Here is a 72,089-nt window from a genome sequence, read left to right as displayed (position 1 = left end):
TCCACAGCATCAGAGTATCATCATTCACAGCATCACAGTATCCTCATCCACAGCATCACAGTAACTTCATCCACAGCATCCACAGCATCACAGTAACCTCATCCACAGCATCACAGTATCCTCATCCACAGCATCACAGTAATCTCATCCACAGCATCCACAGCATCACAGTAACCTCATCCACAGCATCACAGTATCCGCATCCACAGCATCACTGTACCCTCCTCCACAGCATCACAGTAACCTCATCCACAGCATCACAGTAACCTCATCCACAGCATCCCAGTATCCTCATCCACAGCATCAGAGTATCATCATCCACAGCATCACAGTATCCCCATCCACAGCATCACAGTAACCTCATCCACAGCATCACAGTATCCTCATCCACAGCATCACAGTAACCTCATCCACAGCATCCACAGCATCACAGTAACCTCATCCACAGCATCACAGTAACTTCATCCACAGCATCACAGTAACTTCTTCCACAGCATCACAGTATCCTCATCCACAGCATCACAGTAACCTCATCCACAGCATCACAGTATCCTCATCCACAGCATCACTGTACCCTCCTCCACAGCATCACAGTAACCTCATCCACAGTATCACAGTATCCTCATCCACAGCATCAGAGTATCATCATCCACAGCATCACAGTATCCTCATCCACAGCATCACATTAACCTCATCCACAGCATCCACAGCATCACAGTAACCTGATCCACAGCATCACAGTATCCTCATCCACAGCATCACAGTACCCTCATCCACAGCATCACAGTAACCTCATCCACAGCATCACAGTAACCCCATCCACAGCATCACAGTACCCTCATCCACAGCATCACAGTATCCTCATCCACAGCATCACAGTAACCTCATCCACAGCATCACAGTAACCCCATCCACAGCATCACAGTACCCTCATCCACAGCATCACAGTACCCAGTACCCACACCAACTGTACCCAGTTAAAAGATCACCAAGGCTTCCATGTTGTGTAAAATTAGACCAATTTCAGCCAGTTGTGCCAGAAAGCAGTGTGGGAGTTGTTGGCTGCATCCCACAGGGATCTGGCCTAAAGATCCCTTCCATGTGAAGCAGCTCAGTCAGAGGTAATCTGCTTCAACTCCACTCACAGGACAGCACTTTAATAACACAGAAACAACTAGACAACCTAACAGTCTACATACAGCAACAACTAGACAACCTAACAGTCTACATACAGCAACAACTAGACAACCTAACAGTCTACATACAGCAACAATCTAACAGTCTACATACAGCAACAACTAGACAACCTAACAGTCTACATACAGCAACAACTAGACAACCTAACAGTCTACATACAGCAACAACTAGACAACCTAACAGTCTACATACAGCAACAACTAGACAACCTAACAGTCTACATACAGCAACAACTAGACAACCTAACAGTCTACATACAGCAACAACTAGACAACCTAACAGTCTACACAACAGCAACAACTAGACAACCTAACAGTCTAATACAGCAACAACTAGACAACCTAACAGTCTACATACAGCAACAACTAGACAACCTAACAGTCTACATACAGCAACAACTAGACAACCTAACAGTCTACATACAGCAACAATTAGACAACCTAACAGTCTACATACAGCAACAACTAGACAACCTAACAGTCTACAACAACTCACAAAGACATACTATTGAAATAAGGGTGAAAACCTACCTGCTGCCTTTCTCTCTACTCACATTGTAAATCTCATATGACACCCAACAGTGGTGTCTTGTATGGGTAATAAAGCTGTGTAATGATGCTAAACACGTTTATGTGACAAAATAACATTTGATTTGAGATGAGGTTAAAGGTCAGAAGGTTCCTACCTGAGACAGGGAGATTGTCCTGTGAGAGGTGAGAGGTCAGAGGGTACCTACCTGAGACAGGGAGATTGTCCTGTGAGAGGTGAGAGGTCAGAGGGTACCTACCTGAGACAGGGAGATTGTCCTGTGAGAGGTGAGAGGTCAGAGGGTACCTACCTGAGACAGGGAGATTGTCCTGTCCTGAGAGGTGAGAGGTCAGAGGGTACCTACCTGAGACAGGGAGATTGTCCTGTGAGAGGTGAGAGGTCAGAGGGTACCTACCTGAGACAGGGAGATTGTCCTGTGAGAGGTGAGAGGTCAGAGGGTACCTACCTGAGACAGGGAGATTGTCCTGTGAGAGGTGAGAGGTCAGAGGGTACCTACCTGAGACAGGGAGATTGTCCTGTGAGAGGTGAGAGGTCAGAGGGTACCTACCTGAGACAGGGAGATTGTCCTGTGAGAGGTGAGAGGTCAGAGGGTACCTACCTGAGACAGGGAGATTGTCCTGTGAGAGGTGAGAGGTCAGAGGGTACCTACCTGAGACAGCCTATTGGGCCACAAACAGGTTGAATCAATGTTGTTTCCACTTCATTTCAACATCAACAACAACAACAAATCTATGTGATGATGTTAAATCAACATGGAATACTGATTGGATTTGCAAAAAAAGTAATCAACATAAAGGAGTTTTTGACCAATCAACTTTGACCCTTAATCCAATGACATGGTTCAAACATAAAAAATACAAATAAAATATTATATTTTTTTATCCCCTTTTTCGTGGTATCCAATTGTTAGTAGCTACTATCTTGTCTCATCGCTACAACTCCCGTACAGGCTCAGGAGAGACGAGGGTTGAAAGTCCTCCGATACACAACCCAACCAGCCATACTGCTTCTTAACACAGCGCGCATCCCAACCCGGAAGCCTGCCGCACCAAATTGCCGGAGGAAACACCGTGCACCTGGCAACCTTGGTTAGCGCGCACTGCGCCCAGCCCGCCACAGGAGTCGCTGGTGCGCGATGAGACAAGGACATCCCAACCGACCAAGCCCTCCCTAACCCGGACGACGCTAGGCCAATTGTGCGTCGTCCTCCACGGAAGTCCCGGTCGCGGCTGGTTACGACAGAGCCTTGGCGCGAACTCAGAGTCTGTGATGGCACAGCTGGCGCTGCAGTACAGCGCCCTTAACCACTGCGCCACCCGGGAGGCCCGTTCAAATGCTTCTTGATTTCTCATTGAATTACGGTAGTGAGGGGTCAGAGGGTACCTACCTGAAACAGGGAGATGGTCCTGTGGGAGGTGAGGGGTCAGAGGGTACCTACCTGAGACTGAGAGATTGTCCTGTGGGAGGTGAGAGGTCAGACGGTACCTACCTGAAACAGGGAGATGGTCCTCTGAGAGGTGAGAGGTCAGAGGGTACCTACCTGAGACTGGGAGATGGTCCAGGACAGAGGTGCAGTCCAGCAGCAGCCTCCGAGGCCCCTGGCAGAGGCCAGGCGGAATGGGCAGATGGGGCATGGGCACACCATGCAGCCTGGGAAGAGACGGGAGGCGGGGGAGACGACGAGGGAGACGAGGGAGACCGGGGACGGTCAGGGGCATCTTGTCCTGAGGAATTGCTGGTCTCCCTGCACTCCCTGGGGTTAAAGGTCAAAGGGCTCAGGAAGTGACAAGCAGACCAGAGGTCACCAAGCAATCGAAAGAGGAAGGAAGGAGAGGATGAAGAATGGAAGAGAGGATGGGGTGTCTGAAAAATGCAGGGGTAGAGAGAGAAAGACTGAGTTCTCTAGAGCAGCCTGGTGTTGTTGGAGGACTGAGTGCTCTACAGCAGCCTGGTGTTGTTTGAGGACTGAGTTGAGCCTTGGCTACTTTCACTCCTCTCACCAAACTGACATGCCTCCCTCCCTCCCTCCCTCTGTTTTCACACTTTCTCACACCTCCCTCCCTCCTTCGCTCCCTCCTTCCCTCCCTCTGTTTTCACACTTTCTCACACCTCCCTCCCTCCTTCGCTCCCTCCTTCCCTCCCTCTGTTTTCACACTTTCTCACACCTCCCTCCCTCCTTCGCTCCCTCCCTCCCTCCCTCTTTTCACTCACTTAGCTGGTTAGTCTCTCTCTCTCTCTCTCTCTCTCTCTCTCTCTCTCTCTCTCTCTCTCTCTCTCTCTCTCTCTCTCTCTCTCTCTCTCTCTCTCTCTCTCAATTCAATTTCAACTTAAGGGGCTTTATTGGCATTGGAAACATACAGAATGTTAACATTGTCAAGGCAAGTTAAATAGATAATAAACAAAAGTGAAAGAAACAATAAAAAATGTCTAGTCAACAGACTCAGAAAAAAGGTATTTCAAATGTCACATTATGTCTATATACAGTGTTGTAACGATGTGCAAATAGTTAAAGTACAAAAGGGAAAATAAATAAACATATTGTATTTACAATGGTGTTTGTTCTTCACTGGTTGCCATTTTCTTGTGACAACAGGTCACAAATCTTGCTGCTGTGACGGGACACTGTGGTATTTCACCCAGTAGATATGGGAGTTTATCAAAATTGGATTTGCTTTTGAATTCTTTGTGGGTCTGTGTAATCTGAGGGAAATATGTGTCTCTAATATGGTCATACTTTTGGCAGGAGATTAGGAAGTGCAGCTCAGTTTCCACTCTCTCTCTCAAACGTCAACAACACATGCTCAATCCTCTCATCACCAGAGAGCAAAGTACAGATAAGATCCACTATTGTTTGAACAACCCTGTCTCCATGGTAGCCCATACTGTAGCTCTATTCCCTGTTAGCCCTATTCACTGGTAGCCCATACTGTAGCTCTATTCCCTGTTAGCCCCATTCACTGGTAGCCCATACTGTAGCTCTATTCCCTGTTAGCCCTATTCACTGGTAGCCCATACTGTAGCTCTATTCCCTGTTAGCCCTATTCCCTGTTAGCCCTATTCACTGGTAGCCCATACTGTAGCTCTATTCCCTGTTAGCCCTATTCACTGGTAGCCCTATTCACTGGTAGCCCATACTGTAGCTCTATTCCCTGTTAGCCCCATTCACTGGTAGCCCATACTGTAGCTCTATTCCCTGTTAGCCCTATTCACTGGTAGCCCTATTCACTGGTATCCCTATTCTCTGGTAGCCCTATTCCCTGGTATCCCTATTCTCTGGTAGCTCTATTCCCTGGTAGCTATATTCCCTGGTAGCCCTATTCTCTGGTAGCCCTATTCTCTGGTAGCCCTATTCCCTGGTATCCCTATTCTCTGGTAGCCCTATTCCCTGGTATCCCTATTCTCTGGTAGCTCTATTCACTGGTAGCTCTATTCCCTGGTAGCTATATTCCCTGGAAGCCTTATTACCTGGTAGCCCTATTCCCTGGAAGACCATACTGTAGCTATATTCCCTGGTAGCCCTATTCCCTGGTAGCCCATACTGTAGCTCTATTCCCTGGTAGCTATATTCCCTGGTAGCTATATTCCCTGGTAGCCCATACTGTAGCTATATTCCCTGGTAGCCCTATTCCCTGGTAGCCCTATTCCCTGGAAGACCATACTGCAGACCTATTTCCTGGTAGCTCAATTCCCTGGTAGCCCTATTCCCTGGTAGACCATACTGCAACCCTATTCCCTGGTAGCCCTATTCCCTGGTAGGCCATACTGCAGACCTATTTCCTGGTAGCTCTATTCCCTGGTAGCTCAATTCCCTGGTAGCCCAATTCCCTGGTAGCCCTATTCCCTGGTAGCTCTATTCCCTGGTAGCCCTATTCCATTTTAGACCTTTTCCCTGGTAGCTCTATTCCCTAGTTGACCTTTTCCCTGGTAGCTCTATTGCCTGGTAGCCCTAATCCCTAGGAGACTTTTTCCCTGGTAGCTATATTCCCTGGTAGCTCTATTCCCTGGTAGCCCTATTCCCTGGTAGCCCTATTCCGTTGTAGACCTTTCACTGGTAGCCCTATTCACTGGTAGCCCTATTCCCTGGTAGCTCTATTCCCTGGTAGCTCTATTCCCTGGAAATAATGGTGATGATGAAAGATGAAATATAAATGTTTTCCCTGCACTGAGCTGTGTAGCTGTGTATCCAAAGCTCCTCTGCTCTTAGTGTAAACCCATAGTGGTGTGGTCGGAAGTCTGGTACTGGTACAGAGTTTAGTCTCGGCCAGGGTGTAACATGTGTAGCTACAGGGACAATAGTATGACAAGAGCTGACTAAAATCAATAAGTAGTGCACTCTGTTTTTCTGTGTCCCAAAGGGTACCCTATTCCCTACAGAGTGCACTACTTTAGACCCTCCCACTATATAGGGTACTATTTGGGACACATACCTCAATGTGAACACTTTGTCATGTCACACAACATAATAACAAACTCTCTTCCAATCAATGCAGGGCTAGAGGATAGGCCTTGCTTGTCTCTTAGGCGGGGCTAGTAGCCCACTGTGGATAGGCCTTGCTCGTGTCTTAGGCAGGGCTAGTAGCCCACTGTGGATAGGCCTTGCTAGTCTCTTAGGTAGGGCTAGTAGCCTTCTGCGGATAGGCCTTGCTAGTGTCTTTGGCAGGGCTAGTAGCCTTTGGCGGATAGGCCTTGCGAGTGTCATAGGCAGGGCTAGTAGCCCACTGTGTATAGGCCTTGCTAGTCTCTTAGACCAGGGCTAGTAGCCTACTGTGGATAGGCCTTGCTCGTCTCTTTGGCAGGGCTAGGAGCCTTCTGCGGATAGGCCTTGCTAGTGTCTTAGGCAGGGCTAGTAGCCTACTGTGGATAGGACTTGCTAGTGTATTAGGCAGGGCTAGTAGCCCACTGTGTATAGGCCTTGCTAGCCTCTTAGGCAGGGCTAGTAGCCTACTGTGGATAGGACTTGCTCGTCTCTTTGGCAGGGCTAGGAGCCTACTGTGGATAGGCCTTGCCCGTCTCTTAGGCAGGGCTAGTAGTCTACTGTGGATAGGACTTGCTCGTCTCTTTGGCAGGGCTAGGAGCCTACTGTGGATAGGCCTTGCTCGTCTCTTAGGCAGGGCTAGTAGCCTACTGTGGATAGGACTTGCTCGTCTCTTTGGCAGGGCTAGGAGCCTACTGTGGATAGGACTTGCTCGTCTCTTAGGCAGGGCTAGTAGCCCACTGTGTATAGGCCTTGCTAGTCTCTTAGGCAGGGCTAGTAGCCTACTGTGGATAGGACTTGCTCGTCTCTTTGGCAGGGCTAGGAGCCTTCTGCGGATAGGCCTTGCTAGTGTCTTTGGCAGGGCTAGTAGCCTTCTGCGGATAGGCCTTGCGAGTGTCATAGGCAGGGCTAGTAGCCCACTGTGTATAGGCTTTGCTAGTCTCTTAGGCAGGGCTAGTAGCCTACTGTGGATAGGACTTGCTCGTCTCTTTGGCAGGGCTAGGAGCCTTCTGCGGATAGGCCTTGCTAGTGTCTTAGGCAGGGCTAGTAGCCTACTGTGGATAGGACTTGCTAGTGTATTAGGCAGGGCTAGTAGCCCACTGTGTATAGGCCTTGCTAGCCTCTTAGGCAGGGCTAGTAGCCTACTGTGGATAGGACTTGCTCGTCTCTTTGGCAGGGCTAGGAGCCTTCTGCGGATAGGCCTTGCTAGTGTCTTTGGCAGGGCTAGTAGCCTTCTGCGGATAGGCCTTGCTAGTGTCTTAGGCAGGGCTAGTAGCCCACTGTGTATAGGCCTTGCTAGTCTCTTAGGCACGGCTAGTAGCCTACTGTGGATAGGACTTGCTCGTCTCTTTGGCAGGGCTAGGAGCCTTCTGCGGATAGGCCTTGCTAGTGTCTTAGGCAGGGCTAGTAGCCTACTGTGGATAGGACTTGCTAGTGTCTTAGGCAGGGCTAGTAGCCCACTGTGTATAGGCCTTGCTAGTCTCTTAGGCAGGGCTAGTAGCCTACTGTGGATAGGACTTGATCGTCTCTTTGGCAAGGCTAGGAGCCTACTGTGGATAGGCCTTGCTCGTCTCTTAGGCAGGGCTAGTAGCCTACTGTGGATAGGACTTGCTCGTCTCTTTGGCAGGGCTAGGAGCCTACTGTGGATAGGCCTTGCTCGTCTCTTAGGCAGGGCTAGTAGCCTACTGTGGATAGGACTTGCTCGTCTCTTTGGCAGGGCTAGGAGCCTACTGTGGATAGGACTTGCTCGTCTCTTTGGCAGGGCTAGGAGCCTACTGTGGATAGGCCTTGCTCGTCTCTTAGGCAGGGCTAGTAGCCTACTGTGGATAGGACTTGCTAGTGTAACAGGTTTATATTGGTGATTCCCCTTGCCACTTTATTGTTAAGCCAATGGGTTTTTGGTTTTAGTTTTGTCTTGCCTTCGCCAACTCAACATGTTATCTTATTGGCAGGTTTGCGTAGCTTGCTTACGAGGGAGGATGTTCCAGTTAGAATCGTCCCAGTGAACAAGCACCAAACCAGCGGTAAGTTGTTGGTTGCGAAGCACTGTACGTCAAAAGTGATTTTTATACTCCCAAGTGATGATTTAAATGTACAATTTATATACATTTGTTTGCAAATGTTATGAGAACACAACACATACGATGCAGCGTTTTTTGGTGCATATTTGTTATGCATTTTGTTGTAGAGAATTCCAGCTCATACCAGCTAGCAACTTACTGTGTCTGGTGGGGGGGTTCGTATATATTTTGTACAGTGTGTGAGTTCAGAGTTGGATGGTGAGCCGTGCCTTGCATGACATGCAATTTTGTGCTGTTTCTAATAGGTACATTGTTCAAAATATTATATTGTATACTGTAATTGTTGTATTATTTTGGTAACTACATTGGCCAGGTAACAAGAACCAAACCAGCGTGCGTCACGTGGAGAGTTGGATGGTGAGACGTGCAATTTTGTGCTGTTTCTATTAGAATAAAGCTCCGTGACTGGTGCTACATGTTGGAGTTCCGTGTCGATGATTGATTATACACAGCGCAAGAAGAGTACTGTTACACTAGCCTCTTTGGCAGGGCTAGTAGACTTCTGCGAATAGGCCTTGCTAGTGTCTTAGGCAGGGCTAGTAGCCTACTGTGGATAGGACTTGCTAGTCTCTTTGGCACGGCTAGTAGCCTACTGTGGATAGGACTTGCTTGTCTCTTTGGCACGGCTAGTAGCCTACTGTGGATAGGCCTTGCTAAACTCTTTGGCACGGCTAGTAGCCTACTGTGGATAGGACTTGCTAGACTCTTTGGCACGGCTAGTAGCCTACTGTGGATAGGACTTGCTAGTCTCTTTGGCACGGCTAGTAGCCCACTGTCGATAGGACTTGCTAGTCTCTTTGGCACGGCTAGTAGCCTACTGTGGATAGGACTTGCTAGTCTTTTTGGCACGGCTAGTAGCCCACTGTGGATAGGACTTGCTAGTCTCTTTGGCACGGCTAGTAGCCCACTGTGGATAGGACTTGCTAGTCTCTTTGGCACGGCTAGTAGCCTACTGTGGATAGGACTTGCTAGTCTCTTTGGCACGGCTAGTAGCCTACTGTGGATAGGACTTGCTAGTCTCTTTGGCACGGCTAGTAGCCTACTGTGGATAGGACTTGCTAGTCTCTTTGACATTTCTTTGTATATATCCATAAAAATTATGCTGATTCGTGATTTTGACTGGCTGAGAAAAGCTGCCCGCCTGTCTCTCTGTCTCGTCCCGACTCCCATTACGTTCATTAGTATTTAACCTATGTTGCAGAGAGACAGACAGCAAGATTTAAACAAATCTCCGCTGTTGAAAACTAAATGCTAGTCTAAAACAAAGGTGAGATAATGTCTAGATGCTTTTTTTATAGTGGAGATCAAGTTTATAAATTGCCTGGCTGGGCCGATGAGAGAGTGGAATGCACAGTGAGATGGAACAGAGTAAATAGGCATTTCAACATCTAAGCCGGTGGTGACTTGTGGAATAGACACCAGTTGGAACTCAATTTGAAGTGTCCGATCCCAGACATTCTGAGGAAGAAGATAATAGCAATGTAAATGAAGCCACAGAGGAAAAGATTCATCCACCAAAGTTTCTCTATAGAATCCTGTATATAAACTACAGGTTCCTTACCAATTTGCCTTTATCATCTGGTAGATAAACCTCTTTCCTTTTTGCCATTTGCCACCCAGCCGAGCCAGCCGATACCGAAACTAATGCCAACTCATGCCTCCCACAAACCAAACGCCCACCAAGTATTTAAGATGATCACGTGGCAAACGGTAACACTTGGTAGCTCCAAATGTTGACATGCATGTTCATTCATTTAAGATAACAATGCAACACCACACATCACACATGTCAAATCAAATCAAATTGCACCGAATAATATAATAATAATAATAATATATGCCATTTAGCAGACGCTTTTATCCAAAGCGACTTACAGTCATGTGTGCATACATTCTATGTATGGGTGGTCCCGGGAATCGAACCCACTACCCTGGCGTTACAAGCACCATGCTCTACCAACTGAGCTACAGAAGGACACAACAAGTGTAGACTTTACCGTGAAATGCTTTACTTACAAGCCCTTAACCAACAGTGTAGTTCAAGAAGAAGAAAATATTTACCAAGTAGATTAAAATAAAAAGTAGCACAATAACAATAACAATAACGAGGCTATATACAGGGGCACTGTTACCATGGAACCTAAGTTTAATTTTAGGCTAAAGTAGTATGAGACCAAGGACTAGGCCTATGCTTGAACCAAATAGGTAGGTATAAGCATTAGGATCGATGCAGTGTCCTCTGGGTAAATATCCATTTGTCATGGTGCTAATTTAAATAATTTTGGCCTAATTTCACCGCAAATGTTTTGATTACTCAGAATATCACATGTAAAACAGCAGGCTTAAAGTACATGACACATGGTCAATAGATCCTTGCATTTTCTTTCTAAAGCCCATCACATCTTTCCATAATTCACATCAAATTGAATTGAAATGTATTAAGTGTAACTTGAAACTGCCTATCCTATGCAGATGCTTTGTCCAGTAACGGAATCATGACACAGAAAAACACAATGAAACACTGATTTAACCTACTGCTAAAGTTAGGGCACTCTGTCCACCTGATCTCCTTTTGTTTTTTTGGAAGAGGCTGCCAAACGACCTATGGGAACTTCCCCTTTACTCTATGTGAATGAGATGCTTAATATATATTTGACAACAAAAAAAATCCTTTCTCTGACACCGCCTAGTTTAAAGGTCCTGGATGGCAGGAAGCTTGGCCCCAGTGATGTACTGGGCTGTACGCAGTACCCTCTCGCACCTTATGGTCGGATGCTGAGCAGTTGCCATCAGAATCTGGGGACTCATGCCAAATCTTTTCAGTCTCCTTAGGGGGAAAAGGCGTTGTCTTCACGACTAACTTGGTATGTTGGATAGTTTGTTGGTGATTTGGATTTATTATGGATCCCTGTTTACTGCTGCCAATACAGCAGCTGCTCTTCCCAGGGTCCAGCTAAATTAAGGCAGTTTATACAATTTAAAAAACATTACAATACATTCACAGATTTCACAACACAGGCCCCTACTCCACCACTACCTCATATCTACAGTACTAAATCTATTTGAATGTGTGTGTATAGTGTGTATATTGGACACCAAGGTTCTTGAAACTACCAGCACACAGAAAATACCAGCGATTTGCATTTGAAAAACATATTTTTCAGTTGGACATTCAACCCTTCGGCCTTTCGTTCGACCCTCGCACTTTCATAAAGGGAATAAGCGCAGCGCTAGCTCCCCATCGCCAAAGAGGAGTCACGGTCCTGAACTACTTAGACGATTGGCTGATATGTGCAGGGACACAAAGCCAAGCTTTGGCACACACATCCATGGTCTCACATCACCTCTCTGAGTTGGGACTAACAAGGAACTTGGAAAATAGTTTTCTGGTCCCCATTCAGTGTGTGCACTTCCTGCATTCAGTGTGTGCACTTCCTGGGCTTGACACTGGACACTCAAATCATGTGAGCAACACTCTCTCCAGAAAGAATGTTATCATTGACATTTTGTATTATGACATTTAAACTGAGAAAACAGGTGACCGTGCTAGAGAGTCAGAGGCTCCTTGGCCTTCTAGCTGCTGAGGTCCATGTTGTACAGCCCAGACAGTAATGCTACTACAGACACAATCTACGTCCCAGAAGGGACAAACACAAAAAAAACCTGACCATTTCAATGAGTTGCTGATTGAGCAATACAATGAAGGTGTCTAGCACTTTAAACTCCCAGTGGAGTTCTCTTAGATGCAGTCCAGATGACTTTGACCACAGACGCCTCCCTACAGGGATGGGGAGCAGTATTGAACCAGTCAGGGGTCAATGGTATATGGTCAGCACTATTGACAATAGCTCACATCGACGTACTGGAGCTTAAGGCGGTTCACATTGCACTCTGGCACTTCCCCACAGTACTTAGAGGACAACATGTAGATATTACCTCAATTACCTCGACTAACCAATGCCCCCGCACATTGACTCTGTACCGGTACCCTCTGTATATAGCCTCCACATTGACTCTGTACCGGTACCCTCTGTATATAGCCTCCACATTGACTCTGTACCGGTACCCTCTGTATATAGCCTCCACATTGACTCTGTACCGGTACCCTCTGTATATAGCCTCCACATTGACTCTGTACTAGTACCCCCTGAATATAGCCTCCACATTGACTCTGTACCGGTACCCTCTGTATATAGCCTCCACATTGACTCTGTACCGGTACCCTCTGTATATAGCCTCCACATTGACTCTGTACTGGTACCCCATGTATATAGTCTCCACATTGACTCTGTACTGGTACCCCCTGAATATAGCCTCCACATTGACTCTGTACCGGTACCCTCTGTATATAGCCTCCACATTGACTCTGTACCGGTACCCTCTGTATATAGCCTCCACATTGACTCTGTACCGGTACCCTCTGTATATAGCCTCCACATTGACTCTGTACCGGTACCCTCTGTATATAGCCTCCACATTGACTCTGTACTGGTACCCCCTGAATATAGCCTCCACATTGACTCTGTACCGGTACCCTCTGTATATAGCCTCCACATTGACTCTGTACTGGTACCCCATGTATATAGTCTCCACATTGACTCTGTACTGGTACCCCCTGAATATAGCCTCCACATTGACTCTGTACCGGTACCCTCTGTATATAGCCTCCACATTGACTCTGTACCGGTACCCTCTGTATATAGCCTCCACATTGACTCTGTACTGGTACCCCCTGAATATAGCCTCCACATTGACTCTGTACCGGTATCCTCTGTATATAGCCTCCACATTGACTCTGTACCGGTACCCTCTGTATATAGCCTCCACATTGACTCTGTACTGGTACCCCATGTATATAGTCTCCACATTGACTCTGTACTGGTACCCCTGAATATAGCCTCCACATTGACTCTGTACCGGTACCCTCTGTATATTGACTCTGTACCGGTACCCCTGTATATAGCCTCCACATTGACTCTGTACCGGTACCTCCTGTATATAGCCTCCACATTGACTCTGTACCAGTACCCCTGTATATAGCCTTCACATTGACTCTGTACCGGTACCCTCTGTATATAGCCTCCACATTGACTCTATACCAGTACCCCTGTATATAGCCTCCACATTGACTCTGTACCGGTACCCCTGTATATAGCCTCCACATTGACTCTGTACCGGTATATTGACTCCCTGTATATAGCCTCCACATTGACTCTGTACCGGTACCCCTGTATATAGTCTCCACATTGACTCTGTACCAGTACCCCTGTATATAGCCTCCACATTGACTCTGTACCGGTACCCCCTGTATATAGCCTCCACATTGACTCTGTACCAGTACCCCTGTATATAGCCTCCACATTGACTCTGTACCGGTACCCCCTGTATATAGCCTCCACATTGACTCTGTACCGGTACCCCTGTATATAGCCTCCACATTGACTCTGTACCGGTACCCCCTGTATATAGTCTCCACATTGACTCTGTACCGGTACCCTCTGTATATAGCCTCCACATTGACTCTGTACCGGTACCCCCTGTATATAGCCTCCACATTGACTCTGTACCGGTACCCCTGTATATAGCCTCCACATTGACTCTGTACCGGTACCCCTGTATATAGCCTCCACATTGACTCTGTACCGGTACCCCTGTATATAGCCTCCACATTGACTCTGTACCGGTACCCCTGTATATAGCCTCCACACTGACTCTGTACCGGTACCCTCTGTATATAGCCTCCACATTGACTCTGTACCGGTACCCCTGTATATAGCCTCCACATTGACTCTGTACCGGTACCCTCTGTATATAGCCTCCACACTGACTCTGTACCGGTACCCTCTGTATATAGCCTCCACATTGACTCTGTACCGGTACCCTCTGTATATAGCCTCCACATTGACTCTGTACCGGTACCCTCTGTATATAGCCTCCACATTGACTCTGTACCGGTACCCTCTGTATATAGCCTCCACATTGACTCTGTACCGGTACCCTCTGTATATAGCCTCCACATTGACTCTGTACCGGTACCCCCTGTATATAGCCTCCACACTGACTCTGTACCAGTACCCCCTGTATATAGCCTCCACATTGACTCTGTACCGGTACCCCCTGTATATAGCCTCCACATTGACTCTGTACCGGTACCCTCTGTATATAGCCTCCACATTGACTCTGTACCGGTACCCCTGTATATAGCCTCCACACTGACTCTGTACCGGTACCCCCTGTATATAGCCTCCACATTGACTCTGTACCGGTACCCCCTGTATATAGCCTCCACATTGACTCTGTACCGGTACCCTCTGTATATAGCCTCCACATTGACTCTGTACCGGTACCCTCTGTATATAGCCTCCACATTGACTCTGTACCGGTACCCCCTGTATATAGCCTCCACACTGACTCTGTACCAGTACCCCCTGTATATAGCCTCCACATTGACTCTGTACCGGTACCCTCTGTATATAGCCTCCACATTGACTCTGTACCGGTACCCCCTGTATATAGTCTCCACATTGACTCTGTACCGGTACCCCCTGTATATAGCCTCGCTATTGTTATTTTACTGGTGCTGTTGAATTATTTGATACTTTTATTTTCATGTGTTGTTAATTGTTGTTTAAGGGCCTGTAAGTACGCATTTCACTGTCAGGTCTACTACACCTGTTGTATTCAGCATTTCACTGTCAGGTCTACTACACCTGTTGTATTCAGCATTTCACTGTAAGGTCTACTACACCTGTTGTATTCAGCGTTTCACTGTAAGGTCTACTACACCTGTTGTATTCAGCATTTCATTGTAAGGTCTACTACACCTGTTGTATTCAGCATTTCACTGTAAGGTCTACTACACCTGTTGTATTCAGCATTTCATTGTAAGGTGTACTACACCTGTTGTATTCAGCATTTCATTGTAAGGTGTACTACACCTGTTGTATTCAGCATTTCATTGTAAGGTCTACCTACACCTGTTGTATTCAGCGTTTCACTGTAAGGTCTAATACACCTGTTGTATTCAGCATTTCATTGTAAGGTCTACTACACCTGTTGTATTCAGCATTTCACTGTAAGGTCTACTACACCTGTTGTATTCAGCATTTCATTGTAAGGTCTACTACACCTGTTGTATTCAGCATTTCATTGTAAGGTCTACTACACCTGTTGTATTCAGCATTTCACTGTAAGGTCTACTACACCTGTTGTATTCAGCATTTCATTGTAAGGTCTACCTACACCTGTTGTATTCAGTATTTCATTGTAAGGTATACCTACACCTGTTGTATTCAGCATTTCATTGTAAGGTCTACTACACCTGTTGTATTCAGCATTTCATTGTAAGGTATACCTACACCTGTTGTATTCAGCATTTCATTGTAAGGTCTACTACACCTGTTGTATTCAGCATTTCATTGTAAGGTCTACTACACCTGTTGTATTCAGCATTTCATTGTAAGGTATACCTACACCTGTTGTATTCAGCATTTCATTGTAAGGTCTACCTACACCTGTTGTATTCAGTATTTCATTGTAAGGTCTACCTACACCTGTTGTATTCAGCATTTCATTGTAATGTCTACCTACACCTGTTGTATTCGGCGCATGTGACGAATAAAATTACATTTGATACGGACCATAAATGCACACATCAAGGGAACTGCTGCTTTGGGCTAACAGACACCTTACATCACATACAGTGTGGAGAATCAGGCAGCAGACCTTCCCTCCAGAGCAGGCCCTCTCCGTTAAGACTGGAGGAAACAATACATCCCATGGTAGTGGAGATGATCTGGGCACTTATTATGTGACTTGTTAAGTACGTTTGTACTCCTGAACCTCAAAGGGGTTGAATACTTATTGACTCAAGACATTTCAGCTTTTAATATTTTATTAATTTGTAAAAAATAAAAAAAATAAGTAACATAATTACACTTTGACATTATGGGGTATTGTGTGTAGGCCAGTGACATTTAAAAAAAATTAATACATTTTAAATTCAGGCTGTAACACAAAGTCAAAAAAGTCAAGGGTTGTTGAATACTTTCTGAAGGCCATGTATTTTGTTTTCATGTATTTTCATGAGGACCACAATGGAAAAGAATGGCATTGTACTCGATTCACATGTGTGGTTATATTGTGTTTTAAAATCCAGTGCAAGGACACATCGCGAATCTGCTGTCATGTCTCGCTGTTGCCATAGAAACTGCTTCCAGTGTTAAAACAGATTTTACTCTTTAAAATCTATTGTTTAAAAAAAAACGACGTTTATATGAAGATGAACTCGCTGTAGATAATATACTTTTTTTTAAAATGATATACAAACAGCTGTGTATGATTATGAATTAAATGTATAGAAACATAACTGAGTTCTGTTGTTAAAATCTGACTTCATAACGAATCTGCTTCCGCGAATAAGAAATTGACAGACAAAGCCGTGCAAAACAGCGGCGGTAGCAAAGAAGGCTAGATAGCTAAGCGAACAAATACATGTCTCCCTCGTCCAGAATAGCTTGTCTCATATTTATTCAGATCTATAACGATGCGCGGCTCATACAATCGTAAACGAGGTTGTTTTAAGATCGAGTAAATGTCTACTAGCCAGTTAAGGCGGAGCGTACTGTACACATCTAACTTTAGTGGAATTCCAGCTTCACAGCCAACATCATCGACGACGACGACGTAAAAAAATAAAATAAACAAACAAACAAACAAACAACAATATTTAACATAGCTAAATATCAGCAGCATGGATACGAATGTGCAGAAGAGACGCGAGAACAAGAAATCACTGCGTGTAAAAGTGATCAGCCTTGGCAATGCCGAGGTGGGCAAGGTGAGTCAACTAACGTTTAGGTCAGCTATTGCTGTACCCAAACTAGTATCAGCTATATATATATATATATATATATATGTGTGTACAGTATGAATGAGCCAGGGAGTAACGTTAAATGGCTGCAGCCAAAGCCCTTTAGCGTTATAATGTTGCCCAGACGATCTCTGCTATAACCCAAAAGCCGACAGATGGTGGTATTGAGTCACACCACCTGCCGAGAAGGGTGTAATTGTATATATGTATATATTCCTGGCAATGTAAATAGTTATTATGTATGCTTGTTTGCATGTGACTATTCCTCTTTTGTTTGTTGATATTGTTAATAAATCAAATAAATAATATATATATATGTATATATTTGAAGATACATACAAACTATTTACAATTCCAGGAATCCTAAACAAACAAATCATATTAATTAATAATACAACAAGTTTTAATTTTATTTTTGTGTTTTTCATTTGAGTTAAAGTAGTGCCATATTGTTTAAATCCATTTATAAAGTTAAATGGACCATTTGTATTTGTGAATATGAGAATTATTAGCAGTTAAATTAAATATACTACATCTATATCTATGTCAGAATTTCTGAAATAAATAATTATATCAACACCATTAAATAGTACAACCGGTCCTATTTTGTTGTTGTAAGAAATACTGTATGTCAATCCTGCTATAAATACAGGCAAAATGGTCTACTTCTCCATTCCACAGAAATCACATTTATAGTCAATATTCAGCTTGAATCTTTCCAAAACATGTTTCACAGGATAAATTCTATATAACATTTTAAATGAATTTACCTTTACTTTGTTACTGATACAATATTTGTTAGCAATTTTCCATGTTTTCCACCATTTGTATATCACCATAGATATCTGACCAAAATAATCTTGCTGAGGGAAATGTAGTATCACAAACAATATTCCTAATCTGTTTATTACTACAATTATCTTTGATGTTAATAATATTGCTAATGAACATATTTTCATGTAAATCTACGTTACTTACATCAACCACAGAGAGATTTAAAAGAGAAACAAACCTCCTTGGAATCGCATCAAAGACAATTGCATATTCTTTTGGGGTTATTGGAATTTTAAACTTATCAAGAAATTCCCCATATGAGAGTAGATCTCCATCCTCATTCAGTAACTGACCAACCAAAATCATTTTTATTCTCAAACCAGTTACGGAAAAAAAATACTTATTTTTAAAATCGTATATCTTTGTTGTTCCATATAAAGTATCTGTGAGGGGAAAAATTGTGTTTATACGCTAACATCCAAGCTTAAATTTCCTGCTAATGGAATTTGGCCAACTTTACTGGGATTTTATCAATATCAAAATGACATCGAAGCAAAAATTCTAAACCACCAACAGAGTCCAATAAACACTTAGGGAAGACATTCCAAATACTGTTCTGCTTCTACTTCAGAATCCAATTTATTTTACAAGTATTATTTAGAGACCTCAGTGTTCTTGGGTATTAGTGAGAATATCTTTTCATAGATAGTGAGGCTTGTTCCTCAAAATAAAATGATAAACAATCTTATCTAAGTCCTTTACAATTTTACGGGATAATTCAAGTGATAACGAGACATAAACTGAGCTAATATAATCCTTCCTGAGCTAATATAATCCTTCCTGAGCTAATATAATCCTTCCTGAGCTAATATAATCCTTCCTGAGCTAATATAATCCTTCCTGAGCTAATATAATCCTTCCTGAGCTAATATAATCCTTCCTGAGCTAATATAATCCTTTCATTTTTGGACAATAAACCCAGACTGTATAACAAAATATCTCTCAGTAACCAGAGGTTCAATTTCTTCTTTGTTTTCTCATTAATGGGGTTAAAGTTTTCATCCTTGCATATAACAATTCCAAGATAATTAACTTTACATTTGATTGGGATAACATATACTTCCTTTAAAACACTACCCTTGAGTGGAAATAGGACTGACTTAATTGATATTAATTTTCAAACCCGAAACTAAGGAAAAGTCTTCAATACAGGAAACTGCTTTAGAAACCTCATTCCTGTCTCTTAAAAAATATGGTGGTATGTATCATCAGCCAGTTGACACAGTTTAAATTCCTTGCCAAGTGCTGAAACACCTTGAAAATTCAATTTCTTGATATGAAGAGCCATAATTTGAAGTAACAAATAAAAATAGACTAATTGGGCAGCCCTGCCTAATGCCACGGCCAATATCAAATCTTTGGGATGTCCCGTGAGCTAGTTTTACAGAGCTAGTACAACCACTATATAAAGTGTGGACTGCTTTAAAAAAAAATATTACCAAACACCCCCAAAAACATATTGCTTTGAACATAAACTCATGTTCTACAGTGTCAAAAGCTTTCATAAAATCAACAAACATAAGAAAGCTATTATCAAGAATGAGGACATTATACTCAATCATATCTGAGATCAACCTGATGTTATTACTAATATGTTGACCATGCATAAAACCAGATTGTTCTTCATCAATTATATGATGTAAGCCTTGTTTCAACCTCTTAGCAAATACAAGGGCAAATCATTTCCCATCATTATTCAACAGGCTAATGGGCCTACAGTTGTCTATATAAAGAGTATCCTTATTAGGTTTGGAAATCAATGTAATTACACCTTGTTTTAAGGAAGCCGGTAACTCCCCTTTGTCTATTGATTCTTGGAACATAGCAAGAATGAAAGGAATCAATTTATCATTGAATGCTTTCTAAAACTCTCTTATTAAACCGTCATTTCCAGGGGACCTATTGTCATTAAGGCTTTTAATACAGTCTTTTATCTCAATTTCAGATATATTTTCATTGGGATTATCATTAATCATTAATTTACATATGGAAGTCTTTTCACCTGCCCCTTTTTCTAAATTAAAGAAATATATATATATATTTTATTTCTTCCCTCTTCCGTCCATTTTCGTCTTGATCTTACAAACGCTCCCCGGGCCTTTTCCTCGTAGATACAGTCTAACTGCATTTGCAATGATGATAGCTCCAGTAATTCCTGATTAGTTAGTTCAGTTTTTTTAGTATAATCCATTATTCCATTATTATGATGTCATATTCTCTCTCTCTTGGCACGAGCAATTTCTTTCCCCATTGAAATAGCCAAAAGCCTTAATTAAATTTCATTAGCTCCCAGTAACTTCCAAACGTATTCATAACACAGGCACAATTCCAGTATTTATCAATAATTCCTGCTACTTCCTTCTTAAATACTTCATTCTCTAGTAAAGTCTTGTTCATTTACCAGTAACCTTTACTAACTGTTTTGTTGACAAACCGTGCATATTTATCTTTATTGAGATCCCTTTGTGGTGTGTTAAAATCAATGGTTCAATCGAGACTGTATCAACCTTGTCGGCCATATCTTCAGATATCAGCCAGAAATCAATATGGGATTGTATAGATACATCTTTGGTACTCCATGTAAACATCATTTTATCTGGGTTCTTATGTCTCCAAATATCTAGAACACCTAACCTTAGACATATATTCCGTATCCTACAAACAGAATTGCTGTCCTTAGGAGGCCATCTATCTAGATTATCATGTAATACTGTGTTAAAATCTCCACCCCATATTACTTTGGCTAATGGAAATTTAGACATAATTTTACTTATTTTCCTCTCAATGTCTCTAAATAAAATACAGTACCTTGACGTGTTATTGGAAGCATAAGTATTTACAACAATGAATTGAACGTGGTTGACATCTACTAATAGTATAATCCATCTCCCCTGTCTTCTTCATGCCTCAATATATGACCCTTAAAGTTGAATTTTTAAAATAGCGCCACCTGCTGCGCAGCCTTGGCTCCCGCTAAGTATGCACTTTTCCCTTCCTTCCTTCCCTTCCTTCCTTGCTCTCTCAATCATCGGCCACAGACGATTCCGAGCTTCTTTGTCAAACGCTGTCAGATCCTTCTTGAACCTCAGGTTGTTCTTCTTTAAATAGTCATTTTCTTTGCACTTTTCCATGTCATATCCCTCGCTGTCCTGGAGATGAATCTCATGACCACTGGTCATGGTGGCTGGTTGTTTTCCCCATCTCTCAGCCTACCCAGGCGGTGCACTACATCCAGAGAACCTGCAAAAAAAAAAAAAAAAAGAATACAGCCGTTGTCGGGTTATGAGTAGAACATTTAACATGGGAGTATAAAGGAAGTACCCTACTTGGTGGCGTGGTCACATTAAGCCATGCCTCGCCATGTTCATCTATTGGTCGATTTTGAAGCTAAGAAAGGCGGGAGGTGAAGGCGCTCCAGTACAGTTAACGCGCAGTAACGCTGGATGCCAGCCACCGTTAAATACCACAGAAGAAAGGGCGGGGTCGACAGCGGTAGCTAGCTATTTCTTTACACCAGTTGGCAGTGTCCCGGGCACTGTTTTCCCGCAGTTCTGTTCACGACGATGAGGGCATGTGTTCAGCAGGCGGGAGAGTCTACCGATGTCGCTCCCGCTAGCTAGCAAGGAGGATTCCGGTGAGAGGCGCTCCGATAATACTTATATTTTCCTTTTGACCCACATTTCAAAAGTGTCACAAGCGTGAAGATGTCGAGGTGTAGGTGGAGCAAATGCCTCCACTGGACAGCAGCATGTAAATGATTTAATGCAATATTCAACACAGCCTGAAACGAATGCCTGCGAAATTTTGTAAATGTTTCTTACATTACTAGCCAGAATGTTGAATAAAATACCATTTAGACACTACCGGTTATCTGTGCAGTTTGTGCTTCAGCTGCTTTTGATTTTTGACAAAATATCCACAGCAAAGTATTGTTTACCCAAGACAGCAGGTAGGTATAGTTAAGCTTAGTTTTATATTGGATATTCTGTTCTCTCTCATCAATAGCAAATGAACCAATCATGCCATGACAATGAACAGGGTATATTCTGAACCAGGGGAGGATGGAAAACAATACACTTTTTAATTTAAAAAAAATCCTTTTAAAAGATTTACACATTAAAGGTGTCGATTTGTTCTCCATCCACAGATTCAGTATTTAACATTTTCATGGCATGCTTGGTTCAATAGCTATTGACGGGAGAATCGAATATCCAATGTAAAACTACTTTTACCTCGGTGCAGAAGGAAACATATACAGGACCAACTGGCTCTTAAAGGTTTAATCAACATTCTGGCTTGTAACCGACTTTTTACACAATTTTGTAGGCATTCGTTTCAGGCTTGTTTATACAAATGAATTGTGTATTACTGTCTTATCGATAAGACTGTATTCAACACTGATATGTCCTCCTCCACAGTATGCCAGCCAGTTAGGGTAGCCATAAAAATATCACCTACTCAGGCCGTCAGTGCTGCTCCAGCTGGCCGATGGGCATTATTAGTTAGGTAACTGTAGCACAGAGAATTTTCTACCACCTTTTTACATGACCGTACTTGCTCAATTTCCAAGTTGGAAGACAACATGTCTTCTAGATGTAACGAATGTGAAACGGCTAGCTTAGTTAGCGGTGCCGCTAAATAGCGTTTCAATCGGTGACGTCACTTGTGCTGAGACCTTGAAGTAGTAGTTCCCCTTGCTCTGCAAGGGCCGCGGCTTTTGTGTAGCGATGGGTAACGATGCTTCCAGGGTGACTGTTGTCGATGTGTGCAGAGGGTCCCTGGTTCGTGCCCGGGTATGGGCGAGGGGACGGTCTAAAGTTATACTGTTACATAGACTTCCATGTCTAGTTTCAATAGGCTCATTTGAATTTAGAAAATTTAGCTCTGTAAAAAAAAAAAAAAAAAAGCGACCCATGAATGTGTCCACCCCAAAGCGCTGCATGTCATTATGACACTCACCTGTCCACAATCAATGGAGACGATATTTGAAACAAACAAGATGGAGGCGTACAACATTGTTGGATTACTTCCTGGAGCAAAACATGTTTATTTATTTTAATAACAGAGCATTTTCTAAATTCAATAATTTATTTTAATAACAGAGCATTTTCTAAATTCAATAATTTATTTTAATAACAGAGCATTTTCTAAATTCAATTATTTATTTTATTAATAACAGAGCATTTTCTAAATTCAATTATTTATTTTAAAAATGTATTAATTTATTTTAATATCAGAGCATTTTATAAATTCAATTATTTATTTTATTAATAACAGAGCATTTTATAAATTCAATGATTTATTTTAATAACATAGAATTTTATAAATTCAATGATTTATTTTAATAACAGAGCATTTTAGAAATTCAATTATTTATTTTAAAAATGTATTAATTTATTTTAATATCAGAGCATTTTATAAATTCAATTATTTATTTTAATAACATAGAATTTTATAAATTCAATGATTTATTTTAATAACAGAGCATTTTAGAAATTCAATTATTTATTTTAAAAATGTATTAATTTATTTTAATATCAGAGCATTTTATAAATTCAATTATTTATTTTAATAACATAGAATTTTATAAATTCAATGATTTATTTTAATAACAGAGCATTTTAGAAATTCAATTATTTATTTTAAAAATGTATTAATTTATTTTAATATCAGAGCATTTTATAAATTCAATGATTTATTTTAATAACATAGAATTTTATAAATTCAATGATTTATTTTAATAACAGAGCATTTTATAAATTCAATGATTTATTTTAATAACAGAGCCATTTCTAAATTCAAACGAACCTCCCTGCAACTAGACATGGACGTTTAGAAGATGTTTTCTTCCAATTCTGGAATTGAGGAAGTATCGGCAATTTAAAGGTTGGTTTGAAAATCCTCTGTGCTACACTTAACATGACCCACCTAATAAGGCCAAGCAGCCAGCGGGAACAACAACAATGGTGCCATTTTGAATAGCAAGGGAAGCAAATTAATTCTTACCATCACCAATGAACACCCATTCATTCACAGGCCACTGCTGCAGAAAATGAATTCTGACTTTAGTTTACATGTGTAATGTTGCTATTATCTAACCCTAGTTGATACAGCTCGTTGTTTCTTCATTGCAGAGCTGCATCATCAAGCGATACTGTGAGAAGAGGTTTGTGCCCAAGTATCTGGCCACCATAGGGATTGACTATGGGGTCACCAAGTAAGTTGACCCCAATGATGATGAATACATTTTAAACAATTAAATTATTTGTAGATCAAAGATGTTCAGTTCCATTGCTGTCAGATGATTCCAGATAAAGGAGACCAGTGTACTGTAGAGCAGTGGTTCTCAACCATGTTCATTTTTATCAGTAATCCTACCAGTTCTCCTGGTTGAGAACCACTGATGTGGAGACTTCTGAAGTCGGTGTGTGACTGATTTTGAGCGTTTGTTGTCCATCAGAGTCCAGGTGCGTGACAGGGAGATCAAAGTGAACATCTTTGACATGGCAGGACACCCCTTCTTCTACGAGGTCAGTACCTTTTACAACCTTGGTCATGTTGGATCTACGTCCTGACATACTGGAACACCGTGTTTTACACATAAACGTCTGCGCCCTCATGTCCAGACATGCATCCTGCCACCAAGAGGCCAGTCTCTCTGTCTCTTTATTTATATTTATACAGTGGGGCAAAAAAAGTATTTAGTCAGCCACTAATTGTGCAAGTTCTCCCACTTAAAAAAGATGAGAGAGGCCTGTATTTTCATCATAGGTACCACTTCAACTATGACAGACAAAATGAGAAAAAGAAATCCAGAAAATCACATTGTAGGATTTTTATTGAATTTATACAGACACATACTGCTGTTTCTGTAATGCTGTTCTTGTGGAGCAGTTCATGATTTTTCTAGTCGGGGGTGCTGCTTTTACACAAATCATCGTTAAGTCAAACACATTACTGAAGAAGTGCAACTCATGTTCTATTCAATTTTAGCCTATTTCATTGCTCTCTCTGTCTCTCTCTCTGTCTCTGTGTCTCTCTGTGTGTCTCTCTCTCTCTGTCTCTCTGTGTCTCTCTCTCTCTCTCTGTCTCTCTGTGTGTCTCTCTCTCTCTGTCTCTGTGTCTCTCTGTGTGTCTCTCTCTTTCTCTCTCTCTCTGTCTCTCTGTGTCTCTCTCTCTCTCTCTCTGTGTCTCTCTCTCTCTCTATCTCTCTCTGTCTCTCTCTCTCTCTCTCTCTCTCTCTCTCTCTCTGTCTCTCTGTCTCTCTGTCTCTCTGTCTCTCTCTCTCTCTGTCTCTCTGTCTCTCTGTCTCTCCGTCTCTCTCTGTCTCTCTCTCTGTCTCTGCAGGTTCGTAATGAGTTCTATAAGGACAGCCAGGGAGTCGTGTTGGTGTACGACGTAGGTCTGAGGGAGAGTTTTGATGCGCTGGACAACTGGCTGAGTGAAATGAAACAGGAGATGGGTTCCCAGGCTAACATGGAGAGCATCGTTTTTGTTGTCTGTGCCAACAAGGTATGTGTGTGTATGATTGTTCTTCTCTGTGTACCAGGTTCACTGGACTTAGCTATGTGTGTGTGTGCTCCCTCCAGGTGGACCTGACTAAGCGTCGTGTGGTAGACGAGGGAGAGGGTAGGCTGTGGGCGGAGTCAAGAGGGTTCCACTACTTTGAGACGTCAGCACAGAGCGGAGAGGGTATCAGTGAGATGTTTCAGGTATGTATACACAGACACACACACACACACACACACACAGATAGATAGATAGATAGATAGATAGATAGATAGATAGATAGATAGATAGATAGATAGATAGATAGATAGATAGATAGATAGATAGATAGATAGATAGATAGATAGATAGATAGATAGATAAATAGATAGATAGTACTGATCTGTGTGTGTTCTCTAGGCGTTTTTCTCCTCCATAACGGACATGTGTGAGAACGGCGGGAAGCGACCGGTGGCAGAGGTCAGTGTCGGCTTCACCAAGGAGCAGGCCGACACCATCCGACGCATACGGAACAGCAAGGACTCCTGGGATATGCTGGGGGTCAAACCTGGAGCCACACGGTAATAAAAGGGGTCAAAGGTCAAACCTGGATCCTTAAGCCCAGTCCAGAAACAGGGATCAAACACACTCCGATTCTCTATACAGCTCTGGTTCTAAATTGGAACACAGTGTCTGTACAGTAGTAACATGTTATACACCTCTGGTTCTAAATTGGAACACAGTGTCTATACAGCTCTGGTTCTAAATTGGAACACAGTGTCTATACAGCTCTGGTTCTAAATTGGAACACAGTGTCTATACAGCTCTGGTTCTAAATTGGAACACAGTGTCTGTACAGTAGTAACATGTTATACAGCTCTGGTTCTAAATTGGAACACAGTGTCTATACAGCTCTGGTTCTAAATTGGAACACAGTGTCTATACAGCTCTGGTTCTAAATTGGAACACAGTGTCTATACAGCTCTGGTTCGAAATTGGAACACAGTGTCTGTACAGTAGTAACATGTTATACAGCTCTGGTTCTAAATTGGAACACAGTGTCTATACAGCTCTGGTTCTAAATTGGAACACAGTGTCTGTACAGTAGTAACATGTTATACAGCTCTGGTTCTAAATTGGAACACAGTGTCTGTACAGTAGTAACATGTTATACAGCTCTGGTTTTAAATTGGAACACAGTGTCTGTACAGTAGTAACATGCTATACAGCTCTGGTTCTAAATTGGAACACAGTGTCTATACAGCTCTGGTTCTAAATTGGAACACAGTGTCTATACAGCTCTGGTTCTAAATTGGAACACAGTGTCTGTACAGTAGTAACATGTTATACAGCTCTGGTTCTAAATTGGAACACAGTGTCTGTACAGTAGTAACATGTTATACAGCTCTGGTTCTAAATTGGAACACAGTGTCTGTACAGTAGTAACATGTTATACAGCTCTGGTTCTAAATTGGAACACAGTGTCTGTACAGTAGTAACATGCTATACAGCTCTGGTTCTAAATTGGAACACAGTGTCTGTACAGTAGTAACATGCTATACAGCTCTGGTTCTAAATTGGAACACAGTGTCTGTACAGTAGTAACATGCTATACAGCTCTGGTTCTAAATTGGAACACAGTGGCTGTACAGTAGTAACATGCTATACAGCTCTGGTTCTAAATTGGAACACAGTGGCTGTACAGCTCTGGTTCTAAATTGGAACACAGTGTCTATACAGCTCTGGTTCTAAATTGGAACACAGTGGCTGTACAGTAGTAACATGTTATACAGCTCTGGTTCTAAATTGGAACACAGTGGCTGTACAGCTCTGGTTCTAAATTGGAACACAGTGGCTGTACAGTAGTAACATGTTATACAGCTCTGGAACACAGTGGCTGTACAGCTAAATTGGAACACAGTGTCTGTACAGTAGTAACATGTTATACAGCTCTGGTTCTAAATTGGAACACAGTGTCTGTACAGCTCTGGTTCTAAATTGGAACACAGTGTCTGTTCTAAATTGGAACACAGTGGCTGTAGTAACATGTTATACAGCTCTGGTTCTAAATTGGAACACAGTGTCTGTACAGTAGTAACATGTTATACAGCTAAATAACAGCTCTGGTTCTAAATTGGAACACAGTGTCTGTACAGTAGTAACATGTTATACAGCTCTGGTTCTAAATTGGAACACAGTGTCTGTACAGTAGTAACATGCTATACAGCTCTGGTTCTAAATTGGAACACAGTGTCTGTACAGTAGTAACATGCTATACAGCTCTGGTTCTAAATTGGAACACAGTGTCTGTACAGTAGTAACATGTTATACAGCTCTGGTTCTAAATTGGAACACAGTGTCTGTACAGTAGTAACATGTTATACAGCTCTGGTTCTAAATTGGAACACAGTGGCTGTACAGTAGTAACATGCTATACAGCTCTTCACAATGCTGTATGGGTTTTGTCTGACAGCCGTTCTGAACACTTCACACACCTCAGACCAGCTAATATAGAAAATGCACTGTAGGCTACATTTGGAGATGGCAGGATTTTATTTTGCCTGATTTATGTATGTTTCTGCTTGTAATTTCGGACATCTTGGTTGGTATTTGTCAGTCAACTTGTCTATAATTAGATACATGCAGCTTCTCTTCTGTCATTATACACAGAGTGTAGAAAACATGAGGATCATTGAGTCCTAATATTGAGTTGCACCCACTTTTGCCCTTAGAACAGCCTCAATTCATCGGGACATGGGACTCTACAAGGTGTTGAAAGTGTTCCACAGGGATGCTGGACCCATGTTGACTCTACAAGGGGTTGAAAGTGTTCCACAGGGATGCTGGACCCATGTTGACTCTACAAGGTGTTGATACAGCTCTGGTTCTAAATTGGATGCTGGACCCATGTTGACTCTACAAGGTGTCTAAAGCGTTCCACAGGGATGCTGGACCCATGTTGACTCTACAAGGTGTTGAAAGTGTTCCACAGGGATGCTGGACCCATGTTGACTCTACAAGGTGTTGAAAGTGTTCCACAGGGATGCTGGACCCATGTTGACTCTACAAGGTGTTGTACAGTAGTAACATGTTATACAGGGATGCTGGACCCATGTTGACTCTACAAGGTGTGCTAACAGCTCTGTTCCACAGGGATGCTGGACCCATGTTGACTCTACAAGGTGTTGAAAGTGTTCCACAGGGATGCTGGACCCATGTTGACTCTACAAGGGGTTGAAAGTGTTCCACAGGGATGCTGGACAGCCATGTTGACTCTACAAGGTGTCTTCTGAAAGCTGGTTCTAAATTGGAACAAGTAACGTTCCACAGGGATGCTGGACCCATGTTGACTCTACAAGGGGTTGAAAGTGTTCCACAGGGATGCTGGACCCATGTTGACTCTACAAGGTGTTGAAAGTGTTCCACAGGGATGCTGGACCCATGTTGACTCTACAAGGGGTTGAAAGTGTTCCACAGGGATGCTGGACCCATGTTGACTCTACAAGGGGTTGAAAGCGTTCCACAGGGATGCTGGACCCATGTTGACTCTACAAGGTGTCTAAAGCGTTCCACAGGGATGCTGGACCCATGTTGACTCTACAAGGTGTCTAAAGCGTTCCACAGGGATGCTGGACCCATGTTGACTCTACAAGGGGTTGAAAGTGTTCCACAGGGATGCTGGACCCATGTTGACTCTACAAGGTGTTGAAAGCGTTCCACAGCGATGCTGGACCCATGTTGACTCTACAAGGTGTTGAAAGTGTTCCACAGGGATGCTGGACCCATGTTGACTCTACAAGGTGTCTAAAGCGTTCCACAGGGATGCTGGACCCATGTTGACTCTACAAGGTGTTGAAAGAGTTCCACAGGGATGCTGGACCCATGTTGACTCTACAAGGGGTTGAAAGTGTTCCACAGGGATGCTGGACCCATGTTGACTCTACAAGGTGTTGAAAGTGTTCCACAGGGATGCTGGACCCATGTTGACTCTACAAGGTGTTGAAAGTGTTCCACAGGGATGCTGGACCCATGTTGACTCTACAAGGGTTGAAAGTGTTCCACAGGGATGCTGGACCCATGTTGACTCTACAAGGTGTTGAAAGTGTTCCACAGGGATGCTGGACCCATGTTGACTCTACAAGGTGTCGATAGCGTTCCACAGGGATGCTGGACCCATGTTGACTCTACAAGGTGTCTAAAGAGTTCCACAGGGATGCTGGACCCATGTTGACTCTACAAGGGGTTGAAAGTGTTCCACAGGGATGCTGGACCCATGTTGACTCTACAAGGTGTTGAAAGAGTTCCACAGGGATGCTGGACCCATGTTGACTCTACAAGGGGTTGAAAGTGTTCCACAGGGATGCTGGACCCATGTTGACTCTACAAGGTGTTGAAAGTGTTCCACAGGGATGCTGGACCCATGTTGACTCTACAAGGTGTTGAAAGTGTTCCACAGGGATGCTGGACCCATGTTGACTCTACAAGGTGTCTAAAGCGTTCCACAGGGATGCTGGACCCATGTTGACTCTACAAGGTGTCTAAAGCGTTCCACAGGGATGCTGGACCCATGTTGACTCTACAAGGTGTCTAAAGCGTTCCACAGGGATGCTGGACCCATGTTGACTCTACAAGGTGTCTAAAGCGTTCCACAGCGATGCTGGACCCATGTTGACTCTACAAGGTGTTGAAAGTGTTCCACAGGGATGCTGGACCCATGTTGACTCTACAAGGTGTCTAAAGCGTTCCACAGGGATGCTGGACCCATGTTGACTCTACAAGGGGTTGAAAGTGTTCCACAGGGATGCTGGACCCATGTTGACTCTACAAGGTGTTGAAAGTGTTCCACAGGGATGCTGGACCCATGTTGACTCTACAAGGTGTTGAAAGTGTTCCACAGGGATGCTGGACCCATGTTGACTCTACAAGGTGTTGAAAGTGTTCCACAGGGATGCTGGACCCATGTTGACTCTACAAGGTGTCTTAAGCGTTCCACAGCGATGCTGGACCCATGTTGACTCTACAAGGTGTTGAAAGTGTTCCACAGGGATGCTGGACCCATGTTGACTCTACAAGGTGTTGAAAGTGTTCCACAGGGATGCTGGACCCATGTTGACTCTACAAGGTGTCTAAAGCGTTCCACAGGGATGCTGGACCCATGTTGACTCTACAAGGTGTTGAAAGTGTTCCACAGGGATGCTGGACCCATGTTGACTCTACAAGGTGTCTAAAGCGTTCCACAGGGATGCTGGACCCATGTTGACTCTACAAGGTGTTGAAAGTGTTCCACAGGGATGCTGGACCCATGTTGACTCTACAAGGTGTCTAAAGCGTTCCACAGGGATGCTGGACCCATGTTGACTCTACAAGGGGTTGAAAGTGTTCCACAGGGATGCTGGACCCATGTTGACTCTACAAGGTGTTGAAAGAGTTCCACAGGGATGCTGGACCCATGTTGACTCTACAAGGTGTCTAAAGCGTTCCACAGGGATGCTGGACCCATGTTGACTCTACAAGGTGTTGAAAGAGTTCCACAGGGATGCTGGACCCATGTTGACTCTACAAGGTGTTGAAAGTGTTCCACAGGGATGCTGGACCCATGTTGACTCTACAAGGTGTTGAAAGAGTTCCACAGGGATGCTGGACCCATGTTGACTCTACAAGGTGTCTGAAAGTGTTCCACAGGGATGCTGGACCCATGTTGACTCTACAAGGTGTTGAAAGAGTTCCACAGGGATGCTGGACCCATGTTGACTCTACAAGGTGTCTAAAGTGTTCCACAGGGATGCTGGACCCATGTTGACTCTACAAGGTGTTGAAAGTGTTCCACAGGGATGCTGGACCCATGTTGACTCTACAAGGTGTTGAAAGTGTTCCACAGGGATGCTGGACCCATGTTGACTCTACAAGGGGTTGAAAGTGTTCCACAGGGATGCTGGACCCATGTTGACTCTACAAGGTGTTGAAAGAGTTCCACAGGGATGCTGGACCCATGTTGACTCTACAAGGTGTCTAAAGCGTTCCACAGCGATGCTGGACCCATGTTGACTCTACAAGGTGTTGAAAGAGTTCCACAGGGATGCTGGACCCATGTTGACTCTACAAGGTGTCTAAAGCGTTCCACAGCGATGCTGGACCCATGTTGACTCTACAAGGTGTTGAAAGTGTTCCACAGGGATGCTGGACCCATGTTGACTCTACAAGGTGTTGAAAGTGTTCCACAGGGATGCTGGACCCATGTTGACTCTACAAGGTGTTGAAAGTGTTCCACAGGGATGCTGGACCCATGTTGACTCTACAAGGTGTCGATAGCGTTCCACAGGGATGCTGGCCCATGTTGACTCTACAAGGTGTCGATAGTGTTCCACAGGGATGCTGGCCCATGTTGACTCTACAAGGTGTCTAAAGTGTTCCACAGGGATGCTGGACCCATGTTGACTCCAACGCTTCCCACAGTTGTATCAAGTTGGCTGGTGGTGGACCATTCTTGATACACACGGGAAACAGTTGAGCGTGAAAAGCCCAGCAGCGTAGCAGTCCTTGACACACTCAAACCAGTGTGCCTGGCACCTACCCCGTGCAAAGGCACTTAAAAAAAATGTGTCTTCCCAATCCACCCTCTGAATGACACAGATACACACAGATACACAATCCATGTTCCCCAATGCTGAAAGAGGGGTCTGAGTGTAAAAGCTTTGGAAGTGGGTTCTGGTCATCTTTAATAGCTGATTCTAAGATTTGTATTTGATCATATATGTTTTGGCTGATTTTCCTTTTTTTTATATAGAGCTGAAAATACTTGAAGTGGTTTATCCATACATCTCCATTTTGGATAGCTAACTCTTCGTGTTGTTGTAGGTTTAGTGTGTTTAGTGTTTCCCAGAAGTGCTTAAATTCTGTGGATTCTTCAATCACAATATGAGCTGTTTTCTGACAAACTGTATCGTTTTAGTTAGTCACCACAGTGAAAGTGAGTCGTTCTTAAACTGACCTCTCACCAAACGAATCCCTATCTTCCCTGATATATTGAGCTGGGTTGGGGGCTTGGATTAAGCGAGGGGATTAGGTGACACTGGGAAATCTCATTATAGTCCCTCCACCTGACAATCTGACACACACAACGCAGCTTCAACAGCGTCCTCGTCTTGATCTCATTTTTGTTCCTGTTTGTGTTTCCAGGGAGGAGGTTAACAAGGCTTACAGGAAGCTGGCTGTGCTGCTCCATCCGGATAAGTGCGTTGCCCCGGGCAGCGAGGATGCTTTCAAGGCCGTGGTGAATGCTCGCACCTCCCTGCTCAAGAACATCAAGTAGACGCCAGCTAGGGACTGCTCACCCTGACCCCTCACCCCTCGCCATGTTTCCTCGTCTAATACCACCTCACCTTCAGAACATCATCAGCTTCTCTACCCCCTCCCAAACCACAAAACCAACCCTTCCCCCTTCTCTGCTCTCCATCCCTCCCACCCCAGCCCTCTCCTCTCACACCAGATGCCATGACATTTTGCTACAACAGAGTTTTATAAAGTCACTACTGATGATGTGCCACAGCAACTCAGTCTCTCTGTACGGAAGACTATCAATGCTTTACACAGTAGTCTTTCACACAATTGAGAGAGAAGTCACTGGAATACTGGGTGTGTCATCTGCTTGGTCAGTTGTGTTTTCTCTGGTCCAGAGCCTTCAAACGGCTTGTTGACCTCTCCTGTTTTAAGGAAGGCTCAGCATCAGCAAGCCACATGTAACGCCCTGGACAAGAGCTATATATGTGTACACGTAACGCCCTGGACAAGAGCTATATATGTGTGTAAACATGAATGGTTGGTTGTCGTAAGGGGTGGTTGTCAGAAGGGGTGGTTGTCAGAAGGTGGGTAATGTGTCTGGGTTGATGCTTGTGATCTAATGATCTTACTTGGGGTCTCTGACTCTCTGGGCAAGCTGATCCCGTAGACGTAAACTAGTACATACTTATATCCATACTTAACCAGTGTCATACATCCCTACACTAACTTATATATATATATTATATATATATATGCCATTTAGCAGACGCTTTTATCCAAAGCGACTTACAGTCATGTGTGCAAACATTCTACGTATGGGTGGTCCCGGGGATTGAACCCACTACCCTGGCGTTACAAGCGCCATGCTCTACCAACTGAGCTACAGAAGGAAACTTACTGTCCATACTACAGCCCCTACACTACAGCCCCTACTCAGCCCTCTGAACATGCTTACCCCAGCCAGCCCCATACAGTAGACCTGGTTGGGGTTCATTCCTTGTTAATCATTGGCTCATTGGTGAAATTAGCATTCAGACAATATCTTTAAGTAAATAATTTATTCATTTATTAATGCAATTTCAGACAGGAAGTTGACAACGGGAACATGGCACCAATGTTTCCGAGTAAGTTCTGCAAAATAGAAAAGGTCCCAAGTTGCTTTTCTCATGCTTGCAGTCAACCCCCTGTGATGTAACTGCCTACGTCATTACCTTCTACTCATGAGACCAAAACCATGCAGACACAGCTATATAAACAAGAGTTTTAGTGTTATCTAAAAGCTTAGCAGTAAATGTCCAAGTTGATTTATAGTGGAATGTCTAACTCGTCTCTTATCTCTTACACAACCCTGCAGAGTTCTGTCTCAGTCACACATCTCTCAGACTGTTTCTTTATAAGAGGCAGAGACTAGAAACGACTGGAACAATATTAAACCTCTATAATGAATATATATATTGTTCATCTGTAGTCTAGGACCCTATAAATGTAAGGAGGGAGTCCTATAACCCCTCCCCTTCTATTAATACAACATAAGCATAATCAATTATTATAATACATCAAACATTTGTTACAGCCCCCATCATGACCCCTAGGTGAACCCCTGACAACCTCAGTGTACTGAGGGGTATGAAAACTAGCAGAGATGGGGAAACTACAGCACACTAACCTCTAAGTCATCCTGGCTCTAGAGGGTCATACGTACCAGTCAAAAGGTGGGACACACTTACTCATTCAAGATTTTTTTTTAAACGTAAAAAAATATATATATACTATTTTCTACATCATAGAATCATATTGAAGACATCAAAACTATGAAATAACATGTGGAATCATGTAGCCAAAAAAGTGTTAAACAAATCAAAATAGATTTTAGATTTTAGATTCTTCAAAGTAGCCAACCTTTGCCTTGATGACAGCCTTGCACACTCTTGGCATTCTCTCAACCAGCTTCACCTGGAATGCTTTTCCAACAGCCTTGAAGGAGTTCCCACATATGCTGAGCACTTGTTGGCTGCTTTTCCTTCACTCTGATGCAGCACTCCATCACTCTCCTTCTTGGTCAAATATCCCTTACACAGCCTGGAGGTGTGTTGCGTCATTGTCCTGTTGAAAAACAAACGATAGTTCCACTAAGCACAAACAAGATGGGATGGCGTATCACTGCAGAATACTGTGGTAGCCACCTCCTCCATGCTTCACGGTGGCAACCACACATGTGGAGATCATCCGTTCACTTACTCTGCGTCTCACAAAGACACGGCGTTCGGAACCAAAAATCTCACATTTTGACTCGTCAGACCAAAGGCCAGATTTCCCCTGGTCTAATGTCCATTGCTCGTGTTTCTTGGCCCAAGCAAGTCTCTTCTACTTATTGGTGTCCTATAGTAGTGGTTTCTAGCCAGTTTCATCATAGTGCTTGATGTTTTTTGCGACTGGTATTGAAGAAACTTTCAAAGTTCTTGAAATTTTCCGGATTGACATTAAAGTAATGATGGACTGTCCTTTCTCTTTGCTTACTTGAGCTGTTCTTGCCATAATATGGACTTAGTATTTGACCAAATAGGGCTATCGTCTGTATACCATATCAAATCAAACTTTATTTGTCACATGTGCCGAATACAACAAGTGTAGACTTTACCGTGAAAATGCTTTACTTACAAGCCCTTAACCAACAGTGCAGTTCAAGAAGAAAATATTTACCAAGTAGACTGAAATGAAAAGTAAAAATACAAAAATAACACAATAAGAATAACAATAACGAGTCTATATACAGGAAGCACCGGTACGAGTCATTTTCCCGGGGTAAAGGCTGTTGAGGTAATCTTTACATGTAGGTGACTATGCATAGGTAACATACAAACAGCGTGTAGCAGCAGTGTACAAAAATGGGGGGGGGGTCAATGTAATTTGTACGTTGGCGATTTTATGAATTGTTCAGCAGTCTTATGGCTGGTGGGTAGAAGCTGTTGAGGAGTCTTTTGGTCATAGACTTGGTGCTCCGGTACCGCTTGCCATTCGATAGCAGAGAAAACAAATATAAAATGTATTTTGATTTGTTTAATACTTTTTTGGTTACTACATGATTCCATATGTGTTATTTCATAGTTTTGATGTATTCACTGTTATTCTACAATGTAGAAAATAGTAAAACATGAAGAAAAACCCTTGAATGAGTAGATGTGTCCAAACCTTTGACTGGTACTGTATATCCACCATCACCCTCTACAGATCCCCAGGTCTCACTACTGCCCACTACAGAACCCCAGGTCTCACTACTGTCCATTACAGAACCCCAGGTCTCACTACTGTCCACTACAGAACCCCAGGTCTCACTACTGTCCACTACAGAACCCCAGGTCTCACTACTGTCCACTACAGAACCCCAGGTCTCACTACTGTCCACTACAGAACCCCAGGTCTCACTACTGTCCACTACAGAACCCCAGGTCTCACTACTGTCCACTACAGAACCCCAGGTCTCACTACTGTCCAATACAGATCCCCAGATCTCACTACTGTCCACTACAGATCCCCAGGTGTCACTACTGTCCACTACAGATCCCCAGGTCTCACTACAGAACCCCAGGTCTCACTACAGAACCCCAGCTCTCACTACAGAACCCCAGGTCTCACTACTGTCCACTACAGAACCCCAGGTCTCACTACAGAACCCCAGGTCTCACTACTGTCCACTACAGATCCCCAGGTCTCACTACAGAACCCCAGGTCTCACTACAGAACCCCAGGTCTCACTACAGAACCCCAGGTCTCACTACTGTCCACTACAGAACCCCAGGTCTCACTACTGTCCACTACAGATCCCCAGGTGTCACTACTGTCCACTACAGATCCCCAGGTGTCACTACTGTCCACTACAGAACCCCAGGTCTCACTACAGAACCCCAGGTCTCACTACTGTCCACTACAGAACCCCAGGTCTCACTACTGTCCACTACAGATACCCAGGTCTCACTACAGAACCCCAGGTCTCACTACAGAACCCCAGGTCTCACTACTGTCCACTACAGAACCCCAGGTCTCACTACAGAACCCCAGGTCTCACTACTGTCCACTACAGAACCCCAGGTCTCATTACAGAACCCCAGGTCTCACTACTGTCCACTACAGATCCCCAGGTCTCACTACAGAACCCCAGGTCTCACTACTGTCCACTACAGAACCCCAGGTCTCACTACTGTCCACTACAGAACCCCAGGTCTCACTACTGTCCACTACAGAACCCCAGGTCTCACTACTGTCCACTACAGAACCCCAGGTCTCACTACTGCCCACTACAGAACCCCAGGTCTCACTACTGTCCACTACAGATCCCCCGGTCTCACTACAGAACCCCAGGTCTCACTACTGTCCACTACAGAACCTCAGTTCTCACTACTGTCCACTACAGAACCTCAGTTCTCACTACTGTCCACTACAGAACCTCAGGTCCCACTACAGTGTTATTACTGTACGATTGGACCAATTGACTGACATGTTTATTAAGGTACAACTAAAACACCAGAAGATAGAATCTGATTTAGTAGCGAACTCTGTCGAGATGTGGCATGTATATGAAATTCATACTATTTATATACTACACCAAACCAAGCCCGTTGCCAAATCCCAGTAGTTATAGACAGTTTGTTATACCAGTCTGGATAATCAGTCATACTGGAAGATATCACAATATTCACAATATTCATCCACTTAAAAGTTTACTATATATTTTCATATTCATATATTGTTTTAGATTATGATTTTTAAATTTTTATATATAATGAATATCATTACACCGCCTTCAAACGAGTACTGAAATGTCTCGCCGGTGACCTCATAGCTCACAGAGCACCTTACTGGTGGATAGAGCTGTGACATCAGCAGGACCGACTTTAACAGTTTTACGTGAAGAACAAGTTGATAGAAGAGGCTATGGTCATAGAAATAGAGTCTATAGAAGGGTCCTAGATCCTCTAACCCTATTAACTTGAATGGTGGAAGCCTGTTCTATAGATTATATTTCTATAGTTATGAGAACCTGGGACATGACAAATGTACTAGTACGTGACAAAGCATATTCAATTACCTACTCTGTTCTATTATTATTGTGTATATATATATATATATTTTTTGAAAGTTATACTTGAAAAATGGCATGATATAATTTACTCATCAAAGTTTTTTAACTTGTAAAAAAATAATAAGATTGGGAACTTGTAAAAAGTGAGCAGGTTAACTTAGTGAATGTGCTATGTGATACATCCTTTTGGTCATTGTTTTTATAGACACACAAGAAGAAATGAAAGAATTCTATTAATTTAGTTTTTATTAAAAGGCAAGAGGTGTTTGTTTACTGTTCCCATTGTGCCAAGTGACTGACAAGTTAAGGTACAACTAAGGAATACATCTGAAAATATAGAATCTGATTTAGTCCAAGCAGTGAGAACTGTATTTAAAGACATTGCTCCGGTACTTTGGCGACTAGTAAGTTTAAAAACATTTTTTTTTAAACCTCTCGCTTTGGGCTGGATGTGTCAATGTGGAGTTCCATACATGCAGAATTACAGTTTCACCTCAATTAGACACTAAAAATCCCTCGTTTGAAAGCGACTGTTTTCTGGAAGCTGTGCCGTGCCATTTTCCCTACATTTCCCCCCCCCCATGTGTGCCAGCCCCCTAGCAATTCAAGTTCTAGGCAATGAACTGCAGATTGACGCATTTGAGTGACATCTAGCAAGAGGCCTGTCCAACATTATCCAATGAGGTTGCAGGGTGGGCCCATTAGCAGAGAGAGAGAGGAGCAGTGAGAGAGAGGCAGAGAGACAGAGAGAGAGAGAGAGAGAGAGAGAGAGAGAGAGAGAGAGAGAGAGAGAGAGAGAGAGAGAGAGAGAGAGAGCAGAGAGAGAGAGAGAGAGGCAGAGAGACAGAGCAGAGAGAGAGAGAGGCAGAGAGAGAGAGGCAGAGAGACAGAGAGAGAGGCAGAGAGAGAAGCAGAGAGAGAGAGAGAAGCAGAGAGAGAGAGAAGCAGAGAGAGAGAGAGAAGCAGAGAGAGAGAGAGAGAGAGAGAGAGAGCAGAGAGAGAGAAGCAGAGAGAGAGAGGCAGAGAGAGAGAAGCAGAGAGAGAGAGAGAGGCAGAGAGAGAGGGCAGAGAGAGAGAGAGGCAGAGAGAGAGAGAGCAGAGAGAGAGAGAGGCAGAGAGAGAGAGGCAGAGAGAGAGGCAGAGAGAGAGAGGGAGTGAGAGTGATGGCGTGGTGTACATATCTGCTCATATGTGATGCTATTACTTTTTACTCGTGAGAACTAGTGGCTGAAAAGTATGCAACAGTATCCGGAGAATCTCTTTAAAAACACGGAGACAGATGTTGCATGAAATACTATTTATATTTTTATATAAACACCAGAAGAGTGAACATGTGTATACTATAGACCTGTGGAACGTGTATGTATTGAGTTATGATTGATCATGTTGTCCTTTTCGGGAAGTATTGAGACCATTGACTTTTGTTATGTTACAGCCTTATTCTAAAATTGCTATAAAAAAAAATTCCCCTCATCAATCTACACACAATCCCCCATAATAACAAAGCTGCACAGCTAATTTCAGGTCTCTCCAGAGATGTTCGATCGGGTTCAAGTCCAGGCTCTGGCTGGGCCACTCAATGACCTTTTTCAGAGACTTGTCCCGAAGCCACTGCTGCGTTGTCTTGGCTGTGTGTTTTAGGGTCGTGGTCCTGTTGAAAGGTGAACCTTCGCCCCAGTCTGAGGTCCTGATCGCTCTGGAGCAGGTTTTCATCAAGGATCTTTCTGTACTTTGCTCCGTTCATCTTTGCCTCAATCCTGACTCGTCTTCTTGTCCCTGCCATTGAAAAACATCCCCACAGCCTGATGCTGCCACCACCATGCTTCACCATAGGGATGGTGCCAAGTTTCCTCCAGACGTGACGCTTGGCATTCAGGTCACAGAGTTTAATCTTGGTTTCATCAGACCAGAGAATCTTGTTCCTCATGGTCTGAAAGTCCCTTAGGTGCCTTTTAGCAAACTCCAAGCGGGCTGTTGTGCCTTTTACTGAGGAGTGGCTTCCGTCTGGTCCCATAAAGGCCTGATTGGTGGAGTGCTGCAGAGATGGTTGACCTTCTCCAAGGTTCTCTCATCTCCACAGAGGAACCATAGAGCTCTGTCAGAGTGAGTATCAGGTTCTTGGTCACCTCCCTGACCAAGGCTCTTCTCCTCCCTTCTTCTTGCTCAGGCAACCAGCTCTAGGAAGAGTCTTGATGGTTCCAATATTCTTCAATTTAAGAATGATGGAGGCCACTGTTCTTGGTGACCTTCAATGCTGCAGACATTTTTTGGTACACTTCCCCATCTGTGCCTCGACACAGTCCTGTCTCGGAGCTCTATGGGCAATTCCTTCGACCTCATGGCTTGGTTTTTGCTCTGACATGCACTGTCAACTGTGGGACCTTGTATAGACAGGTGTGTGCTTTTCCAAATCATGTCCAATCAATTGAATTTACCACAGGTGGACTCCAATCAAGTTGTAGAAAGTGTCTCATCGATGATCAATGGAAACAGGATGCACCTGAGCTCAATTTCGAGTCATTGCGAAGGGTCTGAATACTTATGTAAATACGGTATTTCATTATTTTGTTTTTTTATACATTTGCAAACATTTTTTTTAAAAAAAAAAATGTGTTTTCGCTTTGACATTATGGGGTATTGTGATGTCATTATGGGGTATTGTGATGTCATTATGGGGTATTGTGATGTTATTATGGGGTATTGTGTGTAGATTGAGGATTAGTATGATGTGAATCCATTTTAGAATAAGGCTGTTACGTCACAAAATGTGTACAAAGTCAAGGGGTCTGAATACTTTCCGAATGTACTGGACAGTATGTGAATATATATGGTGATGTTTTCAATTTTATAAGAGGGTATTTATTAGACTCAATAGTAGCATGTTTTGAACCAAGACAGAGCACAGTGAGTGAGCAGTGACAACCGAGTGAGGGATCATTAGCTTTGATACCTTGTGATAGCTAATGGTGTTAGCTTCGATACAGTGTATTAACTTGGTGAAGTGTGTGTGTGTGTTTGTGTGTGTGTTTGTGTTCGAATAATGGGGTTATGATGTGTTAGCTTTGATGCTTTAGTAAGTGTGAAGCAGTGCCTGGAGGTTAATGCCAACTGGTTGGTGTGTGTAGTGACAGTGTGTTTTACACTCCAGGCATGTGTGTGTGTGTGTGTGTGTGTGTGTGTGTGTGTGTGTGTGTGTGTGTGTGTGTGTGTGTGTGTGTGTGTGTGTGTGTGTGTGTGTGTGTGTGTGTGTGTGTGTGTGTGTGTGTGTGTGTGTGTGTGTGTGTGTGTGTGTGTGTGTGTGTGTGTGTGTGTGTGTGTGTGTGTGTTGTGCCAGCTTGTTTGTTTGTCGTGAGAGTGAGACACCATGATGCTGATAATGACTCCAGGGTTGAACCTTCCTCTCTGTGTATCTGCAGTCTATCCACTAGGTTTGATAATGACTCCAGGGTTGAACCTTCCTCTCTGTGTATCTGCAGTCTATCCACTAGGTTTGATAATGACTCCAGGGTTGAACCTTCCTCTCTGTGTGTATCTGCAGTCTATCCACTAGGTTTGATAATGACTCCAGGGTTGAACCTTCCTCTCTGTGTATCTGCAGTCTATCCACTAGGTTTGATAATGACTCCAGGGTTGAACCTTCCTCTCTGTGTATCTGCAGTCTATCCACTAGGTTTGATAATGACTCCAGGGTTGAACCTTCCTCTCTGTGTATCTGCAGTCTATCCACTAGGTTTGATAATGTGCTGCATGTTGCTGTTGTGACTGTTTTTTGTTTAATAAACAACAAGAAGGAAAACCCATCTGCTTGGTCTCTGATCAATGTGTCACAGGCTGTCTACTGTGTGTGTTAGAGGCTGTCCTCTTGGGGACAGGATGTGATTGGGTGACCCTTGACCTCAAGGCAATGGCATGCTGGTTATAATCTGAATAACATACTGATGGTCAGAAGAATCTGGTTATCCCTTCCCAAGGCTGATCAGGCTGAGTAAAGCAGGCACACTGCCGTCTGATCACACACGCCAGGAAGACGTCAGGAAGCACCGTATAGACTTGGGGTCAGTCGACACCATGATTGGACAACTGGAACACAGTGGGAGACGCCATGATTGGACAGCTGGAACACGATGATGATGATGATTGGACAGTGGGAGACGACAGAAGTGACACCAATGTTCTAACCGTTCCACTGTCAATTGAAACCGGGGTTGTGGTCAATTTGAATTAAAGACAGTCAATTCAGTGAAGTTGATTTAAATCTCAAATTTAAACGAAATAAATAAGAAAATTGCTTTTACTTTTCAGTTAACCTCTTGCTCCTACCCGACACGCAGGCGTCCCATCTAGACATCTGGAAATGCAAATGCACTACGCTAAATGCTAATAGCACTCGTTAAAACTCAAACGTTCATTAAAATACACATGCAGGGTACTGAATTAAAGCTACACTCGTTGTGAATCCAGGCAACAAGTCAGATTTTTAAAATGCTTTTCGGCGAAAGCATGAGAAGCTATTATCTGATAGCATGTAACACCCCAAAAGACCCGCAGGGGACGTAAACAAAATAATTAGCATAGTCGGCGCTACACAAAACGCACAAATAAAATATAAAACATTCATTACCTTTGACCATCTTCTTTGTTGGCACTCCTAGATGTTCCATAAACATCACTATTGGGTCTTTTTTTCGATTAAATCGGTCCATATATAGCCTAGATATCGATCTATGAAGACTGTGATCAAGGAAAAAAATAGCGTTTTATAAATTAACGTCATTTTTTAAATTAAAAAAGTTGACGATAAACTTTCACAAAACACTTCGAAATACTTTTGTAATGCAACTTTAAGTATTAGTAAACGTTAATAAGCGATCAAATTGATCACGAGGCGATGTATATTCTATAGCTGTACGTCTGGAAATAATGTCCGGGTAAATCTCAACCAAAATATCCGGTCGGAGACCGGAAGAAAGGCGCTACCTTCTGTCCGTTTGACCAAGAAACAAATCGTAGGCAAATGACAAGACTGTTGACATCGTGTGGAAGCTGTAGGTATTGCAACCTCGGCCCCATTTAATGTGGTTCACATTCAACAATGGGTTCTAGTGGCGCATGGATATATTTTCGCATTTTCAGTGATCAGATTTTCCTGCGCTTTTCGATGAAACACACGTTCTGTTATAGTCACAGCCGTGATTTAACCAGTTTTATAAACGTCTGAGTGTTTTCTATCCACACATACTAATCATATGCATATACTATATTCCTGGTATGAGTAGCAGGGCGCTGAAATGTTGCATGATTTTTTAAAGAATGTTCGAAAAAGTAGGGGGTAGGAAATATAGTTACCCTTTTTCCAATTATTGGAATGGGATTTCAATTTACTTCCTGACTTGACTGCCATCAATTCAAATTGCCCCCAACCCTGAATGAAACGGTGTCACAGTCCACTACAGTTCCTGCACTGTGTGTAGGCTCAGTACAATGCTTACTATTGGACAACTGGAAGTTCTACCAACACATTGACTGTAGCACTCGCTCTTAGAAAACATTGGACCAAAACTACTGAACCCCCGCCCTCCTTTCGGCAAATCTGATCACGACTCCATTTCGCGCCTCCCTTCCCTTCCTATGGGCAGAAACTCACAGGAAGTACCCATGTTACGCTGGTCTGACCAATCGGAATCCATGCTTCAAGATTGTTTTGATCACTCGGACTGGGATATGTTCCCGGGTGGCCTCTGAGAATAACATTGACGAATACACGGATACTGTGACTGAGTTTATCAGGAAATGTATAGAAGATGTTGTACCCACTGTGACAACTGATTGCCCGCTACAATGTCTTCAGGAGAGACAGGATTGAAGGAAGAGGAGGGGGTGTGATGATCTACATTAAAGAGCATATCCGATGTAAACTAATTGAGTGGTCATGTGATAATGAACTAGAATGTGTTGGCCTGAACGTTACACTGTCTCCCCAAGTGTCTTTTACCCTTATTGGAATGTATAGGCCACATTCCACCAAAAGTCTGTTTTACCCTTATTGGAATGTACAGGCCACATTCCACCAAAAGTCTGTTTTACCCTTATTGGAATGTACAGGCCACCTTCCACCAAAAGTCTGTTTTACCCTTATTGGAATGTACAGGCCACCTTCCACCAAAAGTCTGTTTTACCCTTATTGGAATGTACAGGCCACCTTCCACCAAAAGTCTGTTTTTTTTATCAGTTTAATAACATGCTTAGGGAATGTGACTTTGGGAAAGCGGTCATCTTAATGGGAGATTTTAATATTAATTATGAAGACAAGTCTTGTAGGAAAACCCTCAAATGGATCACTAATACCTTTGACCTTACGCAGCTCGTTAAAGGGCCAACCAAATCAAATCAAATCAAATCAAATTTATTTATATAGCCCTTCGTACATCAGCTGATATCTCAAAGTGCTGTACAGAAACCCAGCCTAAAACCCCAAACAGCAAACAATGCAGGTGTAAAAGCACGGGTGACTTGTTGCTCTAAAACACAGATTGAATTGGTGTTCAGTAATAAACCAGAGAGAGTGACTAAATCATTCAATATGGTTACTGGGCTATCTGATCATAATCTGACACTTATAGCCAGAAATCTGTCTAAGAGGTTTAACCTCTCTACTGTTAGAAAGACGGATCAACTAAGAATACCTAAAAGTTAATTAAACTATTTTGAAAATGCAATTAAGGGAATTAACTGAATGATCTCTTGTCCTATACAGACGTGGAAGCTGATAGTCAGGTTTTTCTATCCACAATCCAGACTACAATAAATGGTTTCCTAAAGAAAATCTAATCCAAACCTGGCCAGATGAGCACTCTTCCTTGGCTGAATGGAGAAATCTGGAAATGATGAAACAACGAGATTATGCTCTAAAAATAGCCCTAAAATCCAAATTAGAGCATGACAGAGGTAGGTTTACCATGTTGAGAAATAAGGTTAAGAAAGAAATCAGACAGGCATAATTGGTGAAGCAAAGTGAAATTCTAAATTGATCTGGGAGAATCTAAAAAAGTGAACAGGGAAAGACCATAGTAACACTGCAAAAAGACTAGAAATCATGGTGAATAACAGTCTAACACAGGATGCAATCGAAATAGCAATCGCCTTCAATTCCTACTTTATTGACTCTGTCAGGGTACGGACACAGAACCCCTCCACTCGGGAGACCCTGCTGACGTGAGTAACTACAGGCTCAGGTTGTTGAAAAGTGTAGAGCAGAACAACTGATTGCCCACCTCAACAACAGCCCTTCACATTACACTCCATGCAGTTTGGCTTCAAAGCGAAACACTCCACAGAAACGGCCAACTGCTTTCCTCTGGAAAATGTGAAGTCCAAGATGGACAAAGGGGGTGTTGTTGGGGCAGTGTTTCTGGACCTAAGGAAGTATTTTAATACTGTTAACCATGAGATTCTCATCACAAAATTGTCCAAGTTCAACTTTTCCCCCGATGCCTTGAGATGGATGAAATCATACCTTGAAGGCATTACTCAGTGTGTCAGAGTGAGCAATGAGCTATCGCCCACTCTTAGCTATGATGTGGGCATGCCCCAAGGGTCAATACTGGGTCCCCTCCTGTTCAGCCTGTACATTTATGATCTGCCTTCTGTCTGTACTGGGTCTGAAGTTCAAATGTATGCAGATGATACAGTGTGTACATGCAAATAGCAAACAACAAGCTGCACAAGAACTCACTACTGTAATGGTCCAGGTTACAAAGTGGCTCAGTGACTCGTGTATGTATCTCAATGTGAAAAAAACTGTTTGCATGTTCTTCACAAAGAGGGCAACAGATGCTACTGAGCCAGATGTCTGTGTGTCAGGGGAGAAGCTCCAGGTGGTATCTGATTGTAAGTACCTTGGCATCATACTTTATTCCAACCTCTCTTTTAAAAATCATGTGAAAAAGGTCATTCAGATAACCAAATTCAACCTAGATACTTTTCGATTAATACGAAGTTGTTTGACTACAGAGGTATAAAAACTGTACTTCAAATCTATGATACTCCCCCACTTAACATACTGCTTGACTAGTTGGGCCCAAGCTTGCTGTACAACATTAAAACCTATTCAGTCTGTCTACAAACAGGCTCTCAAAGTGCTTGATAGGAAGCCCAATAGCCATCATCACTGTTACATCCTCAGAAAGCTCCTGAGTTGGGAAAATCTTGTGCAATCTACCGACGCATGTCTTGTATTCAAGATCCTAAATGGCCTGGCTCCCCCTCCACTCAGTAGTTTTGTTAAATAGAAAACCCAGACATATGGCAGCAGATCCACAAGGTCTGCCATGAGAGGTGACTGTATAGTTCCCTTAAAGGAAAAGCACCTTCAGTAAATCCACTTTCTCTGTGAGAGCTTCCCATGTCTGGAATACACTGCCATCAGACACACATAACTGCACCACATATCACACTTTCACAAAATGCTTGAAGACATGGCTAAAGGTCAATCAGATTTGTGAACATGGTCCCTAGCTGTGTGTTGCCGCTTTCCATGTTGTCTGTTGTCTGTAGCTTGTGAGGTGTGGAAACACTTTGTTGCTTTTATGAATTTGATCTTGCGGTTTTTTGTTCTATGTTGTTCTGTCTGTATGCTACGTCTTGCTTGTCCTATGTTGCTCTGTCTGTATGCTACGTTTTGCTCTGTGTGTGCTTGCTGCTCAAGGTAACAGAGAATATGGCCGCTTTGAGGATAACACAGAGTAACATGTGGAATTGGGGAAGTTAAACGTGTTCCTAGAGCTCTGTCTAGGAGTAACGTGGAGTTGGGAAAGTTAAAGCTGTTCCTAGAGCTCTGTCTAGGAGCTACATGTGAAATTGGGGAAGTTAGGTTAAGTATTGAGATAAACTTTTGTTATTGACCAAATACTTATTTTCCACCATAATTTTCAAATAAATTCATTAAAAATCCTACAATGTGATTTTCTGGATTTGTTTTCTCATTTTGTCTGTCATAGTTGAAGTGTACCTATGATGTAAATTACAGGCCTCTCTCATCTTTTTAAGTGGGAGAACTTGGTGGCTGACTATTATATATATATAATAAGGCGGAGTCAGGCGCAGGACACAGGTATGAGTAATAATCAGAGAATTTACTCAAAAATCAAGCAATGTTCCAACAAGGAAAAACACTAATATCCAGAGTACAAAATAACGAAACCACATGACTACGACAATCACGCACAAAACAGAAGGGGAAGCCAGAGGGTTAAATAAGGAACATTGATTATGGAATGGAAACCGGGTGTGTATAATGAAGACAAAACAAAGCGAAACATAAATCGGTGGTGACCGCCGAACGCCGCCCCGAAAAGCCGGTGACGTCGACGACCGCCGAACGCCGCCCCGAAAAAGGAGAGGGACCAACTTCGGCGGAAGTCGAGGTCTTGACACAAGTTGAATTGAATTGTCATCTCTGACTCTCACTCTGTTTTGGCATATGACTCATTCATTCATTCACTCATCTATTTTCAATAATACATCATGTCTTAATCTTAGCATTGGCATCTCTCTCCCCTGTGTTTTCCGTATTTCTAGCTGTCTCACACGCCTCATGCCAAGTCTAGCTCTTTTTTAGTGTCAGTGAATGTTTATTAAGAAGGTGTCTGGTCTGAAACACCAAAAGAAAAACAGGACGGGAGGTCAGTGACAGACAGCCACCTCATGAGTACACTACTCACCATGCGTGACCACAAGGCTGATCGATAATCAATAACATGCTATCATGTGTGTGTCTCATGTCATCTCCCGCCTCACATCCCGCCGTGACACATGATTATACTGTGTGTCATCCTCATATTCAGTCTGAAGCGGGACTTTTTAAAATCTATTTATGCTTATATCAACACAAGAGTTGGGTTCTAGTCGTGTACAGACATATAACGGAACCAGGGACGCATGGAGTTGAACTTTAAAAGGTCTAGAGAGTATGGAGTTCAACTTTAAAAGGTCTAGAGAGTATGGAGTTCAACTTGAAAAGGTCTAGAGAGTATGGAGTTCAACTTTAAAAGGTCTAGAGAGTATGGAGTTCAACTTGAAAAGGTCTAGAGAGTATGGAGTTCAACTTTAAAAGGTCTAGAGAGTATGGAGTTCAACTTGAAAAGGTCTAGAGAGTATGGAGTTCAACTTTAAAAGGTCTAGAGTGTATGGAGTTCAACTTTAAAAGGTCTAGAGAGTATGGAGTTCAACTTGAAAAGGTCTAGAGAGTATGGAGTTCAACTTGAAAAGGTCTAGAGAGTATGGAGTTCAACTTTAAAAGGTCTAGAGAGTATGGAGTTCAACTTGAAAAGGTCTAGAGAGTATGGAGTTCAACTTGAAAAGGTCTAGAGAGTATGGAGTTCAACTTTAAAAGGTCTAGAGAGTATGGAGTTCAACTTTAAAAGGTCTAGAGAGTATGGAGTTCAACTTTAAAAGGTCTAGAGAGTATGGAGTTCAACTTTAAAAGGTCTAGAGAGTATGGAGTTCAACTTTAAAAGGTCTAGAGAGTATGGAGTTCAACTTTAAAAGGTCTAGAGAGTATGGAGTTCAACTTTAAAATGTCGCTAGAGAAAGACAAAAGGAGACAGAGAGAGAGAGTTACAGGGTGACTGAATCAACATAATCGATAACGTATCAGTCTTCACTGACAACAGTAGAGTGCGCAAACCACTGTCCTAAACATGTCGTACCTGACCTACGGAGACTCATCACAACATGAGCGGAGATGAACTTGTTTTCAAAGGTAAGATTCACAACGTTTCTTTCCAAGTCAACTTGATCAACAGGTGTTCAATAAGCCACTGATAACGGTGATTGATTCTGCTAACACTTTATTGAGACTATGCTTAAAGATCTATACATTTGATATTTATGAATTTGAAATGTATTGGTTAAACAAATGCATAACACGATGGAACGTTGCTTCTTCGATCTCAGAGGCTTTATCCGTAATTAATCGCCATGAGAACATTTTGCCTGTTCAGAGTATGTATTTGGAAATATATATTTCATACATGTGTACACGTATAACATGATATACAATATATATGTTATCTCTCCAGATAACAGAGAAACATGCTGATCCAGAGATGACACTGCTGATATACCTCTGGAGAAAGTGTATCCTGAAACACCTCTCACACACAGCCACAGGAAGTAGGGGTGTTGAGGGTTCTGATTTAATACCATAGCCACAGGAAGTAGGGTGTTGAGGGTTCTGATTTAATACCATAGCCACAGGAAGTAGGGGTATTGAGGGTGCTGATTTAATACCATAGCCACAGGAAGTAGAAGTGTTGAGGGTTCTGTTTTAATACCATAGCCACAGGAAGTAGGGGTATTGAGGGTGCTGATTTAATACCATAGCCACAGGAAGTAGGGGTGTTGAGGGTGCGGATTTAAAACCATAGCCACAGGAAGTAGGGGTGGTGAGGGTGCTGATTTAATACCATAGCCACAGGAAGTAGGGGTGTTGAGGGTGCGGATTTAAAACCATAGCCACAGGAAGTAGGGGTGTTGAGGGTGCGGATTTAAAACCATAGCCACAGGAAGTAGGGGTGGTGAGGGTGCTGATTTCATACCATAGCCACAGGAAGTAGGGGTGGTGAGGGTGCGGATTTAATACCATAGCCACAGGAAGTAGGGGTGTTGAGGGTGTGGATTTAAAACCATAGCCACAGGAAGTAGGGTGTTGAGGGTGTGGATTTAAAACCATAGCCACAGGAAGTAGGGGTGTTGAGGGTGTGGATTTAAAACCATAGCCACAGGAAGTAGGGGTGTTGAGGGTGCGGATTTAAAACCATAGCCACAGGAAGTAGGGGTGGTGAGGGTGCGGATTTAATACCATACCTTTCTAGCTGGTCTACAGAGAGATTTGACCCTTCTAGCTGGTTTACAGTGAGATATGACATTTCTAGCTGGTCTACAGATAGATATGACCTCTCTAGCTGGCCTAGTCTGATAGATATCACCTTCCTCTCTCTCACTGTGTACCTGTCCTAGTCTGATAGATGTCACCTTCCTCTCTCTCACTGTGGTACCTGTCCTAATCTGATATATCTTACTTAGGATAGGATAAGTAATCCCTCTCACCCCCCCCCCCCTTTAAGATTTAGATGCACTATTGTAAAGTGACTGTTCCACTGGATGTCATAAGGTGAATGCACCAATTTGTAAGTCGCTCTGGATAAGAGCGTCTGCTAAATGACTTAAATGTAAATGTAAATGTATGTCTACAGAGAGATTTGACCTTTCTCGCTGGTCTACAGAGAGATTTGACCTTTCTAGCTGGTTTACGGTGAGATATGACCTTTTTAGCTGGTCTACAGATAGATATGACCTCTCTAGCTGGTCTACAGATAGATATGACCTTTCTAGCTGGTCTACAGATCGATATGACCTCTCTCGCTGGTCTACAGATAGATTTGACCTCTCGAGCTGGTCTACAGATAGATATGACCTCTCTAGCTGGTCTACAGATATATATGACCTTTCTAGCTGGTCTACAGATCGATATGACCTCTCTCGCTGGTCTACAGATAGATTTGACCTCTCGAGTTGGTCTACAGATAGATTTGACCTCTCTAGCTGGTCTACAGATAGATATGAACTCTCTAGCTGATCTACAGATAGATTTGACCTCTCTAGCTGGTCTACAGATACATTTGACCTCTCTAGCTGCTGTGCACGACTGGAGAGAGAATGGTGACTTAATGAATAACACGGACTGTTATGTGAGTGCCAGGTTTGAGCCTGTTAATGTTGTACTGTTGTTGTCCCCACAGGGAACCTGTGTCGCTGTACTGGTTACAGACCAATTCTGGATGGGTACAAGACGTTCACCAAAGTAAGACCACACAACCACACAACCACACCCTGAGTGTCATACAGCCTCCTGAGGTTGATTAAGGATCATCGCCTTCCTCCTGCTTTCACTTCCAGTATTTATTCTCCATTCTGTGGTGTGTGTGTGTGTGTGTGTGTGTGTGTGTGTGTGTGTGTGTGTGTGTGTGTGTGTGTGTGTGTGTGTGTGTGTGTGTGTGTGTGTGTGTGTGTGTGTGTGTGTGTGTGTGTGTGTGTGTGTGTGTGTGTGTGTGTGTGTGTGTGTGTGTGTGGTGGAAAAGGGAAGATAAACGGCTGCTGCATGACCAACAGAGTAGAGACCAAAGGATACACTGACGAGAGTGTCAGCGTAAGTATTCTCATTCAATAGACAAATCAAATCAAAATCAAATCAAATGTATTTATATAGCCCTTTGTACATCAGCTCATATCTCAAAGTGCTGTACAGAAACCCAGCCTAAAACCCCAAACAGCAAGCAATGCTGGTGTAGAAGCACGGTGTCTAGGAAAAACTCCCTAGAAAGGCCAAAACCTAGGAAGAAACCTAGAGAGGAACCAGGCTATGTGGGGTGGCCAGTCCTCTTCTGGCTGTGCCGGGTGGAGATTATAACAGAACATGGCCAAGATGTTCAAATGTTCATAAATGACCAGCATGGTCCAATAATAATAAGGCAGAACAGTTGAAACTGGAGCAGCAGCAAGGCCAGGTGGACTGGGAACAGCAAGGAGTCATCATGTCAGGTAGTCCTGAGGCATGGTCCTAGGGCCCAGGTCCTCCGAGAGAGAGAAAGAAAGTGAGAATTAGAGAGAGCACACTTAAATTCACACAGGACACCGAATAGGACAGGAGAAGTACTCCAGATATAACAAACTGACCCTAGCCCACCGACACATAAACTACTGCAGCATAAATACTGGAGGCCAACCCAGACAGGATGACCACATCAGCGACTCAACCCACTCAGGTGACGCACCCCTCCCAGGGACGGCATGAGACAGTGTGCAGAGCCATGGTTGACTGGGAACATTTCTGGCACAAAATGGTGAGATATTACCATCATGCTGGTCTATAGAGCTGGTTTACAGAGAGACATGGCCTTTCTAGCTGGTTTACAGAGACTTGAGCTTTCTAGCTGGTTTACAGAGACATGACCTTTCTAGATGGTCTACAGAGATATGATCTTCCCAGCTTGTTTACAGATAGATATGCCAATTCTAGCTGGTCTATAGAGAGATATGACCTTTCTAGCTGGTCTACAGACCTGGTTTACAGTGAGATATGACCTTTCTAGCTGGTCTACAGTGAGATATTACATTTACATTTACATTTAAGTCATTTAGCAGACGCTCTTATCCAGAGCGACTTACAAATTGGTGCATTCACCTTATGACATCCAGTGGAACAACCACTTTACAATAGTGCATCTAAATATTTTAAGGGGGGGGGGGGTGAGAAGGATTACTTTATCCTATCCTAGGTATTCCTTAAAGAGGTGGGGTTTCAGGTGTCTCCGGAAGGTGGTGATTGACTCCGCTGTCCTGGCGTCGTGAGGGAGTTTGTTCCACCATTGGGGAGCCAGAGCAGCGAACAGTTTTGACTGAGCTGAGCGGGAACTGTACTTCCTCAGTGGTAGGGAGGCGAGCAGGCCAGAGGTGGATGAACGCAGTGCCCTTATTTGGGTGTAGGGCCTGATCAGAGCCTGGAGGTACTGAGGTGCCGTTCCCCTCACAGCTCCGTAGGCAAGCACCATGGTCTTGTAGCGGATGCGAGCTTCAACTGGAAGCCAGTGGAGAGAGCGGAGGAGCGGGGTGACGTGAGAGAACTTGGGAAGGTTGAACACTAGACGGGCTGCGGCGTTCTGGATGAGTTGTAGGGGTTTAATGGCACAGGCAGGGAGCCCAGCCAACAGCGAGTTGCAGTAATCCAGACGGGAGATGACAAGTGCCTGGATTAGGACCTGCGCCGCTTCCTGTGTGAGGCAGGGTCGTACTCTGCGGATGTTGTAGAGCATGAACCTACAGGAACGGGCCACCGCCTTGATGTTAGTTGAGAACGACAGTTTGTTGTCCAGGATCACGCCAAGGTTCTTAGCGCTCTGGGAGGAGGACACAATGGAGTTGTCAACCGTGATGGCGAGATCATGGAACGGGCAGTCCTTCCCCGGGAGGAAGAGCAGCTCCGTCTTGCCGAAGGTTCAGCTTGAGGTGGTGATCCGTCATCCACACTGATATGTCTGCCAGACATGCAGAGATGCGATTCGCCACCTGGTCATCAGAAGGGGGAAAGGAGAAGATTAATTGTGTGTCGTCTGCATAGCAATGATAGGAGAGACCATGTGAGGTTATGACAGAGCCAAGTGACTTGGTGTATAGCGAGAATAGGAGAGGGCCTAGAACAGAGCCCTGGGGGACACCAGTGGTGAGAGCGCGTGGTGAGGAGACAGATTCTCGCCACGCCACCTGGTAGGAGCGACCTGTCAGGTAGGACGCAATCCAAGCGTGGGCCGCGCCGGAGATGCCCAACTCGGAGAGGGTGGAGAGGAGGATCTGATGGTTCACAGTATCGAAGGCAGCCGATAGGTCTAGAAGGATGAGAGCAGAGGAGAGAGAGTTAGCTTTAGCGGTGCGGAGCGCCTCCGTGATACAGAGAAGAGCAGTCTCAGTTGAATGACTAGTCTTGACTAGATATGACCTTTCTAGCTGGTCTACAGTGAGATATGACCTTTCTGGCTCGTCTATGGATGGATATGACCTTTCTAGCTGGTCAACAGTGAGATATGACCTTTCTGGCTCGTCTATGGATGGATATGACCTTTCTAGCTGGTCTACAGATAGATATGACCTTTATAGCTGGTCTACAGATAGATATGACCTTTCTAGCTGGTCTACGGATAGATATAACCATTCTAGCTGGTCTACAGATAGATATGACCTTTATAGCTGGTCTACAGATAGATATGACCTTCCTAGCTGGTCTATAGATAGATATGACCTTTCTAGCTGGTCTGCAGGGCTGGTCTGCAGGGCTGGAGAGACAATGGTTTTGGATGGAAGCCAGATGATTGGTTGTTCCAAAGTTTGAACATGACTTAGTGAATAACATGGACTGTTATGTCACCGTCCTTTCTGTATACACAGAGCTAAAATGACTTTTACATAACTATCAGCACATTCCGTGATAAAAGCACCAAATTTGGCGGAGAGGTAGATTAATGTACTGAAAGGTTTTAAATATCGGTCCATCTCAGTTCTGGCCCCTGGGGGGACGTATCACCAGTCTGATAAAGTAAAGGTTGAATAATATAATTAAATACATAAACACATGAAGGAAAGAGTAGCTTGGCAGATGCAGGAGTTATCAACACACAACTGACAGGAACAACTCCAGGGTCAAGTCATTGTTTCCTGTACGAATCTTGAGTCAAGTTAAGCTTCCAGTATGACTCCCTGGTCTCGTCAATGCTTCCAGTTTGACTCCCTGGTCGAGTCATTGCTTCCAGTATGAGTCCTGGGTGGATTTAAGCTTCCAGTATGTCTCCCTGGTCAAGTCATTGCTTCCAGTATGACTCCTGCATCAAGTTAAAGCTTCCAGTAATAGTCACAGTGGTAATTCATACTAATATTTTATTTTCCTGTCTTGAATTGAGGGGATGTGTCAATTTCTCTGTTTCACTTCCAACTGTCTCTCTTTCATTTCATCTGTCTCCTTCTTTCTCCCCTCACCAATGTACATTTTGACATTTAGACCGATTTGAACCACACATCAATGACAGGTTTGAGCCAGGTAATGTTGTACTGTTGTTGTCCCCACAGGGAACCTGTGTCGCTGTACTGGTTACAGACCAATTCTGGATGGGTACAAGACGTTCACCAAAGTAAGACCAAACAACCACACAACCACACCCTGAGTGTCATGCAGCCTCCTGAGGTTGATTAAGGATCATCGCCTTCCTCCTGCTTTCACTTCCAGTATTTATTCTCCATTCTGTGGTGTGTGTGTGTGTGTGTGTGTGTGTGTGTGTGTGTGTGTGTGTGTGTGTGTGTGTGTGTGTGTGTGTGTGTGTGTGTGTGTGTGTGTGTGTGTGTGTGTGTGTGTGTGTGTGTGTGTGTGTGTGTGTGTGTGTGCGGTGGAAAAGGGAAGATAAACGGCTGCTGCATGACCAACAGAGTAGAGACCAAAGGATACACTGACGAGAGTGTCAACGTAAGTATTCTCATTCAATAGACAGTCTGCAGAGCCATGGTTGACTGGGAACATTTCTGGCACAAATCATATGTACTATTCTACAGATACACGATAAATAGCATATTGTCTGGCTGCATCACCACTTGTTAAAGCTATCGCTTGTGTCTTCCACCGCAGGCGGCTCCTCTCCCTGTTCGGGCGGCTCCTCTCCCTGTTCGGGCGGCTCCTCTCCCTGTTCGGGCGGCTCCTCTCCCTGTTCGGGCGGCTTCTCTCCCTGTTCGGGCGGCTCCTCTCCCTGTTCGGGTGGCTCCTCTCCCTGTTCGGGCGGCTCCTCTCCCTGTTCGGGCGGCTCCTCTCCCTGTTCGGGCGGCTTCTCTCCCTGTTCGGGCGGCGCTCGGAGGTCGTCTACTCGCTGCCACCGATTCCTTTTTCTTTCCTGTTAGTTTTGCCTTGATTGTTTTGACCTGTTACGTATTTGTTGTTAATTTTTGGCCTATTAGCTTCCCGCCTGCTTTTGTGTTTATTCTCCCTGTCAGTGGTGAGATTATTGTGGTTATTCTCCCTGTCAGTGGTGAGATTATTGTGGTTATTCTCCCTGTCAATGGTGAGATTATTGTGCTTATTCTCCCTGTCAGTGGTGGGATTATTGTGGTTATTCTCCCTGTCAGTGGTGAGATTATTGTGCTTATTCTCCCTGTCAGTGGTGAGATTATTGTGGTTATTCTCCCTGTCAGTGGTGAGATTATTGTGGTTATTCTCCCTGTCAGTGGTGAGATTATTGTGCTTATTCTCCCTGTCAGTGGTGAGATTATTGTGCTTATTCTCCCTGTCAGTGGTGAGATTATTGTGCTTATTCTCCCTGTCAGTGGTGAGATTATTGTGTTTATTCTCCCTGTCAGTGGTGAGATTATTGTGGTTATTCTCCCTGTCAGTGGTGAGATTATTGTGCTTATTCTCCCTGTCAGTGGTGAGATTATTGTGGTTATTCTCCCTGTCAGTGGTGAGATTATTGTGGTTATTCTCCCTGTCAGTGGTGAGATTATTGAGTTTATTCTCCCTGTCAGTGGTGAGATTATTGTGCTTATTCTCCCTGTCAGTGGTGAGATTATTGTGCTTATTCTCCCTGTCAGTGGTGAGATTATTGTGTTTATTCTCCCTGTCAGTGGTGAGATTATTGTGTTTATTCTCCCTGTCAGTGGTGAGATTATTGTGCTTATTCTCCCTGTCAGTGGTGAGATTATTGAGTTTATTCTCCCTGTCAGTGGTGAGATTATTGTGTTTATTCTCCCTGTCAGTGGTGAGATTATTGTGCTTATTCTCCCTGTCAGTGGTGAGATTATTGAGTTTATTCTCCCTGTCAGTGGTGAGATTATTGTGCTTACGTTTTTGCTGTCTGTTATTTTCCCTAGTTTTCGGGACATACCTGTTTATTGGTATTTTTGCCTGTTTGTTGGCTAGACCCAATTTAATAAACGTATGGAAGCACTGCTCTCTGCGCCTGACTCCACACCCAACACTCCTAGCTATATACAGCATGGTATTTTATCACATGGCGCTACAAAAGATAGTGTGTAGGCCCCAGTACACCACTGGGGTCAAGCTTCCTGCTATTCAGTACCTCTATACCAGGCGGTGTCAGAGGAAAGCTCTAAAACATATTTAAAGACTCCAACTATAGACTGTTCTCTTTGCTGCTGCACGGCAAGCAGTACCAATGCACCAAGTCTGGAACCAACAGGACCCTGAACAGCTTCTACCCCCAAGATTTCTAAATAGTTAACCAATAGTTAACAGCACATTCAGAAAGTATACAATCCCCTTCACTTCTTCCACATTTTGTTATGTTACAGCCTTATTCTTGTAACGTGTGCGCTGGGAGTCAGGACGCAAGTTCAGTGAGTGAATCATTTAATTAACGAACTAAACATAATTCAAAACAATAAACATGAATATCACACAGACATGAAACAGAAACAGTAAAAACTTCTGAGGAAGGAACCAAAGGGAGAGACATAAATAGGGCAGGTAATCAAGGAGTCCAGGTGAGTGTCATTAAGCGCTGGTGCGTGTGACAATGGTGACAGGTGTGCGTAATGATCAGCAGTCTGGTGACCTAGAGAGGGAGTATTCGAGACAGTACCCCCCCACCTGATGCGCTGCTTCAGCCGCAGGACGCCGACCACAGGGATGATCCCAGGGAACAGGAGCAGACCGGCCCCCTCTGCCGAAGCGCGGGAACCTGTCGAGCCGGCTGGGGCACGTTAGCCCAGTGACCTAGAGCGGCGAAGAAGAAGCAGACGAAACAGTACCCCTCTCCGATGTGTTGCTTCAGCTGCAGGACGTTGATTAGAGGGACGTTCCCGGGGATCAGGAAGGGACCGGTCACCTCCGTAGAGGAACAGGAAACTGAGGAGCAGCCTGAAGCGCCGGAGCCTGGCAAGCCAGCTGTGGCATGGGAGCCTGCCCAGGCTACCAAGTCTTGAAAATCTGATGAGGCATGGAAGCCTGATGAGCTAGCTGAGGCATCCTCGGTGGACTCGACAACAGACGCTTGACCCGCCAACCGAGTCTTGACACCCCGATGTACCGGCTGAGGCATGAAAGCCCGAAGAGCCGGCTGAGGCTTCCTTGGTTGCTGCGGCAGTGGAACCCAGACCCGACGTCACCTCCAAAACAAAAACAAAAGAACTCTCCCTGATGCTTCCCTTTGGTGAAGCGTTATTCTGTAACGTGTGGGCTGGGAGTCGGGAAACAAGTTCAGCGAATGAATAATTTATTAAATGAACGAAACATAATTCAAACAGCACACAGACATGAAACAGAAACAATAACACTTGGGGAAGGAACCAAAGGGAGAGACATATATAGGGCAGGTAATCAAGGAGGTGATGGAGTCCAGGTGAATGTCAATAAGCGCCGGTGCGCGTAATGATGGTGACAGGTGTGTGTAATAGTCAGCGGTCTGGTGACCTAGAGGTCAGAGAGGGAGTATATGTGATATTCTAAAATGGATTAAATCGTTTTTGCCCGCCTCATCAATCTACACACGATACCCCATAATGACAAAACAAAAACAAGTTTTAAGAAATGTGTGCAAATTTATTACAAATAAAAAAACGAAATATCACTTTTGGTCATGATCACAGCCTCCAGTCTTCTTGAGCATGGGGAGTTTCTCCCATTTTTCTCTGCAGGTCCTCTCAAGCTCTGTCAAACTTGATTGGGAGTGTCGCTTTACAGCTATTTTCAGGTCTCTCCAGAGATGTTCGATCAGGTTCAAGAATGGGCTCTGGCTGTCTGCTTAGGGTCCTTGTCCTGCTGGAAGGTGAACCTTCACCCCAGTCTGAGGTCCTGGGAGCTCTGGAGCAGGTTTTCATCAAGGATCCCTTTCTACTTAGATCCATTCATCTTTCGCTCGATCCTGACTAGTCTTCCAGTCCCTTCCGCTGAAAAACATCCCCACAGCATGATGCTGTCACCTCCATTCTTCACCGTAGGGATGTAAGAATGATGAAGGCCACTGTGTTCTTGGGGACCTTCAATGCTGCAGACATTTTTTGCTACCCTTCCCCAGATCTGTGCCTCGATACAATCCTGTCTCGGAGCTCTACGGACAATTCCTTCGACCTCTTGGCTTGGTTTTTACTCTGACAGGCACTGTCAACTGTGGGACCTTATATAGACAGGTGTGTCCAATCAATTGAATTTACCACAGGCGGACTCCAATCAAGTTGTAGAAACATCTCAAGGATAATCAATAGAAACAGCATGCACCCGAGCTCAATTTAAAGTCTCATAGCAAAGGGTCTGAATATTTATCTAAATAAGGTATTTCAGTTGTTATTTTTGCAAAATGTTCTAAAAACCTGTTTTTACCCTTTTTTCATTGTGGGGAAATGATGCGGAAAACAGTAAGCGGGTCTGAATACTTTCTGAATGCGCTGAATCCTCTGTAGCTGGACACTCTGCATTGACACTTTCTGAATGCACTAATCCTCTGTAGCTGGACACTCTGCATTGACACTTTCTGAATATGCTGAATCCTCTGTAGCTGGACACTCTGCATTGACACTTTCTGAATATGCTGAATCCTCTGTAGCTGGACACTCTGCATTGACACTTTCTGAATGCACTAATCCTCTGTAGCTGGACACTCTGCATTGACACTTTCTGAATGCGCTGAATCTGCTGTAGCTGGACACTCTGCATTGACACTTTCTGAATGCACTAATCCTCTGTAGCTGGACACTCTGCATTGACACTTTCTGAATGCGCTGAATCCGCTGTAGCTACTCGGACACTGTGCATTGACACGATTTGCATGAACATTTTTTGATTCATCACACACGCTGCTGCTACTGTCTATTATCTATCCTGTTGCCTAGTCACCTTACCCCCTACCTAAATGTAGATATACCTCAAACCCCTGCACATGGACTCGGTACTGGTACCAAGTTATCTTTACTCATTGTGTTTTTATTATCTTCCTGATATTTTTCTATTTGCTTTTTATTTACATTTACATTTACATTTAAGTCATTTAGCAGACGCTCTTATCCAGAGCGACTTACATTTAGCTGGTTATTTATTTATTTGACCTTTATTTAACCAGGCAGGTCAGTTAAGAACAAATTCTTATTTCGGGTTACCAGTCCAACGCTCTAACCACTAGGCTACGCTGCCGCGTTGTTGGTAAGTCTCTGTCAGTAAGCATTTCATAGTTAGTCTACACCTGATGTTATTGGAGCATATGAGAAATCCAATTTGATGTGATACAGGAGGACTTTGGACAACAGCGTAGAGCTGACGACTCTACAGTACACCAAACCCAATTCATTTCATTATGTACTGTTGTTTGCAACCAACAGCAATACAGTGTGAAATGAAACGTGGCCTTAATTGACCTCCAACAGTCATAACCTCTGACTTTTGCTGTATGCACTTTTGCTTTCGGTTTGTTGCTTTAGATTGTTGCTCCTCTAGTGGTCAGAGGTTGTCATAACAGTCATAACAGTCAGAGCTATACTCTGTGGCTACTTAAGGCTTTGAGCCTGCGAGTGCTGATCTAGGATCTGTCTATATAGTCTCATTCGTTAATAAGATTTAAAAATGGCAAACCTGATCCTAGATCCGCACTCCTACTCTGAGATGCTGTTGTGGATATGGGCCCTGATCCTAGATCAGCACTCCTACTCTGAGATGCTTTTGTGGATATGGGCCCTGATCCTAGATCAGCACTCCTACTCTGAGATGCTGTTGTGGATATGGGCCCTGATCCTAGATCAGCACTCCTACTCTGAGATGCTTTTGTGGATATGGGCCCTGATCCTAGATCAGCACTCCTACTCTGAGATGCTTTTGTGGATATGGGCCCTGATCCTAGATCAGCACTCCTACTCTGAGATGCTTTTGTGGATATGGGCCCTGATCCTAGATCAGCACTCCTACTCTGAGATGCTTTTGTGGATATGGGCCCTGATCCTAGATCAGCACTCCTACTCTGAGATGCTGTTGTGGATATGGGCCCTGATCCTAGATCAGCACTCCTACTCTGAGATGCTTTTGTGGATATGGGCCCTGATCCTAGATCAGCACTCCTACTCTGAGATGCTTTTGTGGATATGGGCCCTGATCCTAGATCAGCACTCCTACTCTGAGATGCTTTTGTGGATATGGGCCCTGATCCTAGATCAGCACTCCTACTCTGAGATGCTTTTGTGGATATGGGCCCTGATCCTAGATCAGCACTCCTACTCTGAGATGCTGTTGTGGATATGGGCCCTGATCCTAGATCAGCACTCCTACTCTGAGATGCTTTTGTGGATATGGGCCCTGATCCTAGATCAGCACTCCTACTCTGAGATGCTTTTGTGGATATGGGCCCTGATCCTAGATCAGCACTCCTACTCTGAGATGCTTTTGTGGATATGGGCCCTGATCCTAGATCAGCACTCCTACTCTGAGATGCTTTTGTGGATATGGGCCCTGATCCTAGATCAGCACTCCTACTCTGAGATGCTGTTGTGGATATGGGCCCTGATCCTAGATCAGCACTCCTACTCTGAGATGCTTTTGTGGATATGGGCCCTGATCCTAGATCAGCACTCCTACTCTGAGATGCTTTTGTGGATATGGGCCCTGATCCTAGATCTGTGTCTTGGAATAAATTAGGATTTGTGGAAGTTAAAGCTGATCCTAGAGCTCTGTCTATGAGTAACATGTGACATTTGCATTGCGTGAGAAGGAACCTAAAGTAAATTAAATCTTATTTTGATAATTTCCTGTTGTAGCAGGTAGTTTATTCAAATTTAGTCAAGGTTTAAAAATATTCTTAAATTGGTAATTTATGTTTTAACATTTCTGATTTGATTTCCCCGAAATAAAAATATACCTACCCCTACCAAAATATCTATTAATTATAAGCCGCACAATAAATCAGATTACTTGTTGCTGCGGGATTATTTTCCTGCTATGAGAAACTGATCAAATTATTATCTGGAGACTTATTTAAATACAAATGCTTTGTATTCAAGAAACGTAACTCTTGATACAAACTACAAATCTATTCAATAAAATAAAAAAAAACAATCACACTGTCTGTTCTGATACATTGAATTGTCATCTCTGACTCTCACTCTGTTTTGGCATATGACTCATTCATTCATTCACTCATCTATTTTCAATAATACATCATGTCTTAATCTTAGCATTGGCATCTCTCTCCCCTGTGTTTTCCGTACTTCTAGCTGTCTCACACGCCTCATGCCAAGTCTAGCTCTTTTTTAGTGTCAGTGAATGTTTATTAAGAAGGTGTCTGGTCTGAAACACCAAAAGAAAAACAGGACGGGAGGTCAGTGACAGACAGCCACCTCATGAGTACACTACTCACCATGCGTGACCACAAGGCTGATCGATAATCAATAACATGCTATCATGTGTGTGTCTCATGTCATCTCCCGCCTCACATCCCGCCGTGACACATGATTTTACTCTGTGTCATCCTCATATTCAGTCCAAAGTTGGAGACTTTTATGACGCTTAATCTTCTTGTCTAGTCACATAACGACAGAGATATAGAGGGAAAAGGGACAGACGGACGTAGGGAGTTAAACTTTAAAAGGTAGAGAGAGAGAGAGAGAAGAGAGAGTGTGAGAGAGAGAGAGAGTGAGAGAGAGCGAGAGAGAGAGAGAGAGAGAGACAGAGAGAGGGAGAGTGAGAGAGACAGAGAGAGAGAGAGAGAGAGAGAGAGAGAGAGAGAGAGAGAGAGAGAGAGAGAGAGAGAGAGAGAGAGAGAGAGAGAGAGAGAGACAGAGAGAGAGAGGGAGAGTGTGTGTGAGAGTGAGAGAGAGAGTGAGAGAGAGAGAGAGAGACAGAGAGAGAGAGAGAGAGAGAGAGAGAGAGAGAGAGAGAGAGAGAGAGAGAGAGAGAGAGAGAGAGAGAGAGAGAGAGAGAGAGAGAGAGAGAAACAGAGAGAGAGAGAGAGAGAGAGAGAGAGAGAGAGAGAGAGAGAGAGAGAGAGAGAGAGAGAGAGAGAGAGAGAGAGAGAGAGAGAGAGAGAGAGAGAGAGAGAGAGAGAGAGAGAGAGAGAGAGAGAGAGAGAGAGAGAGAGAGGGTGTGTGAGAGAAACAGAGAGAGAGACAGAGAGAGAGAGAGAGAGAGGTAGTGTGTGAGAGAAACAGAGAGAGAGAGAGAGACAGAGAGACAGAGAGAGAGAGAGACAGAGAGAGAGACAGAGAGAGAGAGAGAGAGAGACAGAGAGAGGGTGACTGAATGAACATATTAATTGTCACAAGATAACGTATCAGTCTTCACTGACAACAGTAGAGTGCTCAAACCACTGTCCTAAACATGTCGGACCTGACCTTCGGAGAGCAGACTAACTGGAATAATCTGACGGATCACCACATGAGCGGAGATGAACTTGTTTTCTTTGTAAATGGAAAAAAGGTAAGATTCGCAACTATTCTTTCCAAGTCAACTTGATCAATAGTTGTTCAGTACTGATAGGTGGGCTGGTAGGGTAGGTTAGGTTACACGTTATTGAGACTATGCTTAAAGATCTATACATTTGATAATTGTGCATTTGAAATATAATGGCCAAAAGATGTTTAACACTATGGGAAACCTTTATTATCTTACTTCTTCATTCTCATTAACTTTACTGTAATTTATCGCCATAAGAACAAATTAACTGATCATAGTATGTATATGATTATGTGGGGAAATACAGTACCTGACAAGTTTGGACACACTGACTCATTCAAGGGTTTTTCTTTATTTTTACTATTTTCTACATTGTAGAATAATAGTGAATATATCAACACTATGAAATAACACACATGGAATCATGTAATAACCCCAACAAGTATTTTAACAAATCAAAAATATATTTTACATTTTAGATTCTTCAAAATAGCCACCATTTGCCTTGATGACAGCTTTGCACACTCTTGGCATTCTCCCAACCTGCTTCACCTGGAATGCTTTTCCAACAGTCTTGAAGGAGTTCCCACATGTGCTGAGCACTTGTTGGCTGCTTTTCCTTCACTCTGCGGTCCAACGCATCCCAAACCATCTCAATTAGGTTGAGGCCAGGTCATCTGATGCAGCACCATCACTCTCATTCTTGGTCAAATAGCCCTTACACAGCCAGCCTAAGCGCAAACCAGATGGGATGGCATATAGCTGCAGAATGCTGTGGTAGCCATGCTGGTTAAGTGTGCCTTGAATTATAAATATATCACAGACAGTGTCACCATCAAAACCCCCACACACCTCCTCCTCCAAGCTTCACGGTGGGAATCACATTTGCGAAGATCATCCGTTCACCTGCACTGCGTCTCACAAAGAACCGTTGGTTGGAACCAAAAATCACAAAAGTGGACAGATTTCCACCGTTCTACAACTGACTTGGTATCCCCCCCTTTCCCTTTCCTCTATGCTTCACGGTGGGAACCACACATGCAGTGTTTATCCGTTCACCTACTCTGCATCTCACAAAGACATGGCAGTTGGAGCCCAAAATCTCACATTTGGACTCATCAGACCAAAGGACAGACTTCCACCGTTCTAATGTCCATCCCTTGTGTTTCTTGGCCCAAGTCTCTTCCTATTATTGGTGTCCTTTAGTAGTGGTTTCTTTGCAGAAATTTGACCATGAAGGCCATTATTCACGCATTCTCCTCTGAACAGTTGATATTGACATGTCTGTTACTTGAACTCTGAACAGCATTTATTTGGGCTGCTATCTGACGCTGGTAACTCTAATGAACTTATCCACTGCAGTAGAGGTAACTCTTGTGTCTTCCAATCCTGTGGTGGTCCACATGGGAGGCAGTTTTATCACAGCGCTTGATGGTTTTTTGCGACTGCACTTGAAGACATTTTCTTGAAATTTCCCGGAATGACTGATCTTCATGTCTTAAAGTAATGATGGACTGTCATTTCTCTTTGCTTATTTTAGCTGTTCTTGCCATAATATGGACTTGGTCTTTTACCAAATAGGGCTGTCTTCTGTATACCACCTTACCTTGTCAAAACACAACTGATTGGCTAAAATGCATTAAGAAATTTCACAACTTAACTTTTAACAAGGTAAACCAGTTAATTGAAATGCATTCCAGGTAACTACCTCATGAAGCTGGTTGGGAGAATGCCAAGAGTGTGCAAAGCTGTCATCAAGGCAAAGGGTGGCTACTTCAAAGAATGTAAAATTGAAGATATATTTAGATTTGTTTAACACTTTTTTGGTTGCTACATGATTCCATATGTGTTATTTCATAGTGTTGACGTCTTCACTATTATTCTACAATGTAGAAAATTATAAACAATAAGGACAAATCATTGCATTGAGTCGATGTGTCCAAACTGTTGACTGCTACTGTATATATTTCATGCATAACGCTATGGAATATTTTTTATTCAATCTCAGAGGCTTTATCCGTAATTAATCGCCATGAGAACATTTTGCCTGTTCAGAGTATGTATTTGGAAATATATATCTCATATATGTGTACACGTATAACATGATATACAATATATATGTTATTTCTCCAGATAACAGAGAAACATGCTGATCCAGAGATGACACTGCTGATATACCTCAGGAGAAAGTGTATCCTGAAACACCTCTCACACACAGCCACAGGAAGTAGGGGTGTTGAGGGTGCTGATTTAATACCATAGCCACAGGAAGTAGGGGTATTGAGGGTGCTGATTTAATACCATAGCCACAGGAAGTAGGGGTGTTGAGGGTGCTGATTTAATACCATAGCCACAGGAAGTAGGGGTATTGAGGGTGCTGATTTAATACCATAGCCACAGGAAGTAGGGGTGTTGAGGGTGCTGATTTAATACCATAGCCACAGGAAGTAGGGGTGGTGAGGGTGCTGATTTAATACCATAGCCACAGGAAGTAGGGCTGTTGAGGGTTCTGATTTAAAACCATAGCCACAGGAAGTAGGGTGTTGAGGGTGCTGATTTAATACCATGGCCACAGGAAGTAGGGGTTTTGAGGGTGCTGCAACACCCCTTGAAAAATTGAAATACAAGTATTGCACTAGGCCTTTACTATTTCTGTATTAACATATAGTCCGTTGTGTGGGTAAAAAAAAAAAAACATATATATATATAAATCTTAACTCAGCACACCTGATATATATAGTGTATATAAATCTTCTGATAAAATTACAGGTATTTCATTTATTCACTGAAAATATTGAGGGGGAAAATTCCCCATTGTGCCATTTCTGCTCTGAATGTTCTGTGCTTTCAGTTGTTTGTCTTGTAGGACCTTTCACTCTCTAGGGGGTTTTATGGAGGCAGAACTTTGGACAGTTGGCTATTTGCTCTGAATAGACAGTAGACAGTAGACACGATATTTCACAACATTCAAGGAAGCAGGACGAAAATAGTGAGGTATGACCGTTCTTGCTGGTCTGCATGGCTGGAGAGAGAATGGTTTTGGATGGAAGCCAGATGATTGGTTGTTCCAAAGTTTTGAACATCACTTAATGAATAACATGGACTGTTATGTCACCGTCCTTTCTGTATACACAGAGCTAAAATGACTTTTACATAACTATCAGCACCCTCCCTCCCTCCCTCCCTCCCTCCCTCCCTCCCTCCCTCCCTCCCTCCCTCCCTCCCTCCCTCCCTCCCTCCCTCCCTCCCTCCCTCCCTCCCTCCCTCCCTCCCTCCCTCCCTCCCTCCCTCCCTCCCTCCCTCCCTCCCTCCCTCATACTCTATCTCTCTCACCTATCCCCCTCCATCCAGTTGTTCCTTGACTGTGTGTACCAGTGGGTTTGACAGGTACTAAGCTGGGCTGTGCAGAGGGAGGATGTGGAGCCTGTACTGTGATGCTCTCCAAATATCAGCCCCACCTCAGCAAAGTGCTGTATCTTTAACTCAAATAGCAATCTGCGTGTGGTGTGTGTTTCATTGTTTGTGTGAGAGCGAGAGTGTGTGCGTGTGTGTGTATGTGTGTGTGTATGTGTTTGTACTTGAGTGTCATGTGTGTGTGTGTGTGTTTGTACTTGAGTGTCGTGTGTGTGTGTGTGTGTGTGTGTGTGTGTGTGTGTGTGTGTGTGTGTGTGTGTGTGTGTGTGTGTGTGTGTGTGTGTGTGTGTGTGTGTGTGTGTGTGTGTGTGTGTGTGTGTGTGTGTGTGTGTGTGTGTGTGTGTGTGTGTGTGTGTTTAACTTAACCCTCCAGTCACCACTCGGTGAATGGGTGTCTGGCCCCTCTGTGTTCACTCCATCACTGTGCTGTCACCACGGTGGAAGGCATCGGCAGCGTGGCAGGGAAACTCCACCCCGTACAGGTAAGAACAGTGTCTTAGACCTCATGGAGGTATGCTCGCATATACTGCAGCCAACACTCTGTCCTCCCTCTGTCTCTCCCCCCTTTCACCCTCCTTCTCTTCCTCTCTCTCCTCCTCCTCTCTCTCTCTCTCTCTCTCTCTCTCTCTCTCTCTCTCTCTCTCTCTCTCTCTCTCTCTCTCTCTCTCTCTCTCTCTCTGTGTAGGAGCGTATCGCAAAGTCTCATGGTTCACAGTGTGGGTTCTGTACCCCAGGTATCGTCATGTCTATGTATGCTCTGCTCAGGAACAACCCTACACCCTGCATGGCTGACATAGAGGAGGCCTTCCAAGGTAAATTGGTTGTCAAACTAATAGGGTTGCAACATTTAGGCCACAAGTTTTCGAAAACACAGGACATTTTGGAAAATCATTTTACAACCCTACCAACTAGTGTCGTCCTGGCAACAAAAAAAACCTCACCAATGTACATTTAGACACATTTGCACCACACATCAGGTTTGAACTTAATGAATAAGATAGATATGACCTCTCTAGCTGGTCTACAGATAGATATGACCTCTCTAGCTGGTCTACAGATAGATATGACCTCTCTAGCTGGTCTACAGATAGATATGACCTCTCTAGCTGGTCTACAGATAGATATGACCTCTCTAGCTGGTCTACGGATAGATATGACCTCTCTAGCTGGTCTACGGATAGATATGACCTCTCTAGCTGGTCTACAGATAGATGTGATCTCTCTAGCTGGTCTACAGATAGATTTGACCTCTCTAGCTGGTCTACAGATAGATATGACCTCTCTAGCTGGTCTACAGATAGATATGACCTCTCTAGCTGGTCTACAGATAGATATGAACTCTCTAGCTGGTCTACAGATAGATATGACCTCTCTAGCTGGTCTTCAGATAGATTTGACCTCTCTAGCTGGTCTACAGATAGATATGAACTCTCTAGCTGGTCTACAGATAGATATGACCTCTCTAGCTGGTCTACAGATAGATTTGACCTCTCGAGCTGCTGTGCAGGACTGGAGAGAGAATGGTGACTTAATGAATAACACGGACTGTTATGTGAATGCCAGGTTTGAGCCTGGTAATGTTGTACTGTTGTTGTCCCCACAGGGAACCTGTGTCGCTGTACTGGTTACAGACCAATTCTGGATGGGTACAAGACGTTCACCAAAGTAAGACCACACAACCACACAACCACACCCTGAGTGTCATGCAGCCTCCTGAGGATGAGTAAGGATCATTGTCTTCCTCTTTCTCCTGCTTTCACTTCCATCATTTTTTCTCCAATCTGTGGTGTGTGTGTGTGTGTGTGTGTGTGTGTGTGTGTGTGTGTGTGTGTGTGTGTGTGTGTGTGTGTGTGTGTGTGTGTGTGTGTGTGTGTGTGTGTGTGTGTGTGTGTGTGTGTGTGTGTGTGTGTGTGTGTGTGTGTGTGTGTGTGTGTGTGTGTGTGTGTCCGTCTGCGTGCCACAGGAGAGGAGCTGTTGTGGTGGCAAAGGGAAGATAAACGGCTGCTGCATGACCAACAGAGTAGAGACCAAAGGATACACTGACGAGAGTGTCAACGTAAGTATTCTCATTCAATAGACAGTCTGCAGAGCCATGGTTGACTGGGAACATTTCTGGCAGAAATCACCTGTACATATCTCCCCACTGGAGACCTGAAGTCAATCCCTGTATCCACCTTTCCCTACTGATTCATGTGATTTCTATGCTTTCTCAGTGAAGTGTCATAATACCCCCCCCCACCCCATAAAAAATATTTAGATTTAAAAACGTAGAGTAACTATCAATACAATAGTCATCAATATAACAGGATATATCAAACAATCTGGCAGTCTACTATTTATTAATATGACCATTGACAACGTCAACTACTGCAGTGTACTCAATTCTTTGATTGAAAGAGAAAGAGAATGAGAGAGAGAGAGAGAAAGAGAATGAGAGAGAGAGAGAAAGAGAAAGAGAATGAGAGAGAGAGAGAGAGAGAGAGAAAGAGAAAGAGAATGAGAGAGAGAGAGAGAGAGAAAGAGAAAGAGAGGGGGATAGAGACATTCTAGTTTGTTTTTTACTGTTCTTCAACAACATTGTACAACTGGCAGGCTGAATTGCGAGTATAATTTAAATCAACAAAATATTATTTCAAAACACAGTAAACAAAATATATACAGTATGTCGAAAGCAATGAATGAAATTGAAGGAAGTAGGTAGTAGCTGTTGGTCTGTTGGCTTGACAGGAGGTGTTGGTCAATTGGCTTGACAGGAGGTGCTGGTCAATTGGCTTGACAGGAGGTGTTGGTCTGTTGGCTTGACAGGAGGTGTTGGTCAATTGGCTTGACTGGAGGTGTTGGTCTGTTGGCTTGACAGGAGGTGTTGGTCAATTGGCTTGACAGGAGGTGTCGGTCAATTGGCTTGACAGGAGGTGTTGGTCTGTTGGCTTGACAGGAGGTGTTGGTCTGTTGGCTTGACACAAGGTGTTGGACAATTGGCTTGACAGGAGGTGTTGGTCTGTTGGCTTCACTGGAGCTGTTGGTCTGTTGGCTTGACTGGAGCTGTTGGTCTGTTGGCTTGACTGGAGCTGTTGGTCTGTTGGCTTGACTGGAGCTGTTGGTCTGTTGGCTTGACAGGAGGTGTTGGTCTGTTGGCTTGACTGGAGCTGTTGGTCTGTTGGCTTGACAGGAGGTGTTGGTCTGTTGGTTTGACCGGAGGTGTTGGTCTGTTGGCTTCACTGGAGCTGTTGGTCTGTTGGCTTGACTGGAGCTGTTGGTCTGTTGGCTTGACTGGAGCTGTTGGTCTGTTGGCTTGACAGGAGGTGTTGGTCTGTTGGTTTGACCGGAAGTGTTGGTCTGTTGGCTTCACTGGAGCTGTTGGTCTGTTGGCTTGACTGGAGCTGTTGGTCTGTTGGCTTGACTGGAGCTGTTGGTCTGTTGGCTTGACAGGAGGTGTTGGTCTGTTGGTTTGACCGGAGGTGTTGGTCTGTTGGCTTGACAGGAGCTGTTGGTCTATTGGCTTGACAGGAGGTGTTGGTCTATTGGCTTGACCGGAGGTGTTGGTCTATTGGCTTGACCGGAAGTGTTGGTCTGTTGGCTTGACTGGAGCTGTTGGTCTGTTGGCTTGACTGGAGCTGTTGGTCAATTGGCTTGACTGGAGGTGTTGGTCTGTTGGCTTGACAGGAGGTGTTGGTCAATTGGCTTGACAGGAGGTGTCGGTCAATTGGCTTGACAGGAGGTGTTGGTCTGTTGGCTTGACAGGAGGTGTTGGTCAATTGGCTTGACTGGAGGTGTTGGTCTGTTGGCTTGACAGGAGGTGTTGGTCAATTGGCTTGACAGGAGGTGTCGGTCAATTGGCTTGACAGGAGGTGTTGGTCTGTTGGCTTGACAGGAGGTGTTGGTCTGTTGGCTTGACAGGAGGTGTTGGACAATTGGCTTGACAGTAGGTGTTGGTCTGTTGGCTTGACCGGAGGTGTTGGTCTGTTGGCTTGACAGGAGGTGTTGGTCTGTTGGCTTGACTGGAGGTGTTGGTCTGTTGGCTTGACAGGAGGTGTTGGTCTGTTGGCTTGACAGGAGCTGTTGGTCTGTTGGCTTGACTGGAGGTGTTGGTCTGTTGGCTTGACTGGAGGTGTTGGTCTGTTGGCTTGACTGGAGGTGTTGGTCTGTTGGCTTGACAGGAGGTGTTGGTCTGTTGGCTTGACAGGAGGTGTTGGTCTGTTGGCTTGACAGGAGCTGTTGGTCTGTTGGCTTGACTGGAGCTGTTGGTCTGTTGGCTTGACTGGAGCTGTTGGTCTGTTGGCTTGACAGGAGCTGTTGGTCTATTGGCTTGACTGGAGGTGTTGGTCTGTTGGCTTGACTGGAGGTGTTGGTCTGTTGGCTTGACAGGAGGTGTTGGTCTGTTGGCTTGACAGGAGGTGTTGGTCTGTTGGCTTGACAGGAGCTGTTGGTCTGTTGGCTTGACCAGAGGTGTTGGTCTGTTGGCTTGACTGGAGGTGTTGGTCTGTTGGCTGGACAAGAGCTCTTCACGAGGACAACTCACCGTCCCTGAAGAAGCTGCTTCTAGGTACATATCTAGTCCTCTATGGCTGAAAGCGTAACACCCACCAGGATGATGCCTGGGTAGCGGCATCGCCTAAAGCACACCACAATTCAGCTGTGGTCTGGAAACGTCTCTAGGAAACTATGAGCCTGAACAGTCATCCCATCTCCGCGCACAGTCCTTGTCCTTCCAGGAACAGGCGGCAGTGAGGTTCTCAGTTGACTACGGCCTGCGTTTACCCGAAGCGACCTACCTAGTTGTTTTCCCCTCTACAAAAAAGCCAGTTCTTTGTCCAGTTGACATTTGAATAAATAGATTAGCCGGCTGGATAGGAGGAGTTATACCATCACAATCCCTGCATTTAAAACTCAGAGATATACATTTTTTTTTTACATAAAAGCCTTTACAAAACAAGTTTTACCCATATAGCTGAAGTTATTTGTGGTAAAGTTGAGAAACTCAGATATTTTTTTAAGTGACAAAGAACTGTGTTCTAACACATTAAGAACAGTGTTATGAAAGAACGCAGAAGAAATCGATTATCCGTGCCTGTATCACAAGCGCAATGCATGATGGGTAGACGGTCACATGTGTGACCTGGACCTCGTGAGTCAGTCACACACTTGTTTTACAACCAGAAAGGATCTACATGAAAGTTATGATGTCTGTTGGATGATTGGAGGAGTGTTTCACAGTTATCGGCCAATCACACCCGTGCCGTCACACAGGTGATATGCAGTCACGATTTCAGCGCTATATTATAAATAAAATACTAATTTTAACTTCAAATAAAATGATTGAATTATAAATAAAAGAGCTAAATATTTCAACATAAATTAACCAAAACATTTGAAAAAATACAACTATTCAATGGTTAATAATGTAGATATAACTGGTTAATAATGTAGATATAACTAGTTAATAATGTAGATATAACTAGTTAATAATGTAGCTATAACTAGTTAATAATGTAGAAATAACTAGTTAATAATGTAGATATAACTAGTTAATAATGTAGATATAACTAGTTAATAATGTAGATATAACTAGTTAATAATGTAGATATAACTAGTTAATAATGTAGATATAACTGGTTAATGATGTTTCAATGGCGTGTCTCATTGATCTCAGAGAACCTCAGTGTTGCCTGCTCCTCTCTACAACCCAGCTGACTTCCTCCCTCTGGATCCCACTCAGGAGATCATCTTCCCACCAGAGCTGATGGTAGATACACTAACACATCATCACACACTGGGGCTTAACACAAACACATACCCTTACCCCTCTCTCTCTGTTTATCTCTTTCACTAGCTCTCTGTTCATCACTCTCTCTCTCTCT

General features: G+C 43.7%; 3 protein-coding genes and 1 long non-coding RNA gene across 4 annotated transcripts in view; 3 read left to right on the top strand and 1 right to left on the bottom strand.

Moving 5' to 3' along the window:
• Positions 1-3,655, bottom strand: part of efr3ba (EFR3 homolog Ba (S. cerevisiae)) — a 47,909-nt gene extending 44,254 nt beyond the window's left edge. The window contains exon 1 of the mRNA XM_046307716.1: positions 3,287-3,655. Coding sequence (XP_046163672.1) covers positions 3,287-3,464 — 178 coding nt within the window. The 5' untranslated portion in view covers positions 3,465-3,655. The remainder of the gene's footprint in view (positions 1-3,286) is intronic.
• A 13,074-nt stretch (positions 3,656-16,729) lies between these two features.
• On the top strand, positions 16,730-34,086 carry LOC124001848 (dnaJ homolog subfamily C member 27). Its single transcript, XM_046308970.1, has 7 exons — positions 16,730-17,140; positions 24,142-24,224; positions 24,468-24,537; positions 25,355-25,519; positions 25,597-25,719; positions 25,916-26,076; positions 32,672-34,086. Exons 1-7 carry the CDS (start codon positions 17,054-17,056, stop codon positions 32,802-32,804), a joined length of 822 nt encoding a protein of 273 aa, XP_046164926.1. The 5' UTR covers positions 16,730-17,053; the 3' UTR covers positions 32,805-34,086.
• Positions 34,087-40,549: 6,463 nt separating this feature from the next.
• LOC124002105 lies at positions 40,550-41,637 on the top strand. The gene is made up of 2 exons (XR_006832911.1): positions 40,550-41,520; positions 41,581-41,637. It is a non-coding gene; the product is annotated as an uncharacterized LOC124002105 (long non-coding RNA).
• Positions 41,638-62,574: 20,937 nt separating this feature from the next.
• xdh (xanthine dehydrogenase) overlaps positions 62,575-72,089 on the top strand; it is a 64,880-nt gene continuing 55,365 nt past the window's right edge. Inside the window, exons 1-8 of the mRNA XM_046307878.1 lie at positions 62,575-62,841; positions 64,951-65,008; positions 66,193-66,289; positions 66,605-66,713; positions 66,917-67,043; positions 67,835-67,896; positions 68,195-68,287; positions 71,882-71,974. Of these exons, the coding sequence (XP_046163834.1) occupies positions 62,743-62,841; positions 64,951-65,008; positions 66,193-66,289; positions 66,605-66,713; positions 66,917-67,043; positions 67,835-67,896; positions 68,195-68,287; positions 71,882-71,974 (738 nt within the window). The 5' untranslated portion in view covers positions 62,575-62,742. The remainder of the gene's footprint in view (positions 62,842-64,950; positions 65,009-66,192; positions 66,290-66,604; positions 66,714-66,916; positions 67,044-67,834; positions 67,897-68,194; positions 68,288-71,881; positions 71,975-72,089) is intronic.

The sequence above is a fragment of the Oncorhynchus gorbuscha genome, linkage group LG17 (assembly GCF_021184085.1).
Source record: "Oncorhynchus gorbuscha isolate QuinsamMale2020 ecotype Even-year linkage group LG17, OgorEven_v1.0, whole genome shotgun sequence".
NCBI classification, from domain to species: Eukaryota; Metazoa; Chordata; class Actinopteri; order Salmoniformes; family Salmonidae; genus Oncorhynchus; species Oncorhynchus gorbuscha.
Note: the sequence above shows the minus strand (reverse complement) of the source record. Positions and strands in the feature narration are given on the sequence as shown.

What these genes read in the sequence shown, in the direction of transcription:
- LOC124001848 (XM_046308970.1), top strand. Translation starts at nt 17,054, where the DNA reads ATGGATACGAATGTGCAGAAGAGACGCGAGAACAAGAAATCACTGCGT. An exon ending in GTATCAGTGAGATGTTTCAG is followed by an intron (nt 25,720 to 25,915) that starts GTATGTATACAC and finishes TGTGTTCTCTAG; the next exon opens with GCGTTTTTCTCCTCCATAAC. An exon ending in GTCAAACCTGGAGCCACACG is followed by an intron (nt 26,077 to 32,671) that starts GTAATAAAAGGG and finishes TTGTGTTTCCAG; the next exon opens with GGAGGAGGTTAACAAGGCTT.